General features: G+C 43.9%; 1 protein-coding gene across 1 annotated transcript; it reads right to left on the bottom strand.

Moving 5' to 3' along the window:
* Positions 1-2,169: 2,169 nt before the first annotated feature.
* On the bottom strand, positions 2,170-54,351 carry fat1b (FAT atypical cadherin 1b). The gene is made up of 31 exons (XM_029771616.1): positions 54,146-54,351; positions 50,377-53,661; positions 49,842-49,960; positions 49,605-49,700; positions 49,412-49,511; positions 46,863-46,924; positions 46,325-46,720; positions 44,046-44,256; positions 42,769-42,908; positions 40,181-40,456; positions 39,186-39,396; positions 34,958-39,016; positions 34,630-34,826; positions 33,268-33,421; positions 32,901-33,134; positions 27,536-27,922; positions 27,197-27,411; positions 26,872-27,009; positions 26,555-26,698; positions 25,977-26,174; positions 21,485-22,310; positions 20,134-20,256; positions 19,740-19,897; positions 16,899-17,218; positions 16,618-16,778; positions 16,324-16,477; positions 12,891-13,001; positions 12,334-12,622; positions 11,903-12,248; positions 11,519-11,635; positions 2,170-3,319 (listed from the first exon to the last, which is right to left on the bottom strand). Exons 2-31 carry the CDS (start codon positions 53,654-53,656, stop codon positions 3,141-3,143), a joined length of 13,401 nt encoding a protein of 4,466 aa, XP_029627476.1. The 5' UTR covers positions 53,657-53,661; positions 54,146-54,351; the 3' UTR covers positions 2,170-3,140.
* Positions 54,352-60,948: the final 6,597 nt, after the last annotated feature.

Raw genomic sequence — 60,948 nt, forward strand, 5'->3', positions numbered from 1 at the left:
TTTCTGGTTGGGGAACGTTTTAATAGACGCTGTGGGTACAACATCACCAATGCACTTGCTAATAAACTCGCTCACCGAATCAGCGTATTCATCAATGTTGTTGTTCGACGCTATGCGGAACATATCCCAGTCCACGTGATCGAAGCAATCTTGAAGTGTGGAATCCGATTCGTCAGGACCAGCGTTGAACAGACCTGAGCGCGAGTGCTTCCTGTTTTAGTTTCTGTCTATAGGCTGGGAACAACAAAATGGAGTCGTGGTCAGCTTTTCCGAAAGGAGGGCGGGGGAGGGCCTTATATGCGTCGCGGAGGTTAGAATAACAATGATCCAGGGTTTTGCCAGCCCGGGTTGCGCAATCGATATGCTGATAGAATTTAGGGAGCCTTGTTAAAATCCCCAGGTACAATAAATGCAGCGTCAGGATATGTGGTTCCCAGTTTACATAGAGTAAAATGAATTTCTTTCATGGCCGTCGATGTGTCTGCTTATGGGGGGAATATACACGACTGTGATTATGATCGAAGAGAATTCTCTTGGTAGATAATGCGGTCGGCATTTGATTGTGAGGAATTCTAAGTCAGGTGAACAAAAGGACTTGAGTTCCTGTGTGTTGTTATGATCACACCACGTCTCGTTAATCATAAGGCATACACCCCCGCCCTTCTTCTTACCAGAGAGATGTTTGTTTCTGTCGGCGCCGGAGTGTTACACACTCTACTTTGAGCCAGGAGAGATTGCTTTTGGAATTTTCAATGCTTCCTGACTGTCTAGCTTTCCTTTTGATGACTGTTAGCAAGCTGGACAGAGTGGAGACTATAAATGACTGATAGCAAGCTGGACAGAATGAAGAGACTATAAATGACTATTAGCAAGCTGGACAGAATGAAGAGACTATAAATATAGGACCATTATCATTTCTACACCGTTTTCGATTTGGTTTCAGTCATTTCAATGTCGATTGAGTTTTTGCTCAATTTCTTTTCTACAACCCTCTTGGCATTGTAATGGTTGATGTTGATGTAGTTAGATTTCTTTGAGCACATGTCAAACTCTAGGCCTATTTACTCAAACCATCCAGCCCGCGGGTGTTTTGAGTAAATAGGCCTAGAGTTTGACATGTGCTCAAAGAAATCTAACTACATCAACATCAACCATTACAATGCCAAGAGTGTGCAAAGTTGTCATCAAGGCAAAGGGTGGCTACTTTGAAGAATCACAAATATAAAATAAATGTAGACTTGTTTAATACTTTTATGGTTACTAGATGAGTCCATATGTGTTATTTCATAGTTTTGATGTCTTCACTATTATTCTACAATGTAGAAAATAGTAAAAAGAAAAGAAAAACCCAGGAATGAGTAGGTGTCCAAACTTCTGACTGGTACTGTATATATATATATTTTTTTACATCTTATTGAGCTCATTTATACAGGACTGAACAGAATGGATACAATATATTTGTTGTGTATCTCTGGCTTGCTGTAGTGTGATAAGATCCTATGGAAACAGAAGTATCTGCCATTCTATTTCTCACAGAGGGTTAACCTTGTGAAAAGAGCTATATTTTCCTTGAGAAACATATAAACATAAACAACAGCTTCTAAAATGATTTTCCTCCAATGGAAACCGCATAAGAAGTAGAGGTGACAGTACTATCGACAGGCTAGATGGCCACCAGCAAGTCAAGTGCATCTGGTGAGGGGACGAGCAGCAGTCTTCCTTTGAAGCCCATGTATGCGTCCCAAATGGCACCCTATTCCCTACATAGTGCATTACACCCCTATGGGATTTGGCCAAAAGTAGTGCACTACATAGGGAATAGGGTGCCATTTGGGAAGAAGCCCAACTCTTTTACATCTCACAAGTTAAACTGGAGTAAATTACGTTTTTTGAAAGTGTTCCAAAGTAAAATGCTTCATTCTTTGATGAAAGTCCTATTCAGTCCAACTTTAAACATATCAGTCCGAAGTAGGAGTTAGAAACTGTTACCCCCTTTTTAAAAGAATGAGCTGGAGGTCGAAGAGAGGACTTTCCTCTCATCCTCTTCCCCTTTCCTAACTGATGATAGCAGGGTATGGCAGAACAGGATAGCTAATGCTAAACCTGTTTTGCTGTCCCTTCTGCTGACTGATCTGTATTCATTTAATAAAACAAACGTAACAGCAATGATTCAATGGCAGAATCGTTCATTTAAATGTTTATTGTACAGTACAATCAAATAGCTAATTCATATATAATCAGTATAAACCCAACATAAGCTTCATGCAATGCAATGTCACTGATAAGAATATGCAGACATGTATGGTATTTACAGTATTAGCCATTACAGATGGATGTAAGGTGTGAGCTTTTTCTTCTGAAATTACATAACATTCACTACACCTTTCCTGCAGTCAAATGACCAAATTGCCCTCTAGTGGCCTTATGGGTGGAATTTTATTAATATTTTTTATAATTTCATAATTAATAAACATTATTTTACAAAACACGCCAAAAATGTCACGGTTTTGTTATATTTCAGTCTTCTGTGAAGTATATAAAGTGTAATATTGGGATGCAAACTCAAAGTGTAATACATTTTAACTCTATATCTGACATGGTGTCTTCTTTTTTTAAAGCCCATAACTATGTTTATGAGATGTATACTTTGGTTTCAAAGTAGATTTGATTAAGACTACCAAGAAATGTTTCCAATAGAGAGCCAACGCTCTGATCATCAGGGTCTATCTCTGAATTCTCTAAGTTAAGTTTATAGTTTCAGTCGCCTGTCAGAGGCCTTGTGTCCAGAGGTTAGGGTGTGAGATAACCAAACAAGCCTGCTGGTCACTCTGACCCATGACCGCTCACCCAAGCATGACAGGTCAGAGCTGGAGGCATGGGAGACGGGCACACTGCCGCTGAGCTCCTATCCACAGCTCATGTCCAAGGGGTCACTCTGTGTCCCTATATGCACCCTGCTGACACCTGTGTTACTGCCTTGGAGCTTAGTGGGGTCTGTGGGGTAGAGGTGGTGCTGCTGGTGCTGGTAAATGCTTTCCCCCTGCTGGCTACAGGTGAAGTATGTGTCTGGATGGAGTCATCATAACTGCCCCTGAGGCCTAACAGGTAGGTGGACATCATCCAGATCCAGAGGAAAGAAATCAGTTGGTGGAGTCACTCTCAATGTCTATACTTCCTACATAGAAGTCAAGGTTGAGGAGCTCAGGGTCAGAGTCAGTGCAGGAGGGGGCGGGCTTTTCTATACATATACACTGCAACAGTTCCTGGTCTACGGGACGCTGAGCACTCGGCATCCAATCAGATGTGTCCCAGTGATAGCCTATTCGGGGCGAAAATGTTATCAGTAAAAAACAAGCATGCATGTAACAATGGTTCATATTTTGGCACAAATAAGCTGTGCATCGCTGTGAATGAGAAGTGATTTAGCTTTATAATTAGTACACAAATAGATTCTCTCAAAGTGTCTGTCTCCCCTTAGACAAAAATATACATACAGACATGCGAAAATCATCTCAGTAGTCTGTTACTGTGGCCATTGCTGGAGAATAGTCTGATAGGAGGTTTGGAGAATATAAACTGTGGATTATTATAGGGTGTCCAATCAAAAACTCATATTTTGACCAATAGGTAAAATCATGTATAGATACTCCACTAAGAAAACCAATGGTCCAAACCTTATGTCTCTATCATAATCTGTTAAAAAGTTTACCCTTGTAGGATGGCCAAGATTAGGGTCACAGTAACTAAACTCATCATCTGTCTTCTCCAATCAGGAGGACATAAAACAACATAGAGGTAAGACACAGTTGAAGTCGGAAGTTTACATACACCTTAGCCAAATACATTTAAACTCAGTTTCACAATTCCTGACATTTAATACTAGTAAAAATTCCCTGTTTTAGGTCAGTTAGGATCACCACTTTATTTTAAGAATGTGAAATGTCAGAATAATAGTAGAGAGAATGATTTATTTCAGCTTTTCTTTCTTTCATCACATTCCCAGTGGGTCAGAAATGTACATACACTCAATTGGTATTTGGTAGCATTGCCTTTAAATTGTTTAACTTGGGTCAAACGTTTTGTGTTGCCTTCCACAAGCTTCCCACAATAAGTTGGGTGAATTTTGGCCCATTCTTCCTGACAGAGCTGGTGTAACTGAGTCAGGTTTGTAGGCTTCCTTGCTCGCACACACTTTTTCAGTTCTGCCCACAAATTTTCTATAGGGTTGAGGTCAGGGCTTTGTGGTGGCCACTCCAACACCTTGACTTTGTTGTCCTTAAGCCATTTTGCCACAACTTTGGAAGTATGCTTGGGGTCATTGTCCATTTGGAAGACCCATTTGAAACCAAGTTTTAACTTCCTGACTGATGTCTTGAGATGTTGCTTCAATATATCCACATAATTTTCCTACTTCATGATGCCATCTATTTTGTGAAGTGCACCAGTCCCTCCTGCAGCAAAGCACCCCCACAACATGATGCTGCCACCCCTGTGCTTCACGGTTGGGATAGTGTTCTTCGGCTTGCAAGCATCCCCCTTTTCCCTCCAAACATAACAATGGTCTTTATGGCCAAACAGTTCTATTTTTGTTTCATCAGACCAGAGGACATTTCTCTAAAAAGTACGATCTTTGTCCCCATGTGCAGTTGCAAACCATAGTCTGCCTTTTTTATGGCGGTTTTGGAACAGTGGCTTCTTCCGTGCTGAGCGGCCTTTCAGGTTATGTTGATATAGGACTCGTTTTACTGTGGATATAGATGCTTTTGTACCTGTTTTCACTTTTCGCACCAAAGTACGTTCATCTCTAGCAGACAGAACACGTCTCCTTCCTGAGCGGTATGACGGCTGCGTGGTCCCATGGTGTTTATTCATGGATACTATTGTTTGTACAGATGAACGTGGTACCTTCAGGTGTTTGGAAATTACTCACAAGGATGAACCAGACTTGTAGAGGTCTACAATTATTTTCTGAGGCCTTGGCTGGTTTCTTTTGATTTTCCCATTATGTCAAGGAAAGAGGCACTGAGTTTGAAGGTAGGCCTTGAAATACATCCACAGGTACCCCTCCAATTGACTAAAATTAGCCTATCAGAAGCTTCTAAAGCCATGACATCATTTTCTGGAATTTTCCAAGCTGTTTAAAGGCACAGTCAACTTAGTGTAGGTAAACTTCTGACCCACTGGGATTGTGATACAGTGAATTATAAGTTAAATAATCTGTAAACAATTGTTGGAAAAATTACTTGTGTCATGCACAAAGTAGCTGTCCTAACCGACCAAAACTATAACTTGTTAACAACAAATTTGTGGAGTGGTTGAAAAACGAGTTTTAATGACTCCAACATAAGTGTATGTAAACTTCCGACTTCAACTGTAGATATCAATTTTGAGACATGACATCTTAATATTTTAGTATACACTTTTCATATTAATGAGACATTTCTCAGAAAAACAGGTGTATCTCTATGAAATGTCAACAGAGCACTGAGCGTACCGCAAGCTATTTATTTTCAAAGTCTTTTACATTTAATTTACAACATATTCAAATAATGATTGAGAGACATTTTCATTAAAAACATTATTTTGATGAATTTATTCATACTATTTCTTCCACAAGATATAGTCCTGACCCAAACCTGGGGTTGCAACTCAAGCCGGCTGGTCGTTCGTTCTATCGGTTCGGTTGCCAGAGACGCGACCCAGTAGTTAAGTCTTTTTGTTCTAAATCTATGGACACAACGTTCCGTTGCCATGATGGCTGGCAACGTTCTTATCCCTTGCCTGCTACCTAATCAACTTTGACTAACACAGTCAGGGACTGCGGTTGAAAATTAGCCGGCTGGCTAAAACCGGCACTTTTACTGAAACGTTGATTAATGTGCACTGTCCCTGTAAAAATCAAATAAACTCAAATAAACATTGTAGCCAGAATAACAGCAAAGTAGCTGCATTTGTGTTTGTTTAAGCTGTTTTTCAGTGACTTTTTGGGGGATACATCCATAACAATGAGCTAATGTGTGATTTTGCCTGGCCTAGAAAATGTGCTCTCTTGCTGTTCACTGTTCAGAAGAGATAGCCAACTACACAGCTAACATAATTATTTCAAACTGAAGCTGGAATGACAACAAACTAGCTGCATTTTGTCTTTTTCTATTGACATTTCTTTGTATATATCCATAAAATGCTGATTCATGATTTGGACTGGCTGCGAAAAGCTGCCAGCCTGTCTGTTTCGTCCCGGCACCACATTCATTACCATAGAACAGCTGGAGACTGAATTTCAATGTTGAAACAGACAGCAAGGTTATTACACATCTCCGCTGTTGAAAACCAAATGCTAGTCTAAAAGAAACGGGAGATAATGTCCAGATGCTTTTTAGAATGTAGATCTAGTATATAAAATGCCTGTCTGAGCTGATTAGACTGTGGATTACGCAGTCAGACAGAACAGAGTAAATCGTCTAAATCTATGACGTTAAAATGCCTGTGGTAACTTGTGGAATAGACACTGGCTGGAATGCATTTTTAACCAATCAGCATCCAGTATTAGACCCACCCGTTGTATAATTAAGCTTTTTGCGACCCACGGAAAAAACTTTGCAGACAACCACAGCATATAAAATCCTCAAAAGTCACTGTGAGAAGATATTGGTATGTATTATTGGATGTATTAGGTTACAAAATCCAATTTTTAGGATACAATGTTAATGTATTTTAGAGAAAGACCTCACGGAATGATTCAGAACATGAACAATCACATTTGTCTTGGTAAAATGTATTTTATAACATAAGGACGTGAAATTCCATCACCAAACACGTTTTCGACACCAATTAATTTGTGATTTCTCAACATCATTGTGAAATCTCCTCTGTATTAAATCAGATTAGACACCCACAGGCCTTCAGCAGCACATTCAACGGTAAGATGTTATAGAAGGTTTATTTACAAGGCAGCACATTGTTAAACGGTCCTTTCAGAGTACAATTCTGCATTTGCTACGGTAAGCTAACAGAGCATGAGAGGAGAGAAGACAAGCACATCACCTCTGGTGTTTTGAAGATCACAAGCCTAGTAATGACAGCTGAGAGAGAAATAAAATATTTCAAGTTTAAAATCAAGAGTTTATACTACAAAGAGACAAATTAACACCCATGGGAGTCAGTGTATTGGACAGGTGCCTACTGAAGAGCATATACTGCATGTAAGGATATAGCCAGAACCACTGAGACCTAGTCAGAAGCACTGAGACCTCTAGCCAGAACCACTGGGACCTCTAGCCAGAACCACTGGGACCTCTAGCCAGAACCACTGAGACCTCTAGCCAGAACCACTGAGACCTAGTCAGAACCCCTGAGACCTCTAGCCAGAAGCACTGAGACCTCTAGCCGTAACCACTGAGACCTAGTCAGAACCACTGAGACCTCTAGCCAGAACCACTGAGACCTCTAGCCAGAACCACTGGGACCTCTAGCCAGAACCACTGGGACCTCTAGCCAGAACCACTGGGACCTCTAGCCAGAACCACTGAGACCTAGTCAGAACCCCTGAGACCTCTAGCCAGAAGCACTGAGACCTCTAGCCGTAACCACTGAGACCTAGTCAGAACCACTGAGACCTCTAGCCAGAACCACTGAGACCTCTAGCCAGAACCACTGGGACCTCTAGCCAGAACCACTGGGACCTCAGGCCAGAACCACTGGGACCTCAGGCCAGAACCACTGGGACCTCTAGCCAGAACCACTGAGACCTAGTCAGAATCACTTACAGCCAACATTACCTCGTCTACTGACTCCCTGAACACAACTACAGTGGCTTGCAAAAGTATTCAGCCCTTTGGCACTTTTCCTATTTTGCTGCCTTACAATCTTGAATTAACATTTATTTTTGGGGGGTTTGTATCATTTGATTTACACAACATGCTTAACACTTTGAAGATGCAAAATATGTTTTATTGTGAAACAAACAAGAAATGACACAAAAAAACATAACTTGAGCATGCATAACTATTCACCCCATCAAAGTCAATACTTTGTAGAGCCACCTTTTGCAGCAATTACAGCTGTAAGTCTCTTGGGGTACGTCTCTATAAGCTTGGCACATCTAGCCACCGGGATTTTTTCCCATTCTTCAAGGCAAAACTGCTCTAGCTCCTTCAAGTTGGATGGGTTCCGCTGGTGTACAGCAATCTTTAGGTCATACCACAGATTCTCAATTGGATTGAGGTCTGGGCTTTGACTAGGCCATTCCAAGACATTTAAATGTTTCCCCTTAACCTGTCTGGGATAGGGGGCAGTATTTTCACGGCAGGATAAAAAACGTACCTGATTTAAACTGGTTACTACTCTTGCCCAGAAACGAGAATATGCATATTATTAGTAGATTTGGATAGAAAACACTCTAACGTTTCTAAAACTGTTTGAATGGTGTCTGTGAGTATAACAGAACTCATATGGCAGGCAAAAACCTGAGAAGATTCTAAGCAGGAAGTGGCCTGTCTGACAATTTGTAGTCCTTCTGTTGCATCTCTATCGAAATTACAGTTTCTGTGCTGTTACGTGACACTTTCTAAGGCTTCCATTGGCTCTCTAAAGCCTTCAGAAACCGGATTGACGCGTCTCCTGTCTCTGGGCAGATAACAGCAGCTGTCAGTGGACTGCCTGGTGACAGAGAGACTGGAGATGCGCGTTCACGAGACCTCGCCATTTTTTTCTTTCCCTCTTTGAATGAATACAACGTTGTCCGGTTGTAATATTAGCGCTATTTTACAAGCGCTATTTTACAATAGCATAAAAATGTATTTTAAACAGCGTTTGACATGCTTCTAAGTACGGTAAAGGAACATTTTGAAATTTTTTGTCACGAAATGCGCTTGCGCATTACCCTTTGGATAGTGACCTGAACGCACAAACAAAACAGAGGTATTTGGATATAACTATGGATTATTTGGAACCAAAACAACATTTGTTGTTGAAGTAGAAGTCCTGGGAGTGCATTCTGATGAAGAACCGCAAAGGTAATCCAATTTTTCAAATAGTAATTCTGAGTTTAGTGAGCCCCGATGTTGGCGGGTGTCTGAATAGCTAGCCTGTGATGGCTGAGCTATGTACTCAGAATATTGCAAAATGTGCTTTCGCCGAAAAGCTATTTTAAAATCAAACATAGCGATTGCATAAAGGAGTTCTGTATCTATAACTTTTAAAATAATTGTTATGTATTTTGTCAACGTTTATGATGAGTAATTTAGTAAATTCACCGGAAGTCTTCGGTGGGTATGCTAGTTCTGAACATCACATGCTAATGTAAAAAGCTGTTTTTTGATATAAATATGAACTTGATTGAACAAAACATGCATGTATTGTATAACATAATGTCCTAGGAGTGTCATCTGATGAAGATCATCAAAGGTTAGTGCTGCATTTAGCTGTGGTTTGGGTTTTTGTGACATATATGCTTGCTTTGAAAATGGCTGTGTGATTATTTTTGGCTGGGTACTCTCCTGACATAATCTAATGTTTTGCTTTCGCTGTAAAGCCTTTTTTAAATCGGACAATGTGGTTGGATTAACGAGAGTCTTATCTTTCAAATGGTGTAAAATAGTCATATGTTTGAGAAATTGAAGTTATAGCATTTTTGAGGTATTTGTATTTCGCACCACGCGATTCCACTGGCTGTTGAATAGAGTGGGATGCTAACGTCCCACCTAGACCAGAGAGGTTAAACCACTGGAGTGTTGCTTTAGCAGTATGCTTCGGGTCATTGTCCTGCTGGAAGGTGAACCTCTGTCCCAATCTCAAATCTCTGGAAGACTGAAACAGGTTTCCCTCAAGAATTTACCTGTATTTAGCGCCATCCATCATTGCTTCAATTCTGAACAGTTTCCCAGTCCCAGTCCAATGAAAAACATACCCACATCATGATGCTGCCACCACCATGCTTCACTGTGGGGATGAAGTTCTCGGGGTGATGAGAGGTGTTGGATTTGCGCCAGACAGTGTTTTCCTCGATAGCCAAAAAGCTCAATTTTAGTCTCATCTGACCAGAGTATCTTCTTCCATATGTTTGGGGAGTCTCCCACATGCCTTTTGGCGAACACCAAACGTGTTTGCTAATTTTTTTCTTTCAGCAATAACTTTTTTATGGTCACTCTTCCATAAAGCCCAGCTCTGTGGAGTGTATGGCTTAAAGTGGTCCTATGGACAGATACTCCAATCTCTGGTGTGGAGCTTTGCAGCCCCTTCAGGGTTATCTTTGGTCTCTTTGTTGCCTCTCTGATTAATCCCCTCCTTGCCTGGTCCGTGAGTTTTGGTGGGAGGCCCTCTCTTGACAGGTTTGTTGTGGTGCCATATTATTTATATTTTTTAATAATGAATTTAATGGTGCTCCGTGGGATGTTCAAAGTTTTGGATATTTTTTTATAACCCAACCCTGATCTGTACTTATCCACAACTTTCTCCCTGACCTGTTTGGAGAGCTCCATGGTCTTCATGATGCACCAGATCTTATTTAGGGGCTTCACAGTTAAGGGGGTGAATACATATGCATGCACCACTTTTCCGTTTTTTCTATTTTTTTCATTTCACTCCACCAATTTGGCCTATTTTGTGTATTGTCAATTACATGAAATCCAAATAAAAATCCATTGAAATTACAGGTTGTAATGCAACAAAATAGGAAACACGCAATGAGGGATGAATACTTTTGCAAGGCACTGTATCTCCTGCCTCCCTCAACACAACTTTCTCCTGCCTCCCTGAACACAACTGTCTCCTGAAACAACTAGTGTAGTATAAGATAGGAATGATACCTTATTTTCCACAGTAAATACTGTGTGATTGAAGTCCTATGAGGGCTACGGAGGAAGTGACAAGAGAAATCTAACATTAGCACACAATAAATGTACCAAATACTTCATAGGGTTAATACTCCATTGAGTAATGGAGGTGGAAATAAATAGATGGGAATTTAACCATATTTTTCAGAATAAACAAATGCTAATTTGTATGGATTGGAACCACAGAAGCCACAAACTACACTTAACACAAGAGTTCAGGACAACACAAGGATGTGCTCTTACACTTACATCAGGAGACTATCAGGAGACTGTCAAACTATCAGGAGACTATCAGTTGATTGCCAGCTTATCAGTACTGTACATGTAGATTGCCAGACTATCAGCAGACTATCAGCAGACTATCAGCAGATTATCAGCAGATTATCAAGAGATTGTAAGACTATCAGGAGACCATTGGGCTACATCCCACGTCGTCAATGTAAATGACAACTTACACTGTGCCCCCTGTTAAACCCTGACCTGGGGCTGTGCATAGATTTAATCCAAACTGGAGCTGAGACTAGAGAAAAGGAGAGGAAGAAGGACAAGTGACGTAAGAGAGAACACTCATTCAGAGGTATCATTACAGGTAGAAGGTGTTGCCTAATAACATGCATTAGCCTGGATTCCAGCACTTACACTGTGATGTCTCACCCTGTCACCTTGGGACGAGTAACGAAACCTACCGTTCTCATCTCCTGATCCTGACTGGTAGGAACAGAGGGACTCTGAGGCACTGCCATGGTTTTCCAGGTCTTTCCTAGATCTCTGAGTGGAGACCGGATCCAGCTCCACTACCTCTTCTGGGGGAGACAAAGATACAAATCACTTATTCATCCTTATGACCTTCCTGACGAAGACAACATTGTTTGATTCACCATAAACACAAAGGTATCATATTGTACTGTACGTAAAGCCACATCAAATGTGCACTTTAATTTTGTTGTTTACAACAAAAATACATGCAGGTTATCAAAGTAAAGCTGATAGGTCAAAATGTGAAAACTATGAATGGCAAAACAGTGTCTTCTCATTTCCTGCTCCCAGCCTCCAGTCATCTGCTCTCTCACCATCATAGTGGTAGTCCCAGCAGGGTTTCTGGATGGACTCCGTCTCTGAAGGGGTGTTGGAATGCAAACGGCGTGGTAGGGTGGGAGCCACACTGCACACTGCCACCCCTCTCCTCAGCATGGGCACGGGGTCTGGGTCAGGGGTGCTGTGCTCTGTGGGTTCCACTAACCCAAGACCTTTGCAGGAACCCTTGTTCAGGTTGTGGCGTGAGTTGCTGGGGTAACTAGGGGTGTAGGAGATAGGTCTAACTGGGATCTGTGGTGGAACGTCCAAGTAGACTGGGACTCCCCGGCTGGACTTGACCTCCAGGTAAGCTCTCCCAAAGAACTCTTTACCATCTTCATCCTTAAGGTTCAAAGTTCGAACGTCACAATTATTTGCCATATATTCAATAATACAATCAATCACTTACTGACAACAGATATGATACCTCATATTCCTTAGATCTGTCCTGTTTGGCCCTCTTCCGGACGGCTACAAAGAGCAGCGACAGGCCGAAGATGGTGACCAGGAACAAGGCCAGTCCCAGGAGTTCCTCCAGGCCGATGGACCAGCTGGTGAACAGCAGCTCGTTCCTGACCAACACCTCGAGCTCACACTGCCGCCCAGCGAACCCCATCACGCAGCTACAGTTGAAGGAGCCGTAGGTGTTTACACACATACCTCCGTTAGAGCAGAGGCTCTCTGTCTGCATACACTCATCTACATCCCCAAGGCACCTGGGCAGAAGAATACTGTCCAGAGTCACATTCACATACAGCATCTATATGGAGTGTGTTCCAAATGGTCCCAATATAGTGCACTACTTTTGACCAGAGCTCTGTAGTGCACTATGTAGGGAATAGGGTGCCATTTGGGATGCATACATCCAGAACCTATATACAGTATATATTGCAGCTCTGGCACAGTGTGACATCATGGATGTGTCATACCAAACCCGGAGTGGAAGAAAGCGGGTTAGTGAGAGTAATGGATGTTTCTGCTTACCGTTCTCCCTGAAACCCCGGCTCACACTCACACACAGCCCCATCCAGACTGTCGATACAACGTCCACTGTTTCTGCAGGGGTTATCTTTGCAGTACGGACCAACCGCACACCTGGAACATAGACACGCTTTTTAACTTTCCATACATCATCTATTTTCTTCAGTTTTTCACCAACAACAATGCTATGAGAAACGTCCAACCCCACAGGATAGCAGACATGTGACTAACACTATAAGGTTCTATCTGCGCAAAGCATAGTTCAGAGAAAATGAGCATTAAAGTCACAGAACTGTTTTGTAGTGATTTCTTCCTTCATAACCCATTAAGGTCCTCACCATAAAGGTACAGTGCTTTCAGAAAGTATTCTTTCCCCTTGACTTTTTACACATATTGTTGTGTTACAGCCATATTTGAGCCACTGGCCTACATACAATACCCCATAACGTGGAATTATGTTTTTCGAAAAATTAAAAGCTGAAATATCTTGAGTCAATACGTATTTAACCCCTTTGTTATGGCAAGCCTAAAGTTCAGGAGTAAAAATGTGCTTAACAAGTCACATAACAAGTTGCATGGGCTCACTCTGTGTGCAATCACCTTTCAGCAGGACAATAACCTAAAACACAAGGCCAAATCTACACTGGAGTTGTTTACCAAGACAGTGAATGTTCCTGAGTGGCCTAGTTACAGTTTTGACTTAAATCTACTTGTACGGCAAGACTGAAAATGGATGTTCAGCGATTGTTGTCCGGACCTCTGGCAGTCTCTATGGAGGTGCCACAGGGTTCAATTCTAGGGCCTGACTCTTTTCTCTGTATACATCAATGATGTCGCTCTTGCTGCTGGTGATTCTCTGATCCACCTCTACGCAGACGACACCATTCTGTATACCTCTGGCCCTTCTTTGGACACTGTGTTAACTAACCTCCAGACAAGCTTCAATGCCATACAACTCTCCTTCCGTGGCCTCCAACTGCTCTTAAATGCAAGTAAAACTAAATGCATGCTCTTCAACCGATCGCTGCCTGCACCTGCCTGCCCGTCCAGCATCACTACTCTGGACAGTTCTGACTTAGAATATGTGGACAACTACAAATACCTAGGTGTCTGGTTAGACTGTAAACTCTCCTTCTAGACTCACATTAAGCATCTCCAATCCAAAATTAAATCTAGAATGGGCTTCCTATTTCACAACAAAGCATCCTTCACTCATGCTGCCAAACATACCGTCGTAAAACTGACTACCCTACCGATCCTTGACTTCGGCGATGTCATTTACAGAGTAGCCTCCAACACTCTACTCAACAAATTGGATGCAGTCTATCACAGTGCCATCCGTTTTGTCACCAAAGCGCCATATACTACCCACCACTGCGACCTGTATCCTCTCGTTGGCTGGCCCTCGCTTCATATTCGTCGCCAAACCCACTGGCTCCAGGTCATCGCTAAGTTTTTACTAGGTAAAGCTACGCCTTATCTCAGCTCACTGGTCACCATAGCAGCACCCACCCGTAGCACCCGCTCCAGCAGGTATATTTCACTGGTCACCCCCAAAGCCAATTCCTTCTTTGGCCACCTTTCCTTTCAGTTCTCTGCTGCCAATGACTGGAACGAATGGCAAAAATCACTGAAGCTGGAGACCCATATCTCCCTCTCTAACTTAAAGCATCAGCTGTCAGAGAAACTCACAGATCATTGCACCTGTACATAGCCCATCTGTAAATAGCCCATTCAACTACCCCATCCCCATATTGTTTTTTTGCTCCTTTGCACCCCAGTATCTCGATTTGCACATTCATCTTCTGCACACCTATCACTCCAGTGTTAATTGCTAAATTGTAATTACTTCGCCACTACGGCCTATTTATTGCCTTACCTCCCTAATCTTACCTCATTTGCACACACTGTATATAGATTTTTTCTATTGTGTTATTGACTGTACGTTTGTTTATTCCATGTGTAACTCTGTGTTGTTGTTTGTGTTGCACTGCTTTGCTTTATCTTGACCAGGTCGCAGTTGTAAATGAGAACTTGGTCTCAACTGTCCTACTTGGTTAAATAAAGGTGAAATAAAAATAAAAATGATCAACAACCAATGTGACAGCTTGAAGAATGTTGAAATGAATAAATGAATAAATGGCAAAATGTTGTACAATTCCGCTGTAATCGCTGCCAAATGGGCTTCTACAAAGTATTGACTCAGGGGTGTGAATACTTATGTAAATGAGATATTTCTGTGTTGAACTGAGGTCTGTGACTAGAGGGAAGGTTATATCTGGCACGGAATGTTAAAATAATTCACATTTCCATAGAAAAGTACAGACATTTAATGATGAAATAAAGAATATAGCCTTCCTTCTTTCTAATCACATCATGAAATATATTAATTGATGTTCATCACACATTTCTTAAAGCGATAGCTCTCGAAAATGACAAATACACTATATCCTATGGATAACTAGCAGCATTGTTAAAGCTTAGCTCTGGATGAGTAAACTGATATGTGTGTCTGGTCTCTGACACCCAAAGTCAATAAACTACTTGCTAGTTATAAATAAAATGTGGTAAGTTTGACATTTTTGTGAAATACCTTGGAGGTTTTCGTATTGATATAGAACAAGACAAAAGCAGCAATGCCTCTCCTAAGGGCCTTAAACATGCCCTAAGGCACCTGTATTTATTAAGTACTGGGAAAAAGAGGACCAGAACCTATGATATGAATAATCAAGGACTTGGGACTAGAACCTATGATATGAATAATCAAGGACTTGGGACTAGAACCTATGATATGAATAATCAAGGACTTGGGACTAGAACCTATGATATGAATAATCAAGGACTTGGGACTAGAACCCATGATATGAATAATCGAGGACCTGGGACTGGAACCCATGATATGAATAATCAAGAACTTGGAATTACAAGTTTCTACCTGTAAAATGTATAGTTTGGAGTTAATGAGTATTTTTCAAGTGCCAGAACTATTTTGTGATGTCTTCCTCTTTCATGACTCAATAAGTATATGACCTTACATACAGTTAATTTTGATTGGCAGCCCAGCATTGTGTGATTGGATTGCAGATATAACCTTAAAGCATCAAGTTAAAAGGTGTTTGCGCACAAAGAACATTCAGATGTTGAAATTTTTTTTTTGTAAATTTACTTTGTAACAAATCTGACAGATCTCACATGTAAAGGACCACCTAATGAGCAACTCTATGTGAATAACTCATTTTTTACCAAGATGTCAAATAGAATCTCAAGGTCACGATTGGTTATGTCCCAACTGGCACCCTGTTCCCTATACAGTGCACTACTTTCAACCAGAACCCTAAGGGTCCTGGTCAAAAGTAGTGCACTTCAAAGGAATAGGGTGCCATTTGGGACACATTATTCCAAATTTCAGTTCATAATGGGTAACTGCTCTATGTACCGTGGTCCTGAGTACTGTCCTCTACACTGGCAGTAAAAATCCTGGTTGTCCAGCACACAGGTTCCTCCATACAGACAGGGGTTGGAGGAACAGGGGCTAGCTGCCACCTCACAGTGAGACCCCATGAACAAGTCACTGCATTTACAGAAGTAACCTGCAATAGAAACAAGTGTATAATGTACAAAATAATATATATAGGACAATAAGATGTTTGAGACCAATATGTTCTGTATAGACTGTGAATAGGACTGTATGGTGATTTATCTATGTCAATAAATGGTGTCTGTCTCCTACCTCCATGAGGCAGAGTGGAGCAGGTTCCTCCATTCACACAGGGCTGAGAGGAGCACTCTGGGACAGGGAGGGCCCCACAGCCTGGTGCCACCCCCACCACCTCCTCTACTAGTACATGGGCCTGGGCCTCGGTGTCCAGGTTCAGATCATAGCCATTAAACCTGACAAAATAAAATCAACAGTTATTTAGTCATTTCACAAGCAAGTTGGTCACAGATCACGTTACAATAATTTTTTTTTTTAACAAAAAGGTTGACAAAAGGAAGGGAAACATCAAATACCTGACTGCCTCCATACAACCCTGTAGATCATGACTGTGAGAGACTGGCAAACGCTGTGAGGCTGTCTTTGCTGCCCTCTGCTGGTCGGCTTCAGAAACACCACCCAGGAACAGGCTTCCGTCCAGGTTGAGGGAGCGGAGGGTGCCTGGTGCCGTGCCCGAGGCCGTGTAGAGCTGATCCAGAACCAGCATGGCGTGGTTGCCGTTTACCTCAAGGGATACGGTGTGCCACTGGCCATCACTGACCTGGGCACTGTGGATGGAGACGATGCCTGGGCCACTGCCGCAGTCAAACTGGTACTGGAGCCTACCGTCCACTATCTGGGGGCAGAAGTGGGTACATAAAGATAGAAAATGGCTGTTAGGCCTGGGAATTGCCAGGGTCCTCACGATACGATATTATCATGATACTTTGGTACCGATTCGATATGCATTGCGATTCTATATACACTATATATACAAAAGTATGTGGACAACCCTTCAAATTAGTGGATTCGGCTATTTCGCCACACCCGTTGCTGACAGGTGTATAAAATTGAGCACACAGCCATGCAATCTCCATATACAAACATTGGCAGTAGAATGGCCTTACTGAAAAGCTAAGAAACTTTTCAACATGGCACTTTTCCAACAAGTCAGTCCCGGTCAACTGCATGTGCTGTTATTGAGAAGTGTAAAGGTCTAGGAGCAACACGGCTCAGCCGCAAAGTGGTAGGCCACACAAGATCACAGAACAGGACCGCCGAGTGCTGAAGTGCATAGCACGTAAAAATCTTCTGTCCTTGGTTGCAACACTCACTTCCGAGTTCCAAACTGCCTCTGGAAGAAACGTCAGCACCAGAACTGTTCACCAGGAACTTCATGAAATGGGTTTCCATGACTGAGCAGCCGCACACAAGCCTAAGATAACCATGCGCAATGCCAAACGTTGGCTAGAGTGGTGTAAATCTTGCCGCCATTGGACTCTGGGGCAGGAGAACCACCTGCCCGAATGCACAGTGCCAACTGTAACGTTTGGTGGAGGAGGAATAACAGTCTGGAGCTGTTTTTCATGGTTCGGGCTGAGCCCCTTAGTTTCAGTGAAGGAAAACTTAACGCTACAGCATACAATGACATTCTAGACGATTCTGTGCTTCCAACTTTGTGGCAGCAGTTTGGGGAAGGCCCTTTCCTGTTTCAGCATGACAATGCCTCTGTGCACAAAGCGAGGTTCATACAGAAATGGTTTGTCGAGATCGGTGTGGAAGAACTTGACTGGTCTGCATAGAGCCCTGACCTCACAACCCCATCGAACACCTTTGGGATGAATTGGAACGCCGACTGCGAGCCAGGCCTAATCACCCAACATCTGTCCCCAACCTTACTAATGCTCGTGGCTGAATGGAAGCAAGTCCCTGCAGCAATGTTCCAACATCAAATTGAATGCATTCCCAGAAGAGTAGAAGCTGTTATAGCAGCAAAGGAGGGACCAACTCCATATTAATGCCCGTGATTTTGGAATGAGATTTTCGACGAGCAGGTGTCCACATACTTTTGGTGATGTAGTGTATATTGAAATTCGATACTGTGATTTTTTTTGCGATTCGATGTTCCACACATATTGCTCACCATATGTCTGTTGTAGAGGGACAAGAAAGCCATGAGAAAACATGTTTTGATCAGACATAAAAGTGCTGAAAATAAATTGGCTCCCTACTTAAAAAGAAGATGGAGAACAAGCTATGAAGGACAAATACTGGAACTTTGGCACAGGTACAGTCAACTAGAGCAGCAAAAATTATTTTGCAATATTGTCAAAACTATATGATATGTTGGATTGAGTTTTTACTCATCACTAATGGTTATGTCTCAAATTGCACGCTATTCCCTATATAATGCACTTTATTAGGTACACCACCCCGTTCACGAAAATGGTTTCTAGGGTTTACCGACAATGGTGCGACAAACAAAAAACATCCATTCAGCGGCAGTCCTGTGGACGTAAACCGCTTGTTGATGAGAGGTTGAAGGAGAATGGCAAGTATTGTGCAAGCTAACAGGTGGACAAATAACGGAGCTTTACAACAGTGGTGTGTAGAGCGGCATCTCGGAACGCACAACTCGTCGGTCTTTGTCACAGATGGACTATTGCAGCAGACGACCACAGCGGGTTCCACTCAGCTAAAAACAAGAAGAGCCCCTCCAGTGGGCACGCCATCACCAACACTGGACAGTTGAGGAGTGGAAGAACATTGCCTGGTCTGACGAATCCCGGTTGCTGTTGTGTCATGCTGATGGCAGAGTCAGGATTTGGTGTAAGCAGCATGAGTCCATGGCCCATCCTGCCTGGTGTCAATGGTACAGGCTGGTGGTGTAATGGTGTGGGGAATGTTTTCCTGGCAAATGTTAGGTCCCTTGATACCAATTGAGCAACGTTTGAACTACACAGCGTAACTGAACATTGTTGCTGACCAGGTGCACCTCTTCATGGATACAGGGAGTCCGACCCGGGACTAGATTGGTGTACCTAATAAATTGTGTAGATGGAGTAGGGTGCCATTTTGAACACAAGACAATGTGATGTTAGAGAATACTGACTAAACACTTACTATTTTCCAATGAAACATGTGAGTGTCTACATGTGTACAGTTTAGTGTTGTAGTGACTGTATTCACTGTCATTTCTTCTCAAAGTTTAAATCCTGAGTTTATGGCCTGTTTTATTCAAATGTAATTATTGATTTTCCTAACTGAACAACCAACAGCAACTTGTGACCTATCCCCTACTACTTTATAGTGCACTACTATTGACCAGAGCCCTATATAGGGAATAGGTGCCATCTGGGACTTATCTATAGACCTACCTCTAGAATGCAGTAGTCTGTTCCTCTAGCAAACAGGAGAGTGGAATGGTGGGACAAGGTTCTCAGTCTGAGAGACAGTTTCATCTCCTCTCTATAGCGGTTCTCCATCAGACGGTACCTGATGTAACCCTTCCCACTGAACCATAGCAACTGACCTCCTGTGGTTTATAAATAACATATAGACGGATCAGTTATGTGACATCTTACATCTCTGTTACTAATATCTGTTTTGCTGGTGACTGAAGTAATGGTTATATCAGATCTGAAGAAACAGGAGCCATTCTATTCATCTTGAATGTGAGAATAATGTCAAGCAAAGTTAGACTAAAGAAACAGTCATTGAAACACTATCTTGGTTGATGATGTGTTTGGTTGTTTGAGTGACAGACAGTACCTGAGCAGCCTCCCTGGTCAGGTGGACAGACACAGCTGTATGGTCCCTCTCTTTGGTTGGACACACATCCCTCAGGACAGGGCTTCCCCTCACAGAGCTGCTTCAACACAGGACACTCACCACCTAGTACCAAACATATCAACTCATTACAATGAGGGAGAGGACACATCCTAAATGGCACTCCATTCCCTATACAATGCACTACTTTTTGTAGGGAAAAGGGTGCCATTTGGGATGCGGCTGAAATGTAGTGTATTGGATTCTATTGTTTTATCAATAACTTGACGATATGTGATGAGTGATGTGTGATGTGGTAGTGTGGTGTGTGATGGTGTGTGGTGTGGTAGTGTGTGATGTGATGTGTGGTGGTGTGTGATGTTTGGTGTGTGATGTGTGGAGTGTGGTGTGATGTGTGTTATGTGGTGTGTGAGGTGTGTGGTGTGATGTGAGGTGTGTGGTTTGATGTGAGGTGTGTGGTTTGATGTGAGGTGTGTGAGGTGTGATGTATGGTGTGTGATGTGTGGAGTGTGGTGTGATGTGAGGTGTGTGGTTTGATGTGAGGTGTGTGAGGTGTGGAGGTGTGTGAGGTGTGTGGTGTGATGTGTGGTGTGTGGTGTGTGATGTGAGGTGTGTACTGTGATGTGAGGTGTGTGATGTGTGAGGTGTGTGGTGTGATGTGTGGTGTGTGGTGTGTGATGTGAGGTGTGTACTGTGATGTGAGGTGTGTGATGTGTGATGTGTGTGGTTTGATGTGAGGTGTGATGTGAGGTGTGTGATGTGAAGTGTGTGGTGTGTGATGTGAGGTGTGATGTGAGGTGTGTGATGTGAGGTGTGTGGTTTGATGTGTGGTTTGATGTGAGGTGTGATGTGATGTGTGATGTGATGTGAGGTGTGTGATGTGAGGTGTGATGTGAGGTGTGATGTGAGGTGTGTGATGTGAGGTGTGTGGTTTGATGTGAGGTGTGATGTGTGGTGTGTGAGGTGTGAGGTGTGATGTGAGGTGTGATGTGTGGTTTGATGTGAGGTGTGATGTGAGGTGTGATGTGATGTGTGTGGTTTGATGTGAGGTGTGATGTGAGGTGTGATGTGAGGTGTGTGATGTGAGGTGTGTGGTTTGATGTGTGGTTTGATGTGAGGTGTGATGTGATGTGTGATGTGATGTGAGGTGTGTGATGTGAGGTGTGATGTGAGGTGTGATGTGAGGTGTGATGTGATGTGTGTGGTTTGATGTGAGGTGTGATGTGAGGTGTGATGTGTGTGGTTTGATGTGAGTTGTGTGAGGTGTGACGTGAGGTGTGATGTGTGGTGTTGTGTGTGACGCGTGATGCGTGGTGTGTGGGGTGTGGTGTACCTTTACAGAGGCACACAGCAGATCTGTGATGTGGCGGGGTGATGAGGCTGAGTCTAGCCGTGCTGTAGGTGGTCAGGAAGTTCTGGTCCAGGGTGACCACCTCACTACAGAGCATGGCAGGACAGTCCAAGCCTGCACATAGCTTCCTGAACACCCTGACCACGCGGAGGCCTGTAACCTCCTGGATTGCACCCACAGACGCATTGAGCTTACGAAGGAGGATCCCGTCCTTGGTAGTGGTCAGGGGGCTACCGGGAGGTGACCGCTCCAGAGCCAGCAGGACATCCAGGCTACCAGGGGGCTCACAGGGCTGCAGACTGACGAGCTGGACATCACTCCTCTTGATCCCTGCCACCATGCGCAGCGCCCTCAGGAAGCCCCTCCAGTGCTCCCCTACGAACTCCTCGGGGCCCACCCCAGCCAGACGGACGGCCACGGAGCTCTCCAGCATGCGCTTGGTCACCTGGTGGACGTGCACACTGACACCGGTTGCCGTGGTGAAGCGTCCGTCAGTAACGGTGACGTTGAGCAGGTAGTGGCCCAGCCTGAGGACGTGACCAGGCCGGGTCACCAGACGGCCATCTGAGGGGGACAGGGAGAACAGTAGTGTGTTGGATAAATTGGGCTGGAGGTTGTAGGTCAGGGAGTCATAGAGGTCCTGGTCAGTGGCTCGGATCTGACCCAGCACCCCACCCGGGTAGGCCTCTCCTGGGGTGGAGATGAGTACCTCCAGGGGGAGGATAGCAGGGGGGTGGAGGCTCTCTTGGATCACCCTGATATTGATCAATGTGGAGGCCAGGATTGGTGGTCTGCCACTGTCTAGCACCTGAGGAAACACAACAGAACCACAACATCATTATTACAACCTATCAATATAATCACTACCCAGTGCTTGAATTCCTCACTTCAGGTTAAGAGGATAAAATAACAGGCTTGCAAGTGCCATTGCTGACCAGAGGGGGGAGTTGGTGGACTTTGAGTCACTGCTGCTTCTGCGATTAAAGGACAGAATCAATACCGGAATGAGGGCAATCTGTACCTACTCTGAGATTAAAGGAGAAAATCAATACTGGAATGAGGGCAATCTGTACAAACTCTGGGATTAAAGGAGAAAATCAATACTGGAATTAGGGCAATCTGTACCTACTCTGAGATTAAAGGAGGAAATCAATACTGGAATTAGGGCAATCTGTACAAACTCTGAGATTAAAGGAGGAAATCAATACTGGAATTAGGGCAATCTGTACAAACTCTGAGATTAAAGGAGGAAATCAATACTGGAATTAGGGCAATCTGTACCTACTCTGAGATTAAAGGAGGAAATCAATACTGGAATTAGGGCAATCTGTACCTACTCTGAGATTAAAGGAGGAAATCAATACTGGAATTAGGGCAATCTGTACCTACTCTGAGATTAAAGGAGGAAATCAATACTGGAATTAGGGCAATCTGTACAAACTCTGTTATGATCACAGAAGTTTACAACCATTCCTGTGTCTCCAGTGAACCTACTGGTGCTCCCTAATACAGACAGCAGGTATACTACCCTTCCACTATTCCCTGGGTGCCGATTAAGTGGATGTCGATTATGGCAGCCCCCCGCAACTCTCTGATTCAGAGGGCTTGGGTTAAATGCGGAAGAAACATTTCAGTTGAATGCATTCAGTTGTACAACTGACTAGATATCCCCCTTTCCCTTTCAACCATTCCTGTGTTTCCGGTGAACCTACTGGTGCTCCCTGATACACACAGCAGGTATATGACCCTTCAACCATTCCTGTGTTTCCGGTGAACCTACTGATGCTCCCTGATACACACAGCAGGTATATGACCCTTCAACCATTCCTGTGTTTCCGGTGAACCTATTGGTGCTCCCTGATACACACAGCAGGTATATGACCCTTCAACCATTCCTGTGCTTCCGGTGAACCTACTGATGCTCCCTGATACACACAGCAGGTATATGACCCTTCAACCATTCCTGTGTTTCCGGTGAACCTACTGATGCTCCCTGATACACACAGCAGGTATATGACCCTTCAACCATTCCTGTGTTTCCGGTGAACCTACTGGTGCTCCCTGATACACACAGCAGGTATATGACCCTTCAACCATTCCTGTGCTTCCGGTGAACCTACTGATGCTCCCTGATACACACAGCAGGTATATGACCCTTCAACCATTCCTGTGTTTCCGGTGAACCTACTGGTGCTCCCTGATACACACAGCAGGTATATGACCCTTCAACCATTCCTGTGTTTCCGGTGAACCTACTGGTGCTCCCTGATACACACAGCAGGTATATGACCCTTCAACCATTCCTGTGTTTCCGGTGAACCTACTGGTGCTCCCTGATACACACAGCAGGTATATGACCCTTCAACCATTCCTGTGTTTCCGGTGAACCTACTGGTGCTCCCTGATACACACAGCAGGTATATGACCCTTCAACCATTCCTGTGTTTCCGGTGAAACTACTGGTGCTCCCTGATACACACAGCAGGTATATGACCCTTCAACCATTCCTGTGTTTCCAGTGAACCTGGGTAGCCATTTGATTAGCTATTCAGGAGTCTTATGGCTTGGGGGTAGAAGCTGTTAAGAAGCCTTTTGGACCTAGACTTGGCGCTCCGGTACCGCTTCCGGTGCGGTAGCAGAGAGAGAACAGTCTATGACTAGGGTGTATTTGACAATTTTTAGGGCCTTCCTCTGACACTGCCTGGTATAGAGGTCCTGGATGGCAGGAAGCTTGGCCCCAGTGATGTACTGGGCCATTCACACTACCCTCTGTAGTGCCTTGCGGTCAGAGGCCGAGCAATTGCCATACCAGGCAGTGATGCAACCAGTCAGGATGCTCTCAATGGTGCAGCTGTATAACTTTGAGGATCTCAGGACCCATGCTAAATCTTTTCAGTCTCCTGAGGGGGAATAAGCTTTGTTGTGCCCTCTTCACGACTGTCTTGGTGTGTTTGGACCATGTTAGTTTGTTGTTGATGTGGACACCAAGGAACTTGAAGCTCTCAACCTGCTCCACTACAGCCCTGTCGATGAGAATGGGGCAGTGCTCGGTCCACCTTTTCCTGTAGTCCACAATCATCTCCTTTGTCTTGATCACGTTGAGGGAGAGGTTGTTGTCCGGTCGCTGACCTCCTCCCTATAGGCTGTCTCATCGTTGTCGGTGATCAGGCCTACCACCGTTGTGTCATCGGCAAACTTAATGATGGTATTGGAGTCGTGCCTGGCCATGCCGTCATGAGTGAACAGGAAGTACAGGAGGAGACTAAGCACAGAGGGGGCCCCCGTGTTGAGGATCAGGGTGGCAGATGTGTTGTTACCTACCCTTACCACCTGGGGGTGGCCTGTCAGGAAGTCCAGGATCCAGTTGCAGAGGGAGGTGTTTAGTCCCAGGGTCCTTAGCTTATTGATGAGCTTTGAGGACACTATGGTGTTGGACGCTGAGCTGTAGTCGATGAATAGCATTCTCACATAGGTGTTCCTTTTGTCCCGGTGGGAAAGGGCAGTGTGGAGTGCAATAGAGATTGCATCATCTGCGGATCTGTTGGGGCGGTATACAAATTGGAGTGGGTCTAGGGTTTCTGGGATAATGTTGTTGATGTGAGCCATGACCAGCCTTTCAAAGCCCTTCATGGCTACAGACGTGAGTGCTGTGGGTCAGTAGTCATTTAGTCAGGTTACCTTTGTGTTTTTGGGCACAGGGACTATGGTGGTCTGTTTCAAACATGTAGGTATTACAGACTCAGTCAGAGACAGTTTGAAAATGTCAGTGAAGACACTTGCCAGTTGGTCAGCGCATGCTCGGAGTACACGTCCTGGTAATCCATCTGGCCCTGCGGCCTTGTGAATGTTGACCTGTTTAAAGGTCTGACTCACATAGGCTATGGAGAGTGTGATCACACAGTCATCCGAAACAGCTCTCATGCATGTTTCAGTGTTACTTGCTTCGAAGCGAGCATAGAAGTAATTTAGCTCGTCTGGTAGGCTCGTCTCACTGGGCAGGAGGATAGAATTATGGTCAGATTTGCCAAACGGAGGGCGAGGGAGAGCTTTGTACGCATCTCTGTGTGTGGAGTAAAGGTGGTCTCAAGTTTTTTTTCCCTCTGGTTGCACATTTAACACGCTGGTAGAAATTTTATTTCACCTTCATTTAACCAGGTAGGCTAGTTGAGAACAAGTTCTCATTTGCAACTGCGACCTGGCTGAGGTAAATGAGGTAAAACTGATTTAAGTTTCCCTGCATTAAAGTCCCCGGCCACTAGGAGTGCCTCCTCTGGATGAGCGTTTCCCTGTTTGCTTATAGCCGTGTCCAGTGAACCTACTGGTGCTCCCTGATACAGACAGCAGATATACCACCCTTCAGTCACCTCAATGGTTGATCTATAACTATTCATTTACTGTATCAAGAACAAAACACATTTCAGAAAAATGTAATACTACTGTTAGCCTAATTAGCATTTTGTGAATGTAGTCCAACCTGAGCATGTAGTATGTAGTGGTCCTTTACTGTGCGGTCCAGCAGTGTGGTGGTCCTGAGGGTTCCCTGGGGGTCTATTAGGAAGGAGCCTCCCTCATCTCCCCCAAGGATGGTGAAGGAGAATGGGGGGCCGTTGTGGGAGGCATCCCTATCTGTTACAGTCAGCTTGAGAACACTGCTCCCTACTGGGACACTCTCCTGGGGTAGAGAGGGGGGGGAAGAAAGAAGGGGACAGAGGAATGGAGAGAGAGACAGAGAGAGAGGGAGAGAGATTCCATATCCATGCCTTTCGATGTTGATTCAGGAGCTACTGTTCAGAGGCTTAATGAAGCTCCCTCGTTTATCCTTTCTCTTCTCAGCTTTACATCCTGTATCTGTACCTCACACTATTCCTTACACTCATCTGCTTCAAGTGCAACTCTATGGCAGCCAATAACGTTTCTGAGGCATATTAACTTCAGTTAACTTGCACCCTCCAGCTAAACCTCACTTCATTTAAGAAGTGTAGTCAGTGTTGTCGGATGTAATCTCTCTCTCATCTCTCCGTGGCATGTCTACCGCTGACCTGTCTGTCTTACCTGGATGACAAGGCTGTAGTCGGCCTCAGAGAACACGGGCGCATTATCATTCACATCCGACACGTCAATGTTGACCAGGGCACTGCTGGATCTGGATGGACTCCCACTGTCTGATGCCAGTACCGTCAGAGTGTATGCAGGCACCTAGTTAAACACGGAGTAAAGGGGTGGGAAAAAATCAACTCTAGACTTTGAGCAACTAAAAACAATTGAGGCTTGTAACATTGCCAATACTTCAAACTGTGACAATTGGAGTGTTAATTGTGCTCTGTTGAATGAGAGGAACATGGGAAGAATGTGGAAAGTTAGTTAGCTACCTTTTCTCGGTCTAACGGGCAAACAACCTTCACCTCACCGCTGACCGTGTCTATGGTGAAGGGCCCGGCTTGGTTGCCCTTGACGATTGAAAAGTGGATGTGATTGTTGGAGGGACCATCGATGTCATCAGCCATCACCTTAACAACAAAGAACAGAGTGCATGAATGGACATGTTAACAATAGTAACAATACTGCATCAGACGTTTTGTAGTAAAATGACACTGCAGGATTTCCCTTTCTTTCTACAGAGCATTTGAGTACAAATCAAAGCTTGAAAATGTTTCATTTATAGTGATTGGGGCCTTAATACCACTGGACACTCACCGTCAACATGGTCAGGTCCATGTCGGTATCTTCACTGATCACAGCAGAGTACACCTCCTGGCTGAAGACAGGAGAGTTGTCATTGACATCTGTCAAGTAGATGGTTACCGTGGCAATGTCACCTTGGCTCATCCTGCCTTTGTCCGAGGCCTGTACTGTCAAATAGTGCTCATGGGACGCTTCATAATCCAGAGCCTTGGTCACAAATATGGCACCTGTAGACACACATACATACGCTCAGTAAAGGGACACTAAACTCACATGACTAGGAAAGCATTTTCAATGGCAATCCTCATTTTATGTCATAAACAATAAAGATGACATTTATAGTATAGCTACCGGTGTGTGAGTCCATGCTGAACATCCCATGCTTGTTGCCGTTGACGATGGAGTAGGTGATGTCAGCGGTGGCCTTGGGGTCTCCGCTAGCCGCAAACACCCTGACCACCTGGGTCCCCAAGGTGACGTCCTCTGACACCGTGACGCCATAGTCCCTGTTTTGGAAGGCTGGGGGTCTGTCGTCAACGCTGAGCACAGAGACCAGCACGGAGCAGACAGAGGACAGTCTTCTGGGTGAGCCCTGGTCTGTGGCCCGGACACGCAGCGTGTACCCAGCCTGGGTCCTCACCAGGGGTCGCTCCACACGGACCAGCCCTGAATGCTGCTGGATGGAGAACCGGCCATCAGCTGAGTCCTCAAAGGAATACAGGATCCTGCTGTTGTTTCCTAGAGAGGGACAGAAAGTTTAACCCATAAACGCACAGCCATCTCCACTCTATCATATATGAACAACCCAGATGAAATGGGAGGTCAATGGCGTTTTGACCAGAGCTTGCCCAGCCCAAGCATATCCAGCATACTATATCTGACCACAGTCATTTGTTAAGATAACTGCACGACAGCAGAGTGAATTGGGGCCAAATCTCTCCATGATCTCAACGACCTCCAGAGTCATCAGATGACAAGGCATTTCATTAACTGATCCTGAACGATGCGCGTTATTGAGGCCAGGGAGAGAGTCTGTCTGTGATGACATGGACATCCTCTGGGCAGTTCTGTGTTTAGGTCTGTGATTAGCATACAGTCGTGGCCAAAAGTTTTGAGAATGACACAAATATTAATTTACACAAAGTTTGCTGCTTCAGTGTCTTTAGATATTTTTGTCAGATGTTACTATGGAATACTGAAGTATAATTACAAGCATTTCATAAGTGTCTAAGGCTATTATTGACAATTACATGAAGTTGATGCAAAGAGTCAATATTTGCAGTGTTGACCCTTCTTTTTCAAGACCTCTGCAATCCGCCCTGGCATGCTGTCAATTAACTTCTGGGCCACATCCTGACTGATGGCAGCCCATTCTTGCATAATCAATGCTTGGAGTTTGTCAGAATTCGTGGGTTTTTGTTTGTCCACCCACCTCTTGAGGATTGACCACAAGTTCTCAATAGGATTAAGGTCTGGGGAGTTTGCTGGCCATGGACCCAAAATATCGATGCTTTGTTCCCCGAGCCACGTCGTTATCACTTTTGCCTTATGGCAAGGTGCTCCATCATGCTGGAAAAGGCATTGTTCATCACCAAACTGTTCCTGGATGGTTGGGAGAAGTTGCTCTCGGAAGATGTGTTGGTACCATTCTTTATTCATGGCTGTGTTCTTAGGCATAATTGTGAGTGAGCCCACTCCCTTGGCTGAGAAGCAACCCCACACATGAATGGTCTTAGGATGCTTTACTGTTGGCATGACACAGGACTGATGGTAGCGCTCACCTTGTCTTCTCCGGACAAGCTTTTTTCCGGATGCCCCAAACAATCGGAAAGGGGATTCATCAGAGACAATGACTTTACCCCAGTCCTCAGCAGTTCAATCCCTGTACCTTTTGCAGAATATCAGTCTGTCCCTGATGTTTTTCCTGGAGAGAAGTGGCTTCTTTGCTGCCCTTCTTGACACCAAGCCATCCTCCAAAATTCTTTGCCTCACTGTGCTTGCAGATGCACTCACACCTGCCTGCTGCCATTCCTGAGCAAGCTCTGTACTGGTGGTGCCCCGATCCCGCAGCTGAATCAACTTTAGGAGATGGTCCTGGCGCTTGCTGGACTTTCTTGGGCGCCCTGAAGCCTTTTTCACAACAATTGAACCACTCTCCTTGAAGTTCTTGATGATCCGATAAATAGTTGATTTAGGTGCAATCTTACTGGCAGCAATATCCTTGCCTGTGAAGCCCTTTTTGTGCAAAGCAATGATGACGGCACGTGTTTCCTTGCAGGTAACCATGGATGACAGAGGAAGAACAATGATTCCAAGCACCACTCTCCTTTTGAAGCTTCCAGTCTGTTATTCGAACTCAATCAGCATGACAGAGTGATCTCCAGCCTTGTCCTCGTCAACACTCACACCTGTGTTAATGAGAGAATCACTGACATGATGTTAGCTGGTCCTTTTGTGGCAGGGCTGAAATGCAGTGGAAATGTTTTTTGGGGATTCAGTTCATTTGCATGGCAAAGAGGGACTTTGCAATTAATTGCAATTCATCTGATCACTCTTCATAACATGCTGGAGTATATGCAAATTGCCATCATACAAACTGAGGCAGCAGACTTTGTGAAAATTAAAATTTGTGTCATTCTCAAAACTTTTGGTCACGACTGTACACAATAGGGTTGTTTATGATAGAGGCCCAGCTGGAGCGCGACATGAATGCCTCACAACAACAGGCCCTGATGAATACAGCCAGGCAGGCATCACAAATTAAACCCAACTCCCGCCATTTATGATGCAACCAAAGAAAGAGAGGAGTATGCTGCATAGCAACTCTTATCACAGATTAAAGTCTGTCTGGCTCTCTATTACAACAGGCACCAATGGAGATACGGAAAGTCCAAGGTAGGAGTCCATGGAGAAATATCCAGGCGAAATACAAATGGCTCCAAGGAAAGCAATATTTTCTCAATATGAAGTGCTGAAAAGCACCAGTAAGAGGTCAATTAGAGGTATATTGGAACAAATAGCTACAATTTGTTGTAAATCCACACAACAACACTGTTGTTGCACAACTACATCATCATACAGTAAACTCTTTCTGCTGGGAACAAAACCAAAGGCTGCATCCCAAATGGCACCCTCCCTATTCCCTACTACATAATACACTACTTTTGACCAGACCCTTATGGGCACTGGTCACAAGTAGGGAACTAAATAGGGAATAAATAGAGTGTCATATCCAGCGTGACTTAAGTTAGTGCATTCATCTTAGGATAGCTAGGTGAGAGAACCACATTTCACAGTCATTGTAAGTACATTTTCCCTCAAAGTAGTAATCAGCAAAGTAGATGCTAGTATGAAATTACAAGTGCAAGTGTTTTAAAATATAGACTGTATATATATACAGTGAGGGAAAAAAGTATTTGATCCCCTGCTGATTTTGTACATTTGCCCACTGACAAAGAAATGATCAGTCTATAATTTTTATGGTAGGTTTATTTGAACAGTGAGAGACAGAATAAAAACAAAAAAATCCAGAAAAACACATAGAAAAAATGTTATAAAATGATTTGCATTTTAATGAGGGAATTAAGTATTTGACCCCTCTGCAAAACATGACTTAGTACTTGGTGGCAAAACCCTTGTTGGCAATCACAGAGGTCAGACGTTTCTTGTAGTTGGCCACCAGATTTGCACACATCTCAGGAGGGATTTTGTCCCACTCCTCTTTGCAGATCTTCTCCAAGTCATTAAGGTTTCGAGGCTGACATTTGGCAACTCGAACCTTCAGCTCCCTCCACAGATTTTCTATGGGATTAAGGTCTGGAGACGGGCTAGGCCACTCCAGGACCTTAATGTGCTTCTTCTTGAGCCACTCCTTTGTTGCTTTGGCCGTGTGTTTTGGGTCATTGTCATGCTGGAATACCTATCCACGACCCATTTTCAATGCCCATTTTCAATCACCCAAGATTTGACGGTACATGGCCCCGTCCATCGTCCCTTTGATGCGGTGAAGTTGTCCTGTCCCCTTAGCAGAAAAACACCCCCAAAGCATAATGTTTCCACCTCCATGTTTGATGGTGGGGATGGTGTTCTTGGGGTCATAGGCAGCATTCCTCCTCCTCCAAAAATGGCGAGTTGAGTTGATGCCAAAGAGCCCCATTTTGGTCTCATCTGACCACAACACTTTCACCCAGTTGTCCTCTGAATCAGATGTTCATTGGCAAACTTCAGACGGGCATGTATATGTGCTTTCTTGAGCAGGGGGACCTTGCGGGCGCTGCAGGTTTTCAGTCCTTCACGGCGTAGTGTGTTACCAATTGTTTTCTTGGTGACTATGGTCCCAGCTGCCTTGAGATCATTGACAAGATCCTCCCATGTAGTTCTGGGCTGATTCTTCACCGTTCTCATGATCAACGCAACTCCACGAGGTGAGATCTTGCATGGAGCCGGGAGATTGACAGTTCTTTTGTGTTTCTTCCATTTGCGGATAGTCGCACCAACTGTTGTCACCTTCTCCCCAAGCTGCTTGGCGATAGTCTTGTAGCCCATTCCAGCCTTGTGTAGGTCTACAATCTTGTCCCTGACATCCTTGGAGAGCTCTTTGGTCTTGGCCATGGTGGAGAGTTTGGAATCTGATTGATTGATTGCTTCTGTGGACAGGTGTCTTTTATACAGGTAACAAACTGAGATTAGGAGCACTCCCTTTAAGAGTGTGCTTCTAATCTCAGCTCGTTACCTGTATAAAAGACACCTGGGAGCCAGAAATCTTTCTGATTGAGAGGTGGTCAAATACTTATTTCCTCATTAAAATGCAAATCATTTTATAACATTTTTTACATGCGTTTTTTTCTGGATTTTTTGTTGTTGTTATTCTGTCTCTCACTGTTCAAATAAACCTACCATTAAAATTATAGACTGATCATTTCTTTGTCAGTGGGCAAACGTACAAAATCAGCAGGGGATCAAATACTTTTTTCCCTCACTGTATATATATATATATAGACCATGTGTGGGTGTGTTTTCACCTTGGTTAGGGCTGTTGACTGAAACAAACTATGTATAGTGGATACCATCTCTTTATACTCGTATTGCTGAGGACCAATGGACAAAAGCACTGTCCGTATCAATCACTCACTGCATTAAGTCCATATAGAGGAAGTCTTTCATTCTTTTGTTGTTGTTTTCCTGTTGCTTGGTTGGTTGGAGAGGAAATATTATTTACACAGCTTGCCGGTGTTTAATTGAATTTCGAAGAATATTTGGGCTTGACTGTTAAGAGGAAAGGACTACTGTCAATAACAGACTAAATAACATTGTCAGTTTATCATCAAAGCAATCTTTTTCCAGTTTAATAATTCCATCAGTCTGGGCCGTGTTATTTTGTGTTTGTATGTGTGTGTGTCTTCCGTTAACACCAGGATAAAGCACAGACCTCATTCTCTGTCTTACTACATAATTGATTGCTTGCAGCGCTTACACGTTCATTATGACTTTGGAAACTTCTGCAAGACTAATTTCAAAAGGTATACCACACCAACCATTTCTTTTCAATGTGAATTAGGACTTTTCTCAAGGCTCTTTATTCATTGCATCAGCATATCTATTCTAATTGAGCCGTAAATCGTAATTATTGCCGCACATTTATTACATTAGTTCTGTCTAATAACAGGATATATCTTATCATAACATGAATACTTTTTGGCAAGTTAAGGCCTCTTACCTGCATCCAGATCAGTGGCCTGTAGCCGTGCCACATACGCGTTTATCTCAGTGTTCTCAAAGACAGTGACAGGGTAGGGGTCAGCTGTGAACTCAGGAGCGTTATCGTTGACATCTCCCACTGTTATCACCACATTAGCCTGGCAGTAACGCTGTCCTCCGTCCTCCGCTTGCACCAATAGACTGTACACATCCCTCTCCTCACAGTCCAACGGCAACAGGGTTCTCACCCGGCCTTCAGAATACACACAGCACAGACAACTACGTCTTAGGTTCTACAGGCTCCACTCTTAGAACATTTACTAGTAACATTTGGTGAACAATTTTCTCCAAACATGATGATTATATGTTTGATTGATATACAGTACCTGTGTCTGATTCAATGCTAAAGTAATCAGCTCCATCTCCAGAGAGAGTGTACGAGATCTGAGCGTTGGATTGGATGTCTGCATCAGTGGCAGAGACTTGCAGGACCAGCCTCCCTTCAGGAGTGTTCTCAGGGACTGTCTGGGCATAGAGAGCCTGTAGAGGAGTCATGGACGTTACATGAAGTAAACAACTCTGTAAGAAACTCAACAAAATACATATAAACTTTGGACTTCGTATTACATAGAAACGTCATATTACAAAGAAACTTCACAGGACTTCATATTACATAGAAACTTCGTAGGGTCATTTTGTTTAAAAGTACTTTCACTCTGTTACAGTATGTTCTCTAAGTGCCTTTGTACTGCCCAACCCTTACCCTCTCACAGACAGGACTGTTGTCGTTTTGCACTACCCAACCCTTACCCTCTAACAGACAGGACTGTTGTCGTTTTGCACTGCCCAACCCTTACCCTATCACAGACAGGACTGTTGTCGTTTTGCAGTGCCCAACCCTTACCCTCTAACAGACAGAACTGTTGTCGTTTTGCACTGCCCAACCCTTACCCTCTCACAGACAGGACTGTTGTCGTTTTGCACTGCCCAACCCTTACCCTCTAACAGACAGGACTGTTGTCGTTTTGCACTGCCCAACCCTTACCCTCTCACAGACAGGACTGTTGTCGTTTTGCACTGCCCAACCCTTACCCTCTAACAGACAGGACTGTTGTCGTTTTGCACTGCCCAACCCTTACCCTCTCACAGACAGGACTGTTGTCGTTTTGCACTGCCCAACCCTTACCCTCTCACAGACAGGACTGTTGTCGTTTTGCACTGCCCAACCCTTACCCTCTCACAGACAGGACTGTTGTCGTTTTGCACTGCCCAACCCTTACCCTCTCACAGACAGGACTGTTGTCGTTTTGCACTGCCCAACCCTTACCCTCTAACAGACAGGACTGTTGTCGTTTTGCACTGCCCAACCCTTACCCTCTCACAGACAGGACTGTTGTCGTTTTGCACTGCCCAACCCTTACCCTCTAACAGACAGGACTGTTGTCGTTTTGCACTGCCCAACCCTTACCCTCTCACAGACAGGACTGTTGTCGTTTTGCACTGCCCAACCCTTACACTCACAGACAGGACTGTTGTCGTTTTGCACTGCCCAACCCTTACCCTCTCACAGACAGGACTGTTGTCGTTTTGCACTGCCCAACCCTTACCCTCTCACAGACAGGACTGTTGTTGTTTTGCACTGCCCAACCCTTACCCTCTCACAGACAGGACTGTTGTCGTTTTGCACTGCCCAACCCTTACCCTCTCACAGACAGGACTGTTGTCGTTTTGCACTGCCCAACCCTTACCCTCTCACAGACAGGACTGTTGTCGTTTGCATCGAGGACACTGATCTCCACAGTGGCTGTGGTCACAGACGTTCCGTCGGAAGCAGTGACGTTCAGGAGGTAACTGTCCCTCTCCTCCCTGTCCAGAGCTCTCCTCACCACCACCCTCCACTCCCCCTGAGAGTGCTCCAGGTCAAACTGAGCCCGTGGATCACCTCCTGGGAGAGGCAAAATACATTTCACATTCAGGGTAACAAACAATCTTGCAAAATTATCCAAAGCAACTGAAACATCCCTGTAACATTCTGTAATTCAAAGACAATCTGTTTACTCAAGTCAGCTAGAGTACCTGTGATGAAACAGCAGATTGGCTTGTTGAGGTCTTCAGAGTCTCTGTCGGTGGTCCTCAGGACTGCTATGGCCCTGCTAGGAACGGGGATGTCCTCACTGACGCTGGCCCTGAACACCTCCGCCGTGAAGCGCATAGGATTGTCATTCACGTCTACCACCGTCACCTCCACTGTGGCAGCGGTATTCAGCCTCCCGTCATGCCCTCTGTCTGTAGCCAGTACTGCTACTGAGTACCGGTCCTGCCGCTCCCGGTCCAGCTCCTTCAGGGTTGTGACCCACCCTGACTCTCCATCCACAGCAAACATCCCCAGGACCTCTACAGAGTTTTGATACTGGTCCAGACTGTAGGTTACCTGGCCGTTCACTCCTGAGTCTAGATCAGTAGCTCTCACCTGAATCACTGAGGTCCCTTTAGGTAGGTTCTCAACAACAAATGATCTGTAAGAGTCTGATTCAAACTGTGGACTGTTATCGTTGACATCCTGTACCTGAATATGGAGTTGGGCAGTAGTAATCACATCAATGTCCTCTAGGTCGCCCTGTGCCTGCAGAGTCAGCAGGTACCATTTAGTGGTTTCAAAGTCAAGACGTTTGGCTAGTTTGAGCTTCCCTGTGTCTGTGTTGACAACGAAGACTTGGTCTTGGTTGCTCTCAGGGGTGCTGCCCTTAACAAGGTTGTATATCAAAAGCTGCTCACTCTCTTGGATGACATCAATCTCAGAACCTATAGGAAGACCCTCACTGACTGACCATCTCTTCTGTAACTCAACTAGTTTTGGCACGGTCACCTCCTTGGGCAGTAGTCTGATGTATACTGGCACCAAAGTTTTTTTCGGTGGATCTCCAGCGTCTTTAGCACTCACATAAAAGGAAAAGAGGTCATTTGTATAAGCTGTAAAATTGTTTTTGGCAATTATATCACCATTGAGAGGATGTATGTCAAAACCTCCCACCTCAGATTCTACAGTGTAAGTGATGTCAGCATTGCTGCCTTCATCTGCGTCCACAGCTGTAACTCTGACTATGACAGTTCCTTCAGAGACATCCCTGGGAATATTGGCTTTGTATTCTGCTGCCCTGAACTGAGGAGCGTTATCGTTAACATCAGTCAGGATCACGTTGACAGAGGTGAAGCCTAGCTTTCCCCCTCCATCTTTAGCCATCAGACTAATAGAGATTAGGTTACTGATTACATTCTCTCTGTCTAAGCTTTCCACAGTAAAAATCTCCCCATTTTCATTGATAGTGAATCTGTCCTTTGCGACATCATTCACTATGTAATATGTCACCTTGCCATACACTCCAAGATCTTTATCGGTAGCTGTGACTTGAGTGACCAACGTGCCAACAGGTGAGTTCTCCAACAGCTCTACAATAGAGTCAGTGTGTGAGAAAGAGGGGCTGTGGAGGTTAGAAGTGACCACTGTGACCTGTACGTTACATACACTACTATAAAGCCCATCAGACACAGACACACTGAGGTTATAGAGTGTCTCCCTGTTCAGCTTGCGGTATTTCGATATGACAATCTCTCCACTCCTTCCGTCTATGGTGAAGCTGGAGTCCTCATTGCCAGAGAGTAGGGAGTACTCCAGGCGGTTAGTGTCTGACAGGTCAGCATCAGAGGTCCTCACACAGGCTACAAAATGACCCCTTTGGGCCAGCTGGCTGACCATAGCCTTATACAGATGCTGTGTGAAGACTGGTGGGTTGTCATTGATGTCTGTCACTGAGATGATGACTGGGACCTCACTGGATTGGGCAGGGACACCCCCATCCACAGCTCTGACCACCAACCTATGTTGTGGTCCCACCTCAAAGTCTAACAGGCCAGATGTCATGATCACCCCACTGTCTTGGTCAATGGTGAAGTAATCTGAGGAGCCACCCCCCTCCTCCACTAACTGGTAAAACAGCACTTTGTTGTTGCCCGAGTCTGAGTCTGTGGCAGACACCTGTAACACTGACGAGTCAATGTCAGCCAACTCAGACACACTAGCCTCATATAACCTCTCTTTGAAAGTCGGTGCATTATCATTGACGTCCCCCAAGATAATGTCAAGGAAAACTTCAGAGTGAGCCCCTGTAAGTGAGTCTGAGGCTCGGATACTAAGTCTGTATGCTGGGTGGGTCTCGTAGTCCAACGGCTGTACAACATGGATGACACCAGTGATGAAACTAATGGAGAACTGACCTAAAGGGTCTCCCTTAGAGATGCTATAGACAGTCCTTGGTCCCTCTGAAGCATTGGCCTGGATCTTCACAATGGAGGTGTCTAATGGAACATCCTCTGGTATAACTATGTCATAGGATGATTTTTCAAACACAGGTACGGCTTTGTTCACCACTGTCACCGCCACCTCCACTGTTGCCGAGAGAGACGGGTCCCCTCTGTCTTTAGCGATGACGCTGATTGCAAACTTAGTGTCAACGTCTTCTGGGTGAATGGTCCTTTTGAGTGAGATTTCCCCTGACGGGCTGATCTGAAAATATCCCCAGTCTTCTTTCAGCTGGTATTTGATCTCAGCATTCCTACCAATGTCTTTATCCACTGTGGTTATCTGCCTGACAACCTGACCCACTGCTGAATCTAACTGCACCAGGGCTGAGTAGGGGAGTCCCACGAACACAGGCTTATTGTCATTTACATCTTCAATGGTCACCACCACAAGAGCATGAGCCACCCCTGAGGATCTGTGTTCCTTCGTCACCTCCACAACGATCTGAAACGTATCCTGTTCCTCTCGATCGAAAGGTACTCCAGTCGTAAACAGCACACCAGAGGTGTGTCCAATTTCAAACCTCCCCTGTGGGTTCAGGATGGTGTAAAACAGAGGTTCGTTTAACCTTTTTCTCGCAGCAGTCACCACAGCCAGAGTTTTCCTCTCAGATGAGTTCTCTGGTAGAGAGACAGTATACAGGTCCTTGGCAAACGCCAGATCCTTGTTCTGATTCTCTCTTATGTTAATTTTGATCATGGCAGTCTTGGTGAACTTCCCATCAGACACTCTGACTGTCAACTCGTACCCATTTCGCAATTGGGCTGGATTCAAAACAGAAATAACGCCTGACTTGGGATCAATCATGAATTGACCTCCTATGTTTCCATCTGAGATAGAGAACAGCAGTTTGGAACCAGCTCCTGAATCCAGATCAGTGGCGTTTATAGAAATCACCTTCACTCCACTGTAGGTTGGCACTATGACAGAGGTCTCAAACACGTCTTGGCTGAATGTTGGGGGGCAATCATTGACATCAGTGATGTGGATGGTGACATAGGCTATGGTCTCAGAGAAAAGTTGTGGCTTTCCACTGTCATGGACCTGCACAGTGAAGTTGAACTCTGACCTCTGCTCATAATCCAGGCCAGTGACAGTGCGAATGGCTCCGGTGCTGGAGTCAATGGCGAAGTAGTCAAGGACATAGGGCTCTACAATCTGGTAGACCAGCCTGCCATTCAGATCACTGTCAGCATCAGTGGCTTGGATAACCAGAGGAGACTTTCCATTGGTTAGCACCATACTGTTAACAGGGGCGGACTCACTGACAACTCCTCTGAACTCTGTCTGTGTGAACACTGGACTGTTGTCATTCTCATCTTTGAGGTGAATAAGGACTGTAACATAGTTCACCATCTCTGCCATGTTGGTGGCCTGCACTGTCAGTTTATATGAAGACACACTCTCATAGTCCAACAGCCTCTGAGTGACAACAACCCCAGAGGTTGGATTGATATCGAAGGCGTTGTTGACATTTCCCTCTCTGATCTGGTAGAGGACAGAAGAGTGACTGGAGGCAGAGACCAGAGTAACTAAGCTCCCTACAGGGGCTGTCTCACTGATAACAGCTGAGATCTCCTCCTCAGGGAACCTGGGCCTGGTGTTATCTGGCACAGTGACAGCTATACGTACTGCTGTCACCACACTCAGTGGAGGCGCTCCTCTGTCTGACGCCTTTACAGCCAGCTCAAACTGACTCTTGTCATCACGATCTAGCTCCTTAGCCACTGTAATGGTCCCCAGGACTAGGTCGATAGCAAACATGTTGTCCTCGTTCCCTGTGAAGGTAAAACAGCAAAAGAGAGTAAAAACCAAAATATTAGTAACAGCATGGATTGTTATTCTACAGTCTGGTGTACTGTAGTTATTAATTAATAGTCAAAGACTAACAAGTCATGGTACACAGAGAGTCATGGTTTCAACAGTGTGGTAGGAACAGTACTGTACCTGACTCTATGATGTAGCTGATCTCTGCATTGCTTCCTCTGTCTCGATCCTGAGCAGTAACTTGAAGTACAGCTGATCCCACAGCAGCTGACTCAAACACCTGGCCTGAGTACCGGGGGCTGGTGAACCAGGGGGTGTTATCATTGGTGTCCTCCACGTTAACTATCACTCTGACCAGGTTACACTTTAAAGGCACACAATCATCACACACCTGGAAAACACATGGATCACAGTACTCATATAAGACATATCACACATGGGTAGGTGCTACACTGTACCAGTTATTCCTACAGGCCTGTTTCTCAAACAAAACATCAACCAAGACATCCACACAGTGACACAGAAAGGCCTGTTTATCCGCTTGATTTTATCTGAAAGGCTTGTTTGTCAGCTTGATTTGATCTGATTTGAAAGGCTTGTTTATCAGCTTGATTTGCGTGTTATGAGTGATACATGACTCATTGTGCGTTCCAAATAATAGCACCCTTCTCCCTCTATAGTGCACTACTTTTGTGGGCCATGGTCAAAAGTAGTGCACTATAAAGGGAATAGGGTGCCATCTGGGACAAAGCCACGTTAAATACCTAGTGTTGTCTTACCATGACAGTGAGGGCATGGCGGTAGACCCCTCATGTCGCCTTACCATGACAGTGAGGGCGTGGCGGTAGAGCCCTCATGTCGCTTTACCATGACAGTGAGGGCGTGGCGGTAGATCCCTAATGTCGCCTTACCATGACAGTGAGGGCGTGGCGGTAGATCCCTCATGTCGCCTTACCATGACAGTGAGGGTGTGGCGGTAGATCCCTCATGTCGTCTTACCATGACAGTGAGGGCGTGGCGGTAGATCCCTCATGTCGTCTTACCATGACAGTGAGGGCGTGGCGGTAGATCCCTCATGTCGTCTTACCATGACAGTGAGGGCGTGGCGGTAGATCCCTCATGTCGTCTTACCATGACAGTGAGGGCGTGGCGGTAGATCCCTCATGTTGTCTTACCATGACAGTGAGGGTGTGTTTGTTCATGACCTCGTGGTCCAGAGGTTCTGTGGTGTAGAGCTGTCCCGTCCCAGGGTCCAGCCTGAACCTCCTCTGGCTGAAGAGATCAGTGCTGCTCAGGAGAGTGAAGGTTAGCTTGTTCCTCTGGTCTCTGTCTGTGGCACTGAGCTGCAGAATGCCTGATTCTGGTGCTGTGTCCTCTGGGATGCTGACCTCATACTGGGGCTGAGAGAACTGGGGCCGGTGGTTGTTGGTGTCAATCACTTTGATGAACACCTAGGTAAATGAAGACAGAGGCTGTGTATTTGTTGCACCAATTTCCAACATACTGCAAATTGAAAAGAGGCTGTTTGTTTCAAAATGCATTTAGTTACAACAGTATGCAAATGAAAATAACAGCATGCATTGCTGTGTAAGTATTTGTTGCACCGATTTCCAACATCTTGCAAATGAACTTAACAGTAAGCTTTAAGTGCGGACATCTTCATTGCTGTCATGCATTACACTTTTATATTTAAAATAGTCTTCCCTTGTTTCCTGAGTGGAATCAGCACTAAAAGTGTTCACTTCTAAGATCCTGTTTTAATGTCCAATATTTTGGTACTGTAGCTATTTTCAACATTAGTTCCATACTCCATAAACCCACATAAGAGGGGAAAGAGATGTGACTCAACGGCATTATGTGCAGGAACATATGGTAGTGTTATACTGAGGTAGAAATTGCCATAAATAAATGTGATTTTTAGAGAAAAAGTCACTATAAACAAACAAATGAAGAAATTGATTGGGTGTTTGGCAGATGTCTAGATTGCAATAAAACCGCTTGGGTAAACAATTCTCTAAACCTGGACCTTTAAAACCATATGAAGGCCATGTGTGCGTCCACGATGACAGCCTATCCCTAATGTAGTGCACTACTATATAAGGAATAGGGTGCCATTTAGTATGCAGCTCATGATTATCATTTCATGGTGGAATTTCTCTGGAACCAGAGACACTGAAACTGAGACTGAAACTGAACCATAACAAAACAGTGAATGTCATTCCCTGTCTAACCAATCGCTTCACCCCAGGCAGTTGGTCATGGTGATGCATGCCATTTATGTGCACACACACCTACAAATCCTCCACCAACAACAAGCACACATGGACGGCCTGAGGATGTTGTGGCTGTAGGAACAAGGAGGTATATGTATTTGATGCAGATCACTCAACACAAACTATACCTAGATAAAATTGCCTTGGTCTCAAGGTAATGTGTGCAGTATATGAAATCTCTTACAAGGTCGCAGCCTAAGGCCCACAACATTATAGCTAGTGCTTCTTCTTTTTGATTCCCTAATGTCAGTCTTCACCGATTTATTGCATTTAACATTTTACAACTATACTGAACAAAAATATAAACGCAGCATGTAGTGTTGGTCCCATGTTTCATGAGGTGAAATAAAAGATCCCAGAAATGTTCCTATGCACAAAAAGCTTACTTCTCTAACATTTTCTGCACACATTTGTTTACATCCCTGTTGGTGAGAATTTCTCCTTTGCCAAGATAATCCATCCACCTGACAGGTGTGGTATATCAAGAAGCTGATTAAACAATATGATCATTATACAGGTGCACCTTACGCTGGGGACAATAAAAGGCCACTATAAAATGTGCATTTTGTCACACAACACAATGCCATCAATGACTCAAGGTTTGAGGGAGCGTGCAATTGGCATGCTGACTACAGGAATGTCCACCAGAGCTGTTGCCAGAGAATGTAATGTTAATTTCTCTACCATAAGCCGCCTCCCAATGTAATTTTAGAGAATTTGGCAGTATGTACAACCGGCCTCACAACCGCAGACCACATGGAACCACGCCAGCCCAGGACCTCCACATCCGGCTTCACCTGCGGGATCTTCTGAGACCAGCCACCCAGACAGCTGATGAAGCTGAGGAGTATTTCTGTCTGTAATAACGCCCTTTTGTGGGGAAAAAAATAATTCTGATTGGCTGGACCTGGCTCCCAAGTAGGTCGGCCTATGCCCTCCCAGGTCTACTGATGGCTGCACCCCTGCCTAGTCATGTGAAATCCATAGATTAGGACCTAATGAGTTGACCTAAAAATATTTGAAATTGTTGCATGCTGTGTTTATATTTTTGTTAAGTATAGACTCAGTCGTTGACAGATGGTCGGGGGGATGCAACATAATTATAATCATTTGTACACTGCAAATTGACCACAACTAAGCCCAAAAATGTCATACCTTAATTACATTGAGACACGATCACGTCTCTTTTTTTATTCATTAGAATACTTTTATTCAAAATAAAGTTTTTTACTAAAAACATTGCCCCCTAAATAATCCCTTTACGGGCCGGTTTTGCCCAGTAGGCCTGTTGCCAACCCCTGCTTTACAATATCTCTGAATCATTTAAAATACGTTGGAAGATATACATAAAAATCCAAAAGCCAACTCATTTGTCATTCGGCAGTGTGACAAGACGGCATTCCCTGGATGCTAGCATGGCACCCATATGGCAGGAGTTATCTGTAAAAAAAAATCTATTCAGTCCTGTGTTTTTCAGTGTCGTGAATTACCTGGGTGCTGATGTATCTGTTTCCATCTGTTGCCTCCACTGTCAGGCTGTAATTTGATTTTGGTTCTGCATGGAGAGGTTTGGCTAAAATGACGGTTCCACTGCCCTTGCCTATATCGAAGCGGCTGTCAGCGTTGCCACCTGTTATCAGCGTAATGAGAAGTGACAGTGGATTAAATTAACGTTTCCCTTTCTCTCAACAGGAGACATATTGAGCTTTTTTTGGATGCATTGTCTTCTATGCTTAAGAGTAAACCCATATAATCCTATTTAATATTATTCTATTTGATAACACCACAAGAGTGGAAAAATGTCAAAAATAGACATACACAATTTGATTTAATCAACGATGTTACATTTTTCTATGAAATCTGTACAAGTTGGGCATTCTGAGAAAGCATCACAAAGCCTAACAAAGAACAGGAGGTAGATAACAAGATCTGGGTAATCTCTGCAGCAGATACCTTCTGTAGTACACGTCAAGTCGCAAGCCATTTGAGCGATGTGAAACACTTCTTTAGCGTGCATGTCTCCTTGCCAATTAAAGAGAAATCCAAAGAGGGTGAGAGAAAGAGGAGAGTTGGATCGGAGGAGCAGAACAGGAGAGAGAGCAAGTTGTCAGTTGTAGGACAGTTAATTAGTGCAGGAGAAGAGGTAAAGAGAAAGAGAAGTGAACGACGTCTAACAGGGGTTGTTACCTAGCAAGCCTTACTTCTAACTGGGGTTGTTACTTAGCATGCCTTACGTTTAACAGGGGTTGTTACCTAGCAAGCCTTACTTCTAACTGGGGTTGTTACTTAGCATGCCTTACGTTTAACAGGGGTTGTTACCTAGCAAGCCTTACTTCTAACTGGGGTTGTTACTTAGCATGCCTTACGTTTAACAGGGGTTGTTACCTAGCAAGCCTTACGTTTAACAGGGGTTGTTACCTAGCATGCCTTACGTTTAACAGGGGTTGTTACCTAGCAAGCCTTACGTTTAACAGGGGTTGTTACCTAGCAAGCCTTATTTCTGACAGGGGCTGTTACCTAGCAAACCTTTGGGAAAGTAAGCATAAAGATTTCAACATAGCAGCTCAAGTTTTTACAGAATAATGGTGATATCAACAATAGTAACCCACATTCACATATTTTCTGCCTGGGAAAGGATTAATGTGCTGGGTTCCTGTAATTTCGATGCAGACAGGTGAGTCTGGAAAAACAAATGTGTGTTACAGGTTACCTGTGATTTGGAACCAGACAGGTGAGTCTGGAAAAACAAATGTGTGTTACAGGTTACCTGTGATTTGGAACCAGACAGGTGAGTCTATGGGTTGGGTGGAGATGACCCCCACCATGTGAGCCACTGGGTCAGTCTCCATGACAGAGAAGGCGAGGGAGGTCTCTTCAAACACCAAGGGCTCAGAGGAGGGCTCAGGCCTCACGATCCACTCAATGTGCAGCCGACAGGTAGAGGACCTTTGGGGTCTCCCGTTGTCCACCACTTTAATCTGGGCAACGGCACAACATGGAAGAGCAAGGGATAATAACTGTGTTATTAACAAAAATACTTAAGGTGCTGCCTTGTGCTAAATGGATTTAATACACATTATACATGAGTAGCACGTTGAGCAGAATTAATACACGTTATACATGAGTAGCACGTTGAGCAGACTTAATACACGTTATACATCAGTAGCATGCTGAGCAGACTTAATACACGTTATACATCAGTAGCATGTTGAATAGACTTAATACACGTTATACATCAGTAGCATGTTGAATAGACTTAATACACGTTATACATCAGTAGCATGTTGAATAGACTTAATACACGTTATACATCAGTGGCATGCTGAGCAGACTTAATACACGTTATACATCAGTAGCATGTTGAATAGACTTAATACACGTTATACATCAGTAGCATGTTGAGCAGACTTAATACACGTTATACATCAGTAGCATGTTGCCAGACTTAATACACGTTATACATCAGTAGCATGCTGAGCAGACTTAATACACATTATACATCAGTAGCATGTTGAGCAGACTTAATACACGTTATATATCAGTAGCTTGTTGAATAGACTTAATCCACGTTATACATCAGTAGCATGCTGAGCAGACTTAATACACGTTATACATCAGTAGCATGTTGAGCAGACTTAATACACGTTATACATCAGTAGCATGTTGAGCTGTCTTAACACACGTTATACATCAGTAGCATGCTAAGCAGACTTAGTACACGTTATACATCAGTAGCATGCTGAGCAGACTTAATACACGTTATACATCAGTAGCATATTGAATAGACTTAATACAAGTTATACATCAGTAGCATGCTGAGCAGACTTAATACACATTATATATCAGTAGCATGTTGAGCAGACAATACACGTTATACATCAGTAGCATGTTGAGCAGACTTAATACACGTTATACATCAGTAGCATGTTGAGCAGACTTAGTACACGTTATACATCAGTAGCATATTGAATAGACTTAATACACGTTATACATCCGTAGCATGCTGAGCAGACTTAATACACGTTATACATCAGTAGCATGTTGAGCAGACTTAATACACGTTATACATCAGTAGCATGTTGAGCAGACTTAATACACGTTATACATCAGTAGCATATTGAGCAGACTTAATACACGTTATACATCAGTAGCATGTTGAGCAGTCTTAATACACGTTATACATCAGTAGCATGTTGAGCAGACTTAATACACGTTATACATCAGTAGCATGTTGAGCAGACTTAATACACGTTATACATCAGTAGCATGTTGAGCAGACTTAATACACGTTATACATCAGTAGCATGCTGAGCAGACTTAATACACGTTATACATCAGTAGCATGCTGAGCAGACTTAATACAAGTTATACATCAGTAGCATATTGAATAGACTTAATACACGTTATACATCAGTAGCATGTTCAGCAGACTTAATACACGTTATACATCAGTAGCATGCTGAGCAGACTTAACACACATGTTATACATCAGTAGCATGCTGAGCAGACTTAATACACATGCTATACTGTACATCAGAAGCATGTTGCCAGACTTAATACACATGTTATACATCAGTAGCATGTTGAGCAGACTTAATACACATGTTATACATCAGTAGCATGTTGGCAGACTTAATACACGTTATACATCAGTAGCATGCTGAGCAGACTTAACACACATGTTATATATCAGTAGCATGCTGAGCAGACTTAATACACATGTTATACTGTACATCAGAAGCATGTTGCCAGACTTAATACACATGTTATACATCAGTAGCATGCTGAGCAGACTTAATACACGTTATACATCAGTAGCATGTTGAGCAGACTTAATACACATGTTATACATCAGTAGCATGTTGAGCAGACTTAATACACATGTTGAGCAGACATATTGCATGTCTTTAACTAGTTCATATTTAAACAAAGTTTGAAGCTGCAGGCTGTTGTTGAATGGATATATAGATATGATAGATAATTGAATACATCTCATCGCTAAACAGATGTAATACCAAAGTAGCTACTGCAACTGTACAGACTTACTGTAAGGATGGCATGCTGTCCTGCCAAGACAATCTCTCTGGAAAACACATGGCCAGTTTGGGGTTCGATGAAGAACCTCCCCTGCTCGTCTCCCCCCTCGATGCTGTAGGACACCTCAGCGTTGGAGCCCGTGTCTCTGTCAGAGGCGATCACTCTGTAGATGGGCTCTCTCTTAGCAACCCCCCTCCTCTCTGTTGGTCTCTCCCTGTCTCCATCTGACCTGTCCCTGTCCCTCTCTGACCTGACCCTCTCTGACCTGTCCCTGACACTCTCTGGGAGCTGGACCTTATAGATCTTCTCCAGGAACTGTGGGGTGTTGTCGTTCTCATCCTGCACCCTCACCACCACCCGGACAGCTGTGGACCTGGCTGGGACGCCCTTGTCTGTTACTGTGATCTGGGAGTGAGGAAGGAGGGAAAGGGTCAAGCAAGCATTAGGTGTCACTTTTACAGTATGTTAGATATTCATATTTTGATTAATTGGATATTGATTTCCAGAACGTCCAATAGGATGACACTACATATAAAAGATGGTTCACCTCCAGTGTATGTTCCTCTTGCTGCTCTCTGTCCAGTTTTCTGGAAGTGGTTGTCACCAAACCTGTCAGGTCAGACATCAAACACAGACTGTATTAATACAGTCATGATCTACATGTAAGATACTCCTCTGTTCTTGCAAAACTCCCATTTGCATCACTGATAATGTGGGTTAATGTTATTCAAAGGCAAATCAACATGGGTATGTTTCAGAGGCATACTGTAGAATGTTTCTTTCTTGTACCAAGCTCCACCCAGCCCTGAGGAGCTGGAATAGACCTTCAGACATGTTCTACTTTATATATGGTCCTTAAACACAGGGCCATAAACACAGGTTTTATACACAAATTCATGCACATAAGCCCAAAGAAATTAACCACTTCCATTACAACAAGTTTGTGCCATATTCTGAGGAAAGGAAAACAGTTTTTTCCCAAGATTTAACGGGATGCTTGTTAGGTTAAATGTGGAGTCCACTTGCCCATTGAAACCACATAAACGATGGCTGTTTAATGTGCTATGTATGATTAGCAGTGGGAAAAAAATACATTTTGTAAGCCAAGCCTGTTGATAGCATAGCATTATGTTAGTTATGGAGGGGGAAAGTCCACCACAACATAGGGCTGGGAAGGTTCTTGATTGCTACTTGAATTAACAATGAAGTAACAAAATAATGACATAATGGAAGTAACTTATTCTTCTCAACAGTTATAGTATAAAGAAACAAGACAAGATTTACTGTATCAGAGGGAAAACATATTCTAATACTGTAGCTAAGGATAGGTAACCTATTATAGGTCTACAGACTACAGTAGGACTGTCTGGAAGTTATTAGAGGAGGAATACATTTCCTACTTGGCTGGATCTGTTCTCCACAGGGTCTTTTTTTGTAAAAACGCCGACATTGTTCTCTTCAGAGAATTGGTAGCTAAAACCAGATACAGTCCCTGTCGCAAATGGCACCCTATTACCTACATATTGCACTCCTTTTGATCAGCACTCTGGTCAAAAGTAAGTGCACGATATAGGGAATAGGGTGCCATTGGGGATGCAACCACTGGCTTTGTGTGCAGCGGTAGAAGTTGGTTGATTTACAGTGAAAGGGCTTTCTCATGGACAGTAAACCCTGTTGGCTGGGTGCACAAGGGCTTTCTCATTGACAGTAAACCCTGTTGGCTGGGTGCACAAGGGCTTTCTCATGGTCAGTAAACCCTGTTGGCTGGGTGCACAAGGGCTTTCTCATGGTCAGTAAACCCTGTTGGCTGGGTGCACAAGGGCTTTCTCATGGTCAGTAAACCCTGTTGGCTGGGTGCACAAGGGCTTTCTCATTGACAGTAAACCCTGTTGGCTGGGTGCACAAGGGCTTTCTCATGGTCAGTAAACCCTGTTGGCTGGGTGCACAAGGGCTTTCTCATGGTCAGTAAACCCTGTTGGCTGGGTGCACAAGGGCTTTCTCATGGTCAGTAAACCCTGTTGGCTGGGTGCACAAGGGCTTTCTCATTGACAGTAAACCCTGTTGGCTGGGTGCACAAGGGCTTTCTCATGGTCAGTAAACCCTGTTGGCTGGGTGCACAAGGGCTTTCTCATGGTCAGTAAACCCTGTTGGCTGGGTGCACAAGGGCTTTCTCATGGTCAGTAAACCCTGTTGTGTTGGCTGGGTGCACAAGGGCTTTCTCATGGTCAGTAAACCCTGTTGGCTGGGTGCACAAGGGCTTTCTCATGGTCAGTAAACCCTGTTGGCTGGGTGCACAAGGGCTTTCTCATGGTCAGTAAACCCTGTTGGCTGGGTGCACAAGGGCTTTCTCATGGACACAACAGAAAGTAGTGCAGTGTTAGAAATAAACTAAATTACATGGTGGGGCCATCAATCTCTAGCCTGGTCCCAGATCTGTATTTGCATTAGCCAAGTCCTCTGACTGTTTCATGACATAACAAGGAGTTGGCTAAACAAGCACATACAGATCTGGGACCAGGCTCACCCAGATGACACTGACATGAAACACAGAGATATATGCTGGACAGACAGCAACACTAGCTCTACACTGGACTAGCAATGTTAGATTTACTTTACAGGGAGTGCTGCCATAAAACTTTGCATAACAGGAGCGCTTCCATGAGAAGAGTTCATACTGAGTGTGATGTCTATGCAAACTGAAAACATTCATGTTTAAATTAGCCTACTGTGCAAAACTTTTCAGGGATGTTGCGCTTGTTATGACATCAAATGGTTTACAGTATAACGAAAAGTACAACACTTTGGCTAAAATCAGTTAAACATGATGACGCAATAGGACAGTCCCACACAAAATTCAGTGTGTAACAATACAAAGCATAGTGAGGATATTCCTTTAAAAGTTTTGAGCTTATGCCGCGACCGTTTGTGGTAGATGGTGGCAGATTGTGGTAAATTGCGTCATTCTGGCAACAATGGCTGACACTTAAATAACGTGCCATAGAATTCTGTGGCACCCCGCTAGCTGTGCTGCAGTGCGCCACAACTTTTAAAAGAAGAACCACTGTAGAAATGCATGAATAGTGTTTAGGATCGCACCAGTCTGGTGGTCGATGCTGAAGAATCCCTGTGGGTTCCCGCTGGTTATCTTATAGTAGAACTGGTCACTGTTTCCAGAGTCAGGGTCCACTGCCTCCACCTGGATAACAGAAGAGAGAACACTCAGCATCTCTCGGAGGACAGTGGAAGTTTACAAAAGTGCTTCTTTAAAAGTACGTTGAGAAGTATGGACCTGGATAACAGATACATCCTTGGGGGAATTCTCCATGACCTCAGGGTAATAGACTGGCTCGGAGGTCTGTGGTGCGTTGTCGTTGACATCTTCAACCTGAATAATAAATACTCATACATTAGATTTCGAACATGGATGTCATTGAAAAACAATCGCAAAGTGCTACAGTGTGTGCATTAAGATAAATAAAAAAGAGGGACATGGACAAAAAGTAACACAATCCAACAATAAACTAACCTCAATGTAGACCTCCATGAAGGACGACTTAGGCACCACAGCTAGGTCGGTGCCATAGATAGTCAGCCAGTAACGATTGGTGGTCTCATGGTCTAAAAGCTCCTGTGTCTGTATGACACCTGTGAGGAGAAAGAGAAGAAGCATGTTTCATGTCAGTCACAGTTTGGGCTGAGCTTCCACTGAGCAAGGCATCACTGGGAACTCTGGTCTCTCACATGGCTCGAGATCCCAGCTCTGTGCTCTCTACTTTACATAGCAAACATTACAGGCTGAAAGTCCAGATATAAGTCAAAAACATAATTGAAAATGCAAAGTAAGTTGAAGAATAACCAGGTTTTAAATACCTCACTGATAAAGGGTTGTGTTGGCCTAAAGGGACAAATGTTTTGGCCAAACAAGAAAATATATGCATATATTTTTGCATTCACCTGGTTACAACATGCAATATATAGTACATTTCAATGCTGTAGCAGGGTTAGGTTTAAATGTTATCATTTTTGTGGGAAAATCATTTTAAAAAGAAGAAATCTCTTACCACTCTCTTCATCTATGGTGAATACTCCGAGGCCTGATCCGTCCCTTATAGAATAGCGTATTTCTCCATCTCTACCTTGGTCATTGTCTTGTGCTGTAACTGTCATTATAGTTGTGCCAATAGGAGCATCTTCTCTCACACTTCCCTTATCCACAAAAGATGCAAACCGAGGCTGGTGCAGATTCTCATCCACATCTACTACGTAGACTTCAATAAAACAGGTGCAGGACAACGACTCAGGTTTCCCTTTATCTTTGGCTCTGGCTGTCAGGTTATACACTTGTCTCCTCTCAAAGTCCAGGGTCTTTAATATACGAACAGCACCGTTTGTTTTATCAACATCAAAGTCTCCATCTCCATTGTCCAGCAGGCTGAAACGGACCTGTCCAGACTGACCTTGGTCAGGGTCATGGGCCTGTAGCCAGACCACCACCGCCCCTAGCGGGAGGTCCTCCCGCACCTTCACGCGCTGGTGGAGGGGGAAAAACCTAGGAGGGTTGTCATTGACATCCTCTAACACTATTTTCAGAGATACTGTAGAAATCATCTGAAGTTCATCAACTGCCTGATCACAGGCCACAACTTTTAGGATAATTGTTGGGTGTAGCTCCCGGTCCAATGGACTTTTAACCTTCACCACTCCCGTCTGGTCATCTATGACAAAGTGATCGGACTCAGCCATCAAGGAATACCTGATGATTCTGTTGGCCCCTGAATCTTTATCTGTAGCATCAACCTGAATGACAGCTGTTCCTACGTCTGTATCCTCCCTTATCGATACAGAGTAGCTATTCTGAAGGAAGTTTGGGCTGTTGTCATTTGAATCCAGGACATTGATCTGTAAGACATGTGACACTGACCGCTGTGGTATTCCCAGATCATACACAGTGATGTTGAGAGTATATTGATCCGTTATTTCTCTGTCTAACGGCTCCATAATCTTTAGCCAACCAGTGTCCATTTCAATCATGAAACGACTCTCAACATCTCCTCCAGATATCACAAACATCAATGTTCCACTGAAGCCACTGTCTGCGTCTATGGCACTTAGATGAGCTATCCTCATCCCAACTCGTAGGTCCTCTTTAACCTCAATGACCTTAGGAGTAGAGTCCACAAAGTGAGGAGAATAATTATTTATTGAATGAATGTCCTCAAAATGATCTTCCCTTTGAGAGTGGGGCATGGTGCCAAGAAGCAGCTTCTCAGCCATACGCCCAACCACTCCTGTATCCACACACTGTTCGAAGACGGCTCCTGAACCAGACTGGACTGTGATGTTCACAAACATTGGCTTACTTGATGTCTCCCCATCGTTGGCACTAATTTGTAAGGAGTGGAAGGACAAACTTGCAGCCTCGCCGTCATGTAAGGGCAACTTGAGTGATAACAGCCCAGTGTCTGGTGTCAGGTCAAAAAGACCAAGGCTGTTACCATCTATGACTACATGCTGAACCCCTTCCATGTTGTCTGCATCGATAGCAGACACCGCGGCTATCTGCCCACCCACCCTGTAGTCTCTTGGTAAGCTCACTCCACAGTCAACCTTCTCAAACAAGGGCTCATTGTCATTGAGGTTGTTGAGTGTAATAGAAACTGGAGTCTCCACTTCACGGCAGAAAGGAGAGCCCCAATCTGAAGCTCTGACTCGGAGGTTGTAAACCCTTGGCATCCTTTCATAGTCCAATTCTCTGGCAGTGCTGATGACACCTGTGAAGTAATCTATGGTAAAAGGCTGTGGTGGGTTTACATTGGCGATGGTGTAAGTAACGTAACCATTCTCTCCTTCATCCATGTCGCTAGCACTGACCGTGAGGATGCTGGTCCCCACTGGTACATTTTCATTGACATTGCCTTTGTAGGACGGTTGCTGAAAAACTGGTGCGTTATTATTCACATCAATCACGTTGATGACCACCCTGGTTGATGCTTGTTCTTGGTTAATAATCACCTCAAAGTCATACTTGCTGGCACGGTCGGCTTGGATAGCTGCAGTTGTTGTTATCAAGCCTGTGTTTGAATTAATAGTGAAAGGATGAGTGATCTGTTGGATCTTGGGGTATTTGATGGAGTATTTTAACATGGGGTGATTTGGCATAGCTCTCACCATTACAACAAAAGTGTTGGGCGGGGCAAATTCTGTCAGGTTGACTCTGTAAATGTTTTTTTCAAATGTAGGAGCCCTTACATCAACACGTGGGGATTTCACTCTAATGACTTCAGCGGAGGAGAACTGTGGTGGGCTACCTTTATCCTCGGCCTGTAGTGTAAGATTGCATCCAAACTGACAACTATCCCAGTCCACATCCTTAATGGCTTTGACCCTGTATTCTTTTCCACCAGGGCTGGTTTTCACTGCCCTAAACTGCTGGAGTGGGTCCCCAGCGACTATACTCAGCGACGCTATCTCACCATTAGGCCCTTGATCATTGTCTTCCACGGTTACTAGAGCATATGTAGGGTCAGTGTCTGTGGCTGATGGAGCTAAGGGAACAGCTGTGAGGACGGGAGCGTGCTCATTGGCCTGCAGTACCCTGACCGTCAGCTTGGCTGTGCTGCTGAAGCCACTGCTCCCATAGAGTTTCATGCCCCGATCTACAGCCAAGACATCCATCTCAAACAGCCTCCGCTCAGCGTAATCCAGCCTGGCCATGAGAGTAATCACCCCACTGGTGGGATGAATGGCAAACATATCGGTGTGTTCTCCTCCCAAGCTGAAATAGTACTCTGCATTTGAGCCGACGTCGGCGTCGGTGGCGGTGACTCTCACGATGCTAGTTCTGATGGCAGCGTTTTCAGGCACGGAAACAGTGTAGGAGGTTGGTGAGAAAAGTGGCCGGAGATCATTGGTGTCCAGAACTCGCACGTGAACTCTTGTTTGAGCGACAGCGTTGGTGCTCCATTTTAGTGCTTTGACTCTCAGTGAGTAGTGCTCCTTCACTTCCCTGTTGAGTATAGCAGAGCTGCCTCCTTTGGTCCTAATTCGCAGGAAACTGAAGTCTCCCAGTACATATTCTTCAGCCTTGAATAAAACCTCACCATCTCCAGATTCTATTTTGTATTGAATGTCCCAGGATGGGTCTGTGATGTATATTCCCATTTTAATTGGACATTCTACATAGCTTTTAGCAGCTGAGTTTTCATATATAGTGGTATTGTATACTGTTTGTGTAAATTGAAATGGTGATGTCTGCTGTCCAGGTATTCCTGAGCAACTCCATAAGATCTGCATAACAATTGCTGTGAAGAGCTTTCCCATGTTGGCTTCGTATATCAACATAGTTCCTAAAAGAAATTATGACTCAAGTGTGAATAAATTGCAGTTGGATGTATGTTTTGAGAACTACTATGCTTAGGTATGCTGCCAACTTAAGCCAAATCCCCAAATCCAATTAAACGTTTCAAGAGTATCTTAAATAAATCCCACGGCCGACTGTAAATCGCTCTGAGTAAGATCCGTCTGCTAAATGACAAAAATGTCAAAATGTAGGATAATAGAGCACTCTCACACGCAGGCACTCTCTCTAACAGGCATAAAACAAGTAAACTATAACTGTCCTGTTGCAAGCTACACTTGCGATCATTTGAGAGGAAGAATATAAATAGCCTACTGTAAATTATTGTCGATAGGCTTATTCAATTAATCCACTTCTCAAGTAAAATGTTTAAGCAAATGCATAATTTATAACAGAATGTGCAAATTAACATCAATACTCTAAAAACGATTGCAGGGTAATTAGCCTACAGACAGCCCTACATGGAAACTCACCTTCTCACAACTTTCTGCTACTCAAGTAGTTGACAACATTCCTTGTTGCCAAAACAAGACGAATTTGAACGGGGATACTGCAAACTGAATTCATCTGAAGTTATGTTTTATCCTTTAATATCTAAAGGAAGAGTATATTTGGAAGTCGTTAATGAGTCAGAGATGACATTCCTGGCTCCTCGCTCTGAATGAGCGGCTCGAGCGCAGCAGCAGCGTGGGATACGCGTGCACTGCAAGAAGTGACGTCATCCAGCTCGAGCGCTCGTTCCTGTCTGGAAGAAATCCTTACAGCAGTGAGGTAATGAGAATGCCAGACAATGGATGGAGTTGGCAATACAGCACAGAACTTTTGAAAATGAAATCTTGCCCGACACCCACCTATGAGCGTGCATTGGCAATGTTATCAAGCTATTTGATATTTACAGACGGGCAGTCAGGTTCGACTTTCCCTTCCTTTGTATTTTATGTGGTCGTACAGTAGGTTGTAGTACAGTACAGTATGTGGTAGTGCAGTACAGTATGTTGTAGTACAGTACAGTATGTAGTAGTACAGTACAGTATGTGGTAGTACAGTATGTGGTAGTACAGTATGGTGCAGTACAGTACAGTATGTAGTAGTACAGTATGTTGTAGTACAGTACAGTATGTAGTAGTGCAGTACAGTATGTTGTAGTACAGTACAGTATGTGGTAGTACAGTATGTAGTAGTACAGCACCGTATGTAGTAGTACAGTACAGTATGTGGTAGTACAGTATGTAGTAGTACAGTATGTTGTAGTACAGTACAGTATGTTGTAGTACAGTACAGTATGTGGTAGTACAGTATGTTGTAGTACAGTACAGTATGTAGTAGTACAGTACAGTATGTTGTAGTACAGAACAGGATGTGGTAGTACAGTATGGTGTAGTACAGTACAGTATGTTGTAGTACAGTACAGTATGTGGTAGTACAGTATGTTGTAGTACAGTACAGTATGTAGTAGTACAGTACAGCATGTAGTAGTACAGAACAGGATGTGGTAGTAAGTATGTTGTTGTACAGTACAGTATGTTGTAGTACAGTACAGTATGTGGTAGTACAGTATGTTGTAGTACAGTACAGTATGTGGTAGTACAGTATGTTGTAGTACAGTACAGTATGTAGTAGTACAGTACAGCATGTAGTAGTACAGTATGTTGTAGTACAGTATGTTGTAGTACAGTACAGTATGTTGTAGTACAGAACAGGATGTGGTAGTACAGTATGTTGTAGTACAGTACAGTATGTTGTAGTACAGTACAGTATGTTGTAGTGGCGTTTCCCTTTGCATTGCTCAAATAAAGAATACAATTCTAACAAATTACAAAGTGATATCCCATGTTTATCCTTTTAGAATACATTTTCGATTGCAACTTTTAGTCAGAAGCAATATCCCAAATAGGTCATGCAAATTGTGTTGTTATCTCTTCTGCTGTATGATTACTCTGGATGTGTTAGAGCTGTCATGTATCACCTCCCTTCATGAAAAGCATGATACATATTTTAAATAATTCCTGTGGGAAAGTTTTGCACTTCTGATGAAATTATGATTATTTATTAAATGAGAATATTGCCTCATACAGTCTATCCACATTTTCTTTTCACAGGAAGACGTGCTGATAAAATAATAATGTGCTACTTCTTTCTCTGAAGAAAGTAATTCTCAGTCACTCCAGTGAGAAGTATGTATGATAGCCAGGTACTAGACTATATCTGCTGTCCTTGTAAAAACACAATGGCTCTACAGTTTCACATTGCTATGCACCCTGGGGCACCTCACATGAGAGGGAGTTCTGTGCACATATCTTACTCCATGAGTGACAGACACACAGCAGTTTAAGGCAATATCAGCCCAACCAATTCCAGGGGATCCAGGTAAGGATGCTCTGTGCTTTAGGCAATGCTATCTTTCCCACTGAAAACTGAAACCCACACCAGAATATGTTTTTCTCCTCTATGTGTCTCATTGACCCATTCTTACGGAATAGTATCCTGGGTCTGGAACACAGAATGGAATCTGAAAGAATGTTGAATCTATTATTGCTGAGACACCCATCAAAGAGGGAAGGTGGAGAGACAGGTGGTAGAGAATTCTGTCAGAGGAGAGACATGTCCAGGCAGGGCTCACAAGACCTGCTTAGTCTATCAGGCTTGTCATTTCATTTACTGCCTCAAAAGCTAATGAATATGATGAAGAAATATACCATTCTGTACAGTAGCCTGTTGTTTCAATATGCTTTGTGTTGTTGTCATGACAGACAGAGATATATAGTTAGGAGAACCTTACTGAGCATGTTGTCAAGTAGCTACAGTACATCAAGTAGTAAACAAGCAGTTTCTGTTTCCTGTGTAACATCAATATTGCTGCTACACCTGTGCCTGCAACCTCTCTGCATCTCAGTGCTGGCCGATACATATTACCCCATCATTTTGGAACGTTTTGCAAATCACTAAGTTGTAGTTAAAGAAGCCTGGCTAAGAGAAAAACAACAACATCACTTACAGTTGTATAACTGCCTTAATTTTGATGGACCCCAGGAAGAGTAGCAGCTGCCTTGGCAGCAGCTAATGGGGATCCATAATAAATACAAATACAGTATATTTATGTAGACTTCAGAATCATATCCACATTACTGAATAAAAATGTAAAAAACACATTGAAGCATAATGGACTTTATAAAATGAAAGCATAATGAAAGCACAATAAGCACTAATTGTTATAAGGCTAACTGGTCTTCAATATACTATTATTATGAAAAGTATCTCTCAAAAGTATTTCAAACTTTTATATGCCTACATCAATCTCAGAAACCCTGGGTGCCGGAGTCACAGTCCATTATGCTGCTCCATCCAGGCAGTCAGACGATCCTGTTCAGATTGTTGCCTCTTCCCCTCTATGACACTGTTCTGAGTGGGCTGATGGGCTGGCATGAGGCCTGGTTTGATGACTTCCCATCTTCAGCTCCATTGAGCTTTGTGCTCGCCACATCTCCTGGGAACTGTGGGGTATCTGAGCTGCCCACTTCTATAGCGAGGCCATCTTTAAGCGGCCACTACTGTAGTCACCACCCCTACTTCTTCACAACATGAGGCTTATAGCTGTGGAATGACAGCAGATGTCCTCCCTTTCTCCCTGGATGCACTGGCAACCACAGACATGCTGTCTTTGACTTTCAATGCCCTCCCTCTCACAGAGAATCTTATGTCTGTCATGACAAAATGCTGAAATGAGGGAACAACTGAGCGTAAATGGCTTGTGACAGACTTGTGTGTGGGATTTAACTTGGTATTCTGGAATCCAAATAAGATTAGGGCTTCCCCCTGGGTCCATCTAATTATATTTTCTCCTAACGCCATGTGACATTGTTTTAATAAGTCACCTCTTAGTCCTGTTTGTAATTATCCTAAGCCGCAAATCATCTTCTGAGCTGGTTAAAGGGTCTTAGTCTAACTAGCTTTGGGCCGGTAAAGGCCAGCTGGACATCTCTCCTCGCTGTTCACAGGGCTCCATACCAGAGCTCTATCCCTGGATTAAAGAGAGGCCAGTAGATCAGAACATAGATCAGAACATGTTCCACTGTTCTTCAGTGTTAACTCTGTGAGCCGCCTGGGAGAATACATGTTTGACATTTTAGCTGAATTTGTATGGTTAGTCTCATCAAATGTTGACAAGTGTTCAGCAATATGCTTCAATAAGAACAGAAAGAAAACATGTTATTTCTGTTAAGGATAACTGATTGGACATGACACAGTATAAGAAAAGCTTAGGTTGATATCTTGAGATAGGACTTCAGAAACTGGATTCATTTAAAGAATGCATTCTTATACACGCTAATCGTTCTGTGGTTGTTATCTTTTCTTTGCATGACATCTGATCCTTACTTTACCCCTTCAACGTATGCAGATAACAAATGCTTCAACTAGGGTTAATTGTGTCAGATAAAAATTGAGGGCTAAATAATATATCGAAATCATTACCATCATTTTTATTTTATTATGGAGAATTGTTACAATTACCATTACTCCATAGCATGTTTTCTCTTGGCAGTTTTAGCTTGCTTCAAGAGAAGAGGAGGAGAGGCCTGTAGAGATGGACAGAGATTGACAACATGATTACATAATTATTAGATTTTTTAAGTGCTGTGGATTGAAAAAATAAGATCGGTCTGTGATTTAGATTAGTCCCAGCGAGTATGACTTTTTTTATCTTGTAAAATGTGTGCTTGGTGCACATTTTGATGATGTGGACCAATCAGTGACCCACCAAACACTGTTTAGTTTTAGCTCAAGGTATTACAGTATGGTAAGGAAATGATTAACTGATCTTCTGATAACAAAATACACATTGGGTCAAAACATACTGGAAACAATTGTCATTAGATAAATGAGTCTCAGGTGGGGGTTGGACAGACAGCATTCTGTCTCTTTATCACTGGGGATTCACAGAGATAAAAGTGTGTGAGAGAGAGAGATAGAGAGAGAGAGAGAGAGAGAGAGAGAGACGGACATATCACTGGGGATTCACAGAGATAAAGGTGTGTGTGAGAGAGAGAGAGAGAGAGACGGACATATCACTGGGGATTCACAGAGATAAAGGTGTGTGAGAGAGAGAGAGAGAGAGACGGACATATCACTGGGGATTCACAGAGATAAAGGTGTGTGTGAGAGAGAGAGAGAGAGAGAGACGGACATATCACTGGGGATTCACAGAGATAAAGGTGTGTGTGAGAGAGAGAGAGAGAGAGAGAGAGAGAGACGGACATATCACTGGGGATTCACAGAGATAAAGGTGTGTGAGAGAGAGAGAGAGAGAGAGAGAGAGAGACGGACATATCACTGGGGATTCACAGAGATAAAGGTGTGTGAGAGAGAGAGAGAGAGAGACGGACATATCACTGGGGATTCACAGAGATAAAGGTGTGTGTGAGAGAGAGAGAGAGAGAGAGACGGACATATCACTGGGGATTCACAGAGATAAAGGTGTGTGTGAGAGAGAGAGAGAGAGAGAGAGAGAGAGAGAGAGAGACGGACATATCACTGGGGATTCACAGAGATAAAGGTGTGTGTGTGAGAGAGAGAGAGAGAGACGGACATATCACTGGGGATTCACAGAGATAAAGGTGTGTGTGTGAGAGAGAGAGAGAGAGAGAGAGAGAGAGAGAGAGAGAGACGGACATATCACTGTCAGGACTGTGAGGGCGTAGGAGAACTAACCCCATGGACATTTTTAGGGATAGGACATTGTCATTTATCGGAGTGTACACAATGACACATGTCCTCCAGTGAGATTCCTAAGATTGTGTTGCCATGACAGATCTACAGTAACTTCTCCTCCTCATGTAGTCTTCATCTGATGGAATGAACAATGAGGAGCAGATGGGTTGTACAGCGTGGTAACTGGATGGCCTGGAGTGACAGACACACCCTCCATCAAGTACACTGCAAACTCACATTAGAGTTAGACTCCCAGAGGTAAATATGGAACAAGGTGGCGAGGGTTCTTGCTGAGTGAAGTGAACTTCCAAAGACTTCTATGAGAAAATAGTTCAGTCTGTTGAATAAAATACTCTACTGTGGAGATCAGTTCTGTCAGTCACAGCCAAGTTCTGAGAGACATTAATTGATGGAGGTTCTTAGGCTTGTGGAGGTTTTCTAACTTAAACATGAACTTACACACCGCTGTGACCGCTTTAATAACAATATGTAAGTGTGAGAGATTAAAGAGCCACTGAACACACCGATTGGCGCATGTGATTTCAGTCTTGGAAGTGTTTCCTGACTGATTCTGCGTTTGGTTAATGATGTTTGTCCCCCATAAGACACCGTAGACGTGGAAGCCTATTTCACTTCTTCAAAATCCCTGAAATTATGTTTTAGATGCACAATTTTACATCTAAGGTGTTTGGTGCAGTATTTCTCAAATAAAAAAATGTGCGACGTTTTGTCTTATGCAAACAAAGTTGGAGCTTCTGGGCATGTCTGTCTTATGCCAGTGGTCACCAACCATTTCTGTGTCAAGATCACTTTCTGAGTCAAAATGCAAGTTGAGATCTACCACTCAGATTTTTTAAAAACATGACTTAAAAAACGTAAGCCTATGCAACATTAACCAATTAAAAACTGTTTGTAGCAATGAGGTTTGTGCAGTAGGCTATTGGCCCAATACATTATCACTGCATATTGGCTATGCTTGAATTGCCATGCCAATGTTGTTCTTCTCAGACCATTTTGAAATTATATTGAAAAAATGTTGGTATATGATCACAATGGTAATATATCATATATCATCAAGCTTATCGGAACACTTTGCTGTAGTCTTTCATTGCAGCTGCAGTGCTGGTTGTAGCGTGAGTGGAAGTAGGGAGAATGCACATTTTATGGCTTATAAAAGTGTTGAACAAAGTGTTGACAGTGCTGAATAACAACTTAAACATGAACTTACAAATAAAAACAGCCGCTCTTTGCTGTATTCGCTGAGTATCTCTCTATTTATGGTTTTAAACGTTTTAAATCTCACAGTACCAACTTTGCTGTGCGTTCGAGGCTTCTTTTTAAGGTCAATGGCTTGAGGAAACTGTGCAGACATGGTGATCTGAGCTATCCTAATTTGCTCTCTGGTCCTGCCGGGTAGGCGGAGTTCTACCTTCAGACACATTAAATGGTTCAAAATGGGAACACTGCCTTCCCGGCACTAGGGCAGCTGAATCAAGTGCACCTACCACCAACAGCACTAGGGCAGCTGAATCAAGTGCACCTACCACCCACAGCACTAGGGCAGCTGAAT

Source organism: Salmo trutta, chromosome 13, assembly GCF_901001165.1.
Source record: "Salmo trutta chromosome 13, fSalTru1.1, whole genome shotgun sequence".
Lineage (NCBI taxonomy): Eukaryota > Metazoa > Chordata > Actinopteri > Salmoniformes > Salmonidae > Salmo > Salmo trutta.

Bases quoted from the DNA above. Each gene is read 5' to 3' on its own strand.
- fat1b (XM_029771616.1), bottom strand. From the start codon at position 53,656: ATGTTGATATACGAAGCCAACATGGGAAAGCTCTTCACAGCAATTGTT. The intron at 26,699-26,871 runs GTAGCTAACTAA...GTGTTTAACTAG, and splicing joins GCCCGTTAGACCGAGAAAAG to GTGCCTGCATACACTCTGAC. The intron at 12,249-12,333 runs GTATCATATCTG...TTGAACCTTAAG, and splicing joins ACAGATCTAAGGAATATGAG to GATGAAGATGGTAAAGAGTT.